This window comes from Meles meles, chromosome 19, assembly GCF_922984935.1.
Source record: "Meles meles chromosome 19, mMelMel3.1 paternal haplotype, whole genome shotgun sequence".
Lineage (NCBI taxonomy): Eukaryota > Metazoa > Chordata > Mammalia > Carnivora > Mustelidae > Meles > Meles meles.
Genome location: NC_060084.1, coordinates 3035599 through 3104229, shown reverse-complemented (window position 1 = coordinate 3104229; position 68631 = coordinate 3035599). Strand labels below are relative to the sequence as shown.

The 68631-nt window shown below is 56.5% G+C and overlaps 3 protein-coding genes across 3 annotated transcripts in view; 1 reads left to right on the top strand and 2 right to left on the bottom strand.

Moving 5' to 3' along the window:
* The window catches only part of C19H16orf74 (chromosome 19 C16orf74 homolog), a 33898-nt gene extending 19758 nt beyond the window's left edge, over positions 1–14140 (bottom strand). Inside the window, exons 1-3 of the mRNA XM_045988073.1 lie at positions 13939–14140; positions 9581–9894; positions 1317–1362 (exon numbers count right to left, since the gene is read on the bottom strand). Of these exons, the coding sequence (XP_045844029.1) occupies positions 1317–1362; positions 9581–9894; positions 13939–14140 (562 nt within the window). The remainder of the gene's footprint in view (positions 1–1316; positions 1363–9580; positions 9895–13938) is intronic.
* Positions 14141–34593: 20453 nt separating this feature from the next.
* EMC8 (ER membrane protein complex subunit 8) lies at positions 34594–53229 on the bottom strand. The gene is made up of 5 exons (XM_045987954.1): positions 52777–53229; positions 45277–45353; positions 36864–36933; positions 36056–36150; positions 34594–35582 (listed from the first exon to the last, which is right to left on the bottom strand). The coding sequence occupies exons 1-5, from the start codon at positions 53005–53007 to the stop codon at positions 35423–35425; spliced, it is 633 nt and encodes a 210-aa protein (XP_045843910.1). The 5' UTR covers positions 53008–53229; the 3' UTR covers positions 34594–35422.
* Positions 53230–53305: 76 nt separating this feature from the next.
* On the top strand, positions 53306–61146 carry LOC123931141. Its single transcript, XM_045987955.1, has 5 exons — positions 53306–53443; positions 54566–54639; positions 59174–59341; positions 59877–60008; positions 60893–61146. Exons 2-5 carry the CDS (start codon positions 54567–54569, stop codon positions 61027–61029), a joined length of 510 nt encoding a protein of 169 aa, XP_045843911.1. The 5' UTR covers positions 53306–53443; position 54566; the 3' UTR covers positions 61030–61146.
* Positions 61147–68631: the final 7485 nt, after the last annotated feature.

Genomic DNA, 68631 nt, shown 5'->3' with positions numbered 1-68631 from the left:
GGGAGGTGGGGCTGGGGTGGGCGGCAGGTGGAGTGTTGGTGTGGGACCGGGACAGTGGAGAAGGTCTGCAGGTGGCCGCTGGGGACCTCTGGGCGACCGCATGAACGTATGTAATGTCCAGGGGCTGTACGCTTAGAAACGGTAAAGGCAGCAAATTTTATGTGACACGTCCCTCGCCACGATTAAAAACCAAAACAAAAAGCTTGTACTGAATGCCCACTCTGTGCCGGGGAGACCTGCCCGCGAAGTCCCAGGGATGAGGGTCCTGGAGCACCAGGGGCTCCGTCTGGAGGGAACCGCGGGCTCTCCACCCCCACAGATACTGGCCCGACAAATGCCCCCCACTCCCACGGGGCTCAGCCTGCAGCCTCAGAAGGGCCAAGCCCTGGAGGGGCGTGGGCTGCCCAGGGCTCTCCAGCATCCCATCCCCACCTTGCCCACGACACCCTGATTTTCTCCAGGGGAAGCGCGGCCCCGCACTCGCGCCTTGTCTTGGAGGAACTGTCCACCAAGATGCCCCGCCCCCTGGCCAAGGGGCCCACGGGGGCCCACGGGGCCTCTGCTGAGGTCACCCATCCCAGCAGCCGGACACAACGTGGTCCTTCACTCTGGCCTGCACCTTCCCGCGCCCCTGACGTCCTGCGGCGAAGGGCCAGGGCCGGGGCACCTCCGAAATATCCAGGAGGTGATCAGTGCTGCCGGGCATGCCACACGTGGGCGAGGGGCCACCAGGACGACCCTGGATTTCCAGCTAGGGAACATTTGTTCCTGAATAATGGGCGTCAAGGGGAGCGGTCTCCGTAGGGGCCACGTTGGTCTGCAGTGCCCCTGGGTCATCTAGACGCCGGCCAGGAGGGTCTAGGGCACAGGACAGGTGTCTGGGCTCCCTCTGCCAACACCTACCACATTCCACAGTGACCTGGTGTCCTTCTAGACCTTCTCCCGTTGGCCTTCCCCAGCCCCCAGCAGACCGGAGCTACGTCAGTGGTAACAGGCCCGCAGGGTCGCAGGGTCGGGGCTCTCCTTCCCTTACTCTCCAGGGTTGGGATTAATCCCCCTGAGGGACAAGCCAAGACCCAGGGGCACTGCGACCTTCCCACAGCACTCAGCTGTCAGTGACAGGGAAGGCCTGCAGGGGCGCTCAGAGTCAGAGCAAGCCTTTATAAGGCACCTGCTGTATACAGATGCTGCCTTAAGCGGTGGTCCCCCTCCCTCTCCAGAGTGGATCCTCCTATTCTCTCCAGCCTCATGCCTCCCCCTCCCCACCCCTCTCCCAGCCCCAGAGGAACTGGTGGGGAAGCTCCCTCCCCCCTTACCTTTCAGGCAGGACAGCTTGAGCCCCATGGCGGCGCCTCTGCGGGCCTGCGGAGAGAGAGGGGGCTTGTTGGTCTTGGCCATGTGCAGTTGGCCCCCGCCCTGCCCCCGCCCCACTGGAGCACAACAGGAAATAGCGGGGAGAGAAGCCGCCAGTGCCTGGTGAGGTCAGGGTGCGTGCTGACTACCTCTGCGCTGAGTTTGCTCAAAGACGAGTCTGTGCGGGCGGAAAAAGCTTTCCGCCGCCTCGGAGCTGCACCGACGGGAGATCTGGAGGGTGGGGTGCAGTCGAGGTGAGGGCGTGGTCGGGGGCTGACCTGGCCTTTTCTTTTGGGGCCACAGGGGTGGCCGGCTTCAGAAGCAGGAGCAGGAGGACACGGTGAGCTCACTGGCTGCCAGGGCGCCGCCCCTCATTTAAAATGCACTTGGACATCTAACCGATTAAGGGCACGAAGGCCTCAGTCCATGGGAGTTAAAATTGTCCCCACGGTCGGCCAGCAACGGGATTTGCCCTGAGCATTCTGAGCGATGGATAAAACAGGCCACGGCTGACAGTGTTCAGCACCTGTGTGCTCCAGCCCCGCCCGGGACGTACTACTCTCTCACAGACGGGAAATCAAGGCTCAGAGAGCGGGGGTTCCAACCCCGGGGCTGCCCCAACCGCGGTCTGGGGCCTGTGAGGCTCTGTACACCCTTCTGGGGAAGAGGAGGGAGCTGCCTGCGTGCCAGGCTGCCTGGGGAGAGGCGAGGAGGGTGGCCACGAGAGGAGCCCCTGGAATCTCCACCATGGGTGCGTGAGCAAGGCCCCATGTCGTGCTCTCCTTGTCCTGCCCAGAGGCCGGCATCTGTGGCTAGGAAATGCTGGGGTTCCCCCAGGAACTGGCTGCACGGGCGGTGCTCCTGGACCAGCAGCCTCGGGCCCCCTGGGAGCTTGTTAGCCATGCCGCATCTCAGGCACGCCCAGAAGCCTTAAGCCACAATCGGTATTCTAACAAGGTCCCCCGGGAGTCGTGTGTCTGTGAAGGTTGGAGAAGTGCGTTCTGGGCCAGAAATTACGGAGTCTTAGGATGGAAGAGGGGGTGTGCAGGGTGGGGGAGCGGTGTGGGGTGGGGGACAGTGAGGGTGTGGAGAAGCAGTTGGAAGTCTGGGAGGCTCGCAGGCTCGGGAGCTGGAGGGACCAGGAGGGGCTGGCCTGGAGAAACCCAGGGTCAGGGCTTCAGTTTTATCCAGGCTGGGTTTGTGGGACAGGTAGGAAGCCAAGGGCCTGGATGCATTTCTTAGGAGATGGGCTGGGGGGATTGGGGACAAGGCAGAGAGCACAAATGAGTGGGAGGTGGGAGGGGAGAGAGACAGGGCAGGAGAGGGACAGACGGTGGTGGAGTGTCTCCTGACTCGCCTGCAGGCCGTGGAGCTGTGTGCCCTCCTGGCTGGCCCAGAGCCTGGCTTAGCCGGGTAACCACGGATGGGCTGTTCAACCAACCTAGGCTTCATTTGCCTCATCTTTAAAATGGGGATGATGCTGGGGGCTCTGGGTGGCTCAGATGGTTAAGCCTCTGCCTTTGGCTTAGCTCATGATCATAGGGTGCTGGGCTGGAGCCCCACACTGGGCTCCCTGCTCAGCGGGGAGCCTGCTTCCCTCTCTCCTTCTGCCACTCCCCCTGCTTGTGTTCTCTCTCTGTGTCAAATGAATAAATTTTTTAAAAATCTTAAAAAAAAAAAAAAATGGGGATGATGGTCTTGGCAGTCTCACTGAGCAGTAGGACGATGGGACGGTCAGGAGGGCGCAGAGCTCCAGTCCGAGAAGTGTCTGATGCTATTATTTACACCCGCCACAGAGGGAAGACGGGCAGTGGTTGCCAGCTGGGGCCTTTCTCCAGGGGCGTACTCCTTGGAGTGTGGTCCTGGGACCAGAGCGTGGACCACCCGGAGCTTGTGAGAGATGCCGGGGTCGCAGGCCCCGCCCTGCCTGGGGGCTCGGCAGCTTCATCTCAAAACAAGACCCAGGGGATGTCCATAACCACTGCAGCGACCCTGAGCACTGTCTCCTATGACCTAGTGAACTCACCCTGGGCCCTTAAAAAGGTACAGACGCCTGGGTCCCACCCCAGAGACTCTAGGCTGATGGGCCTGGGGTGTGGGCTTAGCACTGGGATTTTTTAAAAGCTCCCCAGGGGATTCTAATCACGGGTGGCATTGGATACCAAGGAGGGGGCATCCTTCAGGGGGAGAGGGAGGGCCAGGCTGGAGGAAAAGAGAGCCCAAGGCCAGTCCGGTAGGACTAACGGTGCTGTCTCTCGAGCGTTCACTGTGTGCCCGTCACAGCCCCGGACAGAGATTCCTGGTAGTCAATGCTCACAACAGCCCCTAGAGGCTGGGCCCCTCCCCATCCCCATTCCACAGAGGGGGAAACAGAGGCGCAGGGAGGATAGCTAATCTGCACTCTCAAAAAAAATAAGTAAAATCTTAAAAAAAAAAAAAAGACTAATACTATAATAGTCAAAAGAAAGACGGCTGTCTATGAGGTGACCGGATGCGGTCCCCTTTCAGGGCTCAGTCACCGGCCAGCGTCTGTGAGAGGTCATCGTGGCTCCTGCGACACGCCCAGCCGTCTGGGCTCGAGGGCCACTGTGCCTGCAGCGCGACTCGGACGGGTCAGCTAGGAAAGCGACATGCGTGTGCAGGCGCAGAGACCCTAAGGCAAATGTGGCCGAGCTTCAGCTCTGGGAAAGGACTTGCAGGAGCCCTCAGTGTTCCCGCGACTTTTCTGGAAGCCTGAAACTACTTCAGGAGACGTCAAGCCAGGGAAGAAGAGCGGACACGGGCAGCGCAGGGGTCCGCAGCCTCTGCGCCCGACCCCACCGCCTCCCCAGCGGTGGCCCAGACCACCGTCTGGCGCATCAGACCCTACTTCCCTAGAGACGTCTCTGGTGGGGTCGGGGCGCAGGGGGGAGGCTGGGCTATTCTCTGCCGGAGCACCACCTCCTCAAGGGTTGTCCGGAAGTGACAGGGGTTGTCTGTAAAGCTATCTCGTGACTTGAAACATACCCATTTCAGAACATTCAGGAGGGAAGGAGAGAGGGACAGAGGGCAGGAGGGCAGGACGGACAGGGGAGGGGCAGAAAGGGGAGGAAGGAGAAGGAGGGAGGGAGGAAGGGGAGAGGGAGGTTTGGAGAAAAATGAAGACAGATCAAGGAAGCGAGAGAGGAGGAGGAGGGGGAGGAAGCAGCAGTGGCCGCAGCCTGGGTTCGGGGGACACGGGCACAAGAGGCCGCGTGGCGTCCGGCCAGGTCACGTCAAGGGGTCATGTCGGTGTGCGGTGACTCTGCGTCTGTTCCTAAAATTCCCAGATGGAGAACTGTCACAAACCGGTGTTCCTCGTCCCAGCGCACACACTTGAACCTGGTCACCCTGCCTCTCCCTCCCCCCAGGACAGGACAGAGGCAGCAGGCGGGGAGTGGCCCAGAGGAACAAGGAAGAACCAGGCTCCAAGAGCTGTGTGACCTCAGGCAAGTCACTGCCATCTCTGAGCCAGAGGTGCTGAAGTTCGGCCCCCCAGGTTCCGAGTCCTCGCCTGTCAAATATTAGGCACCCTGCCTGGGGGACGGTCCTGTCCCCAAGCACTCCTGTGAAGGCACTGCCTTGGGGGCGTCCCGCGTCGTGGGCCCCCGCTCTGGGCTGCTGGGTCAGGAGGAGACACTCCCACGCGTGATCCACTCCACCCCTCGGTGCTGGGGCTGCTGGCAGGCGGCCAGCCTGGGTAGAGACTGCGGGGAGAGCCCCATGAACGGGCGAGCCCTTCGGATGAGGAGTCGCCGAAGCCTGATTCTACAGCTGCGTGGATGGAGGCCTGACTGGGGGCAGTGAGGCCGCTCCCACGTCCAGCTCCCCCGCCGGCAGCATCACAGCCCTGAGAGCCCACCGATACCCACATCTCCCTGGGCTTTTAAGAGGCCAAGTCCTGGGCCAAGATTATCATAAAAATCACTCCCCTCTACCCTAAAAATGTCCCAGGAGAGAGACATCACCGCCGCCTCCCCATTTTACAGACGGGGGGTGGGGGACAGAGCTCTGAGAGGTCCCGGGGCCAGGAAGCCCGACCCGGGCGGCGTTGGGTACAAACGTACAGGTTTCTGGGATGAGGAAAAGGAGAGTCAACGGGAGGGAAGCGATCTCGTGGGAGGGGTCCACCAGGCCTGGGGGACCGCTAGCTCAGGTATAAACATTCCCTCTTTCACACTTGGGCAGGGGCGTGAAACACCTCCCTTTCCTCGATGTTCCCTTTGAAACCTCAGATTGTGAATTATCCGCACAACAGCTTGAAGTTGAACAGGTTCTTGCACCCCTACTGCCAAGGGGTCACCGCGGGGTCCTACCGAGGCGGGGACGCCAAGGACACACACCTCCTCCCGCGGGGTCTGCGTCCCCTCGGAGCCTCGGACAGAGATGCGGGAGAGATGCGCGTCAGCTGCTTTGCACACCACACGCCTTCTCTAAAGGCCTGAGCATCTCCAGGGGAGGGACACACTCGGCTGAGTTGTCTGCGACTGTTTTCAGAGCACTCGGGAAGAAACTACCAGCCTGCAGCCGTGGGAGTGCCCCAGCTCACCTCCCACACTGTCGCGCGCAGAGAAAGGGAAGCCGAACTATTCTCTGCATGAGTACACAGTAACGGCGATGGGCCGAGTCCACGGCATAGAACCACGGGGGGACGGGGGAGACCCGACTTCTTGAAGGCTGGCCCCGGGGCAGGCTGACTCCCTTCAGGCACTACTTTTGTGGATCAGAGAGGCTGGGCTCTGGAGTGTGAGGGGACGTCTTTCTTGGAGGCAGTCATAGGATCTGGAGCTGGAGGGGGCCGGAGAGAAAAGGCTCCAGATAAAATATAGTGTCCAGTTTCTGCATGGGCCATAGTCAGACCCCAAATCCTTCATGAACCCACAATTCAAACTGAACTGGGTATCCAGTTTCCTGTTTTGCTTTTTAAGATTTTATTTTGGGGGGGCGCCTGGGTGGCTCAGCGGGTTAAGCCTCTGCCTTTGGCTCAGGTCATGATCTTGGGGTCCTGGGATCGAGTCCCGCATCGGGCTCTCTGCTCTGCAGGGAGCCTGCTTCCTCCTCTCTCTCTGTCTGCCTCTCTGCCTACTTGTGATCTCTGTCAAATATATAAATAAAATCTTTTAAAAAATATTTTATTTTTAAGTAATCTCTGCGCCCAACGTGGGGCTTGAACTCACGACCTCGAGGGTGAGAGTCGCATGCCAGGTACATCCTATATTTTATTTGCGAAATCCGGCAGCTCTCCACAGAGGTGGTCTGGGTGCTCACGTGGGCTTCCCAGCTGAGGACAGGGAGGCCCAGAGAGGGACCATGAGTGCAAGGCCGGGTCCAGCTAGAAGCCGGTCTCGGTCTCTGCAGAGTACCATCCTAGAGGGAATCGGAAAGATCCCCTGGAGGTCGTGACTCACTGAACTGAACAAAGACCTCACTCGAGCCCAAACCGAGGGAGGGCCGGGGTGAAGAATCAGAGCTGAGGAATGTGACAGTTGGCCCAGGTGGGTGGACGGGCCAAGGGAGGATGGGACCAGGTGCCACTCGCAGCCGGGGGACGTGTGCCAGCTCTCCACGTCTGTTTCCTCACTGCGAACACGGGGAAGACGGTTCTGACGGGCTGGCCACCCTGGGCTCCTGTCTAGTCGGCACAGGGAACATCTTGGTTTTCTTCCTTCTTTAGAAAAGGCACTTGCTTTTTGTAACAGGATTAGAATTCCTGCAATTCCAGCCAAAGGGTCTGTGCCCGGGAACAGATGCTACAAGTGTTAACACGCCTCCCATCCGGGTACACGGAGTGCAAACATGAGCATCCCCCTGACCTTGGCCCATGGACCTGCGGGAGGCTGCGAGTTCCTCGGGGAGAGGAGTGGGGAAGCGGGGACAGCTGCTTCCCCCACAGCAGCTCACCAACAGGAAGTTGCAGAGGATGGGGGGCGGGGAGGCAAAGGCGCCCGGTGAGATCCCCACCTATTTTTGTGTCCTGGAGAAGGGGCCTGGGCCACCTGAGGTCCAGCCTTGGCCTCCCTGTGACTGACCATGTAACTTGGAGCAAAATACTTGCTCACTGCCTGCTCTGAACCTCTGCGTAATAATCAAGCTCGATGCTTACGGTTTGTGTAGCTTTTCGTGTTCTATGTCCATACAAATGTTTATTTAAAAATACGGGGTATGCTCTTAGAGGTAACGATTAATTCACTACAGGGTTAATTTAAAAATATGCAATTAGGGGCGCCTGCGCGGCTTAGTCAGTTAAGCGTCTGCCTTCGGCTTGGGTCATGGTCCTGGAGTCCTGGGATCGAGTCCTAGCATCGGGCTCCCTGCTCAGCAGGGAACCTGCTTCTCCCTCTCCCTGCTGCTCCCCCTGCTCGTTCTCAATCTTTTTCTCTCTCTGTCAAATAAATAAAATCTTCAAGAACAATTTTTTAAAGTAGGCTCCACACCCCATGTGGGTCTCAAACTCACCACCCGGAGCTCAAGAGTCACGTGCTCTTCTGACTGCGCCAGCCAGGTGCCCCCCAAAACAGGCAATTGTTTCTCACAGCAGCCTTGACGACAGGAGCCACAGACTACCAGCCCACGTCAGAGAGCACCTGCCAGCTCACCCCCTTAGGCTTTCTGGATGTGGCACGCCTGTGGGAGACGCGGGGCCCTCCACTGGCACCTGAGGGAGACTGCCGCTGGGAGGGGCAGGAGGACATTCCTGGGGACTCCTATTTCCGGATCCGGCGCACACTCTTCATGTACCCATAGTCCCATGTGTATGTGCTACGTGCATAAAGGTTTAATCGGGGGAGGTGTTGCACTTGCTGGTCCCAGAGGCCTGGCCTGGCCCCTGCCATGTTCCAGTGCGACTCACTGTCAGGGCTCAGGGTTCAAGGCCCGGCCTTGCCACCTACCCGCCCCATGACTTTTACAAGCTTCCGTATCCTCATCTGTAAAATGGGGATGACACCACTCCTTGGTCAGGGTCGGGCAGGGGATAGGGACCGCAGGTGCTGGGGACACATTAGAGAGCATCAGTCCCTTTCCACGGCCACCGAGGGCAAGTTCCCAGCTCCAGGCCTCAGAGGTGACCTAAACTCCGGCTCAGTGCCCACTGAGTGGCACCCCGTAAGCAAGGGAAGGGCTTCCAGGGAGAGGAGATTAGGTGGTGAAGCTTTCAGCCTCCTTGGGGTTTGCGAAGGGATTAAGTCTTTCCATAAATACACCAGCAGGCCACCCTCCCTCCCTGCCTCCCAACCATCCATCCATCCGTCCATCCATCCGGAACCAGTACCCAGGGTGGGACAAAGAACCCAAGGTGGGTGTGGCCTGGACAGGCCAGGGCATTCCTGGCGGTGGGGCAGGAAACCGCAGGGCCTGCCAGTCTAGCTCAGCTTCTCGGAGTCTCAGTTTCCCCATCTGTAAGATGGGGTGTTGTGCCACAAAGGCTCCACTGTCTCAGAAGTGCCTCCACCTGCCCTTCCTCCGTGACCCGCCGGCCGCTCAGGCAGTGGGGACGAACTCTCCTCGCGGTTCCACCACGGCCCAACACTCCGGACCGAGTCGACCGCCCTTGACCCCGCCCCCCACGCGGCCGAGCCGATGGGTCCCGGGTCTCGAGAGCCTCCCCCAGTTCCGCTGAGCTCAGCGGGCCCGGAGAAGTCGCGCGTGCGTTCACACGGGTCGCCCTTTGCGGTTGCAAACCTGCTTTGATGCCCTGGGAGGCCAGGGGGCCCCTAAGTGAGGCGGCTCATGAATAATATAGTTTGAAAGCCTCGGTAGAGGGGAAATGGTTCCTCTCGAGGCCTCCTGCCCCCACCCCGGCCGGGCTCCTTTCCAGCTCTCAGGAATGGCGGTCTGGCCCGTTCCCGAGGAGCTCGTGACAGCGCGGGGCGCCGGGTGGAGATGGGGGGCCAGAGGCGTCCACGCGCGGACACACCCCCACCGGCCCCGCGTAAGGCGCAACACAGCCGGGGCTCTGGGCCCAACTTTCCCCAAATCCGCCTCTCGGCAGAAAAGTCCGCGAGAAGTTGGGGGGACGCCCGGGCCCGCGAGGGGGTCCCACCGCCCCCCGGAACGCGCTGGCCTCCCCGGGCGCGCCCTTCCCGCCGCCGGAACCGGCGGGGCGTGGACGCCGCCTGCTCGGACTCCCGGGGAGCGCGGCGTCCTCTGGAAGGGGTGGGCGGGCCGCGCGGGGCCGGGCAGCGGGGCGCGCGCGGCGCGGGGCACTCACCGCTTGCTGGGGGCTCACTGCGGAGCCGCGCCCGGGGCGCACGGGACCCGCCCGGGCGTTGGCGGCGGCGGCCGGGCTCCGGGAGCCGGGGCGATGAGCCTGCAAGAGAGAGCAGCGGGGGTCATGGCCCGGGCCGGGCAGTACGCGGGGGGACCCCGCTACGCCCCGGCCGGCACTCCCGGCCGCCGCCGCGCGCACGCCTCCCGCCGCCCCCGCCCGGCCCCCTCGGGGCGGTGCTGCCGGCGGCCCCGCCCCGCCCGAGGGCGCGGGATTGCACGGGCCGGGCGCGGGGGCGGAGCAGGTCCGTCCGCCGCCTGCCGGGTACGGTGCCAGGGGCGCGCCCGGCGCCCGCGCCTCCGGCCTCCCGCCTCAGTTTCCTCTTGCCCGGCCTGGCGGGGAGGTGGAGGGTGCGGCCCGGGGAAAGTTTGGGCCCCTCCCCGGGGCTGCCTGCCAGGCTCCCCGAGGCCGTGCATCGCAGCCCTAGCTGGGTGGGAAGGGGCGCCAGGGTTCTCCCATGATGAGTGGGCCCCATCGCTCGGCTGCGGGGAGGGGAGGCCAGAAGTGGGAGGCCCCACCATCCCGCCATCCGCAGCTCCCTACCCCTGCCCGGGGGGCCCTGAGGACAAGTAAGCAACATGCCCCCCACCCCACCCCTCAGTCTTGGAAGAGCGTTTCAGGTGGCCTTCGTAATGGAAAGGCAGCCTCCTTAGTGTTAGGGTCTGGCTCTCAGGCTTCACTTCTGGAGGTCAACCCGGGTGCACCAAGAGGGGCATGTGAAGGGACCTCCTGGCCCATGGCCCTGGCTTCAGGTTTTCTTGATGCCCAGCTAGGAGTAACGCTCCAGTTCCTCTCCAGGTGGGTGTGAAGACCTTTTGTCCAAAGGGGTTTCTTAGGAGGCTTCATGGTGAGAGGGTCTCTGACCACCTACCCAGCTAGCTAGGAGGAACAAAACCCCATTACCGCGGGTTCTTCCTGTCATTGTCAGAAGCCCCTCATGCCCACAAGGTCTCCACACCCTGCGCTGTGTGTAATTCTGGAGGTTTGGAAGGGGAAACTGAGTCACCGAGCAGGACAGCGGCACTCCCTCGGCACAGCAGGAACCCACTGAGCTGCAGGAAATAGAGTCAGCACCCTATGTGTGTGTTCTCCCTCTGAGTCATTCCTAAAAATGTTGCAATCTTTTGTATCAAGTCGGGAGTGACAGGTGGAAAATGTGTCGTGTCCCCCTTCCCTCCCCAAAGAAGGCCAAAAGGGGGCAGGGTTAGGGACAGGATGCTCCTTCCAAGGGTCCCCACTCCCCACCCTCACAGGGATGGTGGACTGTCCAGGATCTTGCGTCCTGGCTGTGAGCTGTGGGGCAGGGTTGCTCTGGACCGTCTCCTCTAGCAGTGGTGATAGAGGGGTAGGGAAGGCCCTGGGACAGTAGGCACGGCCCCCAGGTTCTGGTTCCGGCATTGTGGAGGACCCGCGAGGCCTCTTCTGCAGGCAGAGAAGGCCTCAGCAGGCCCAACGAATGCTCGGTGCCGCATGTGAGATCAGCCTGTTTCTGGGCTTCCGCTTCCGCCAGGACAAATGGGGATTTGTTGTTTCTACACGTGCTTTTTGAGCACCTACTCTGAGCCAGACCCCCGGGTGCCATGGCGAACGGGCTGTCACTGACAGTGGCCCCTAGGCACGTGACCCCCATGTCACCACCTGCTCAGGACAGCCCTGCGAGGAGGAGACACTTATTTTGTCCACTTCCCGGAGGCTGGGGGACAGGGATATCACAGGTCACCCAGCCAGCGGGCTCGGCAGTCCCAAACCGGCGGAGGATGGTGGAGCCGCCCAGTCTCCGGAGCTGGCGGGGAAGGGGGGGGCTGCCAATGGGAGGCAGCCAGGTGACAGCTGTATGGGCTGAGATGACGAATGGAGGGATGGAAAGAATCCTGTCGAACTCGCTTCCTCCCCCAGGAGTCCTCGGTCCGCTGAGAACAGTGGGGGCTGTGTTTCAAGGTCAGGATTTCAAGTGTCTGTGCTTGCTGTCCGGGGCTGGCTCACTTGTTGTCGGGGAGGCTGTCCTGGGCACTGTGGGCTACCACAGCGTCCCTGGCCTTCACCCGCTACAGGCCACTAGCATCCCCTCCCCTCTCCGAGCTGTGACAACCAGACACTGCCACCTGCCCACTGGGGGGTGCAAGTATTCCAGTGGCTCCCAGTCCTGGCAGCTGGCCCGGATGGGATCACGGGGAGGGGTGGGGTGAAGCTTAACAAGTAAATGAATGAAAATGCAGAGAGCAAACGCTCAGGCCCAGGCTCACCCCAGGGATCCCAACCTAGCCGGAACCAGGGAGAGCCCCGGAATGGGTGTTTTGTAAACGCTCCCAGGTGACCCTGGGGTGCCTGGGTGACTCCGTCGGTGAAGCGCCCCACTCCTGATGTTGGCTCAGGTCATGATCTCAGGGTCATGAGATCGAGGCCCCCATCGGCTCCGTGCTGGGTATGGAGCCCGCTTGAGATTCTCTCCCTTCCCCTCGGCACCTCCCCGGGCACACACCTGCTCTCAAATTAATTAATTAAAAACTCCCAGGTGGCCTTAATTGGCCTTTCCCACGGAGAACCTCGAATCTAGTGTTCAGAGCCCACATGGAAGACTGGAGACATGGGGGACACCAGCCAAATACAGGGGTGAAATGTGAACAGGTCCTGGTTTGAACAAACGCACTGTGAAAAGGCACGTGTGAGGTAATGTCAGAAAAGGGGCCACAGTCTGGGTGTTAGATCATATTCACAAATTACTACGAATTTGAGTGGATGTAACGGTGGTACCGTCATGCTTTTAAAAGCTTTTCTCGGGGGAGCGCCTGGGGGGCTCAGTCGGTGAAGCGTCTGCCTTCGGCTCAGGTCATGACAGGGTCCTGGGGTCGCCGCGTCGGGCTCCCTGCTCAGCGGGGAGTCTGCTTCTCCCTCTGGCCCCTCCCAGCTCGTGCACTCACTCTCTCTCTTTGTCTCACATAAATAAGCAAAATCTTTAAAAAAAAAAAGCGTCCAGGAAAATTTACAGATGGAAGAGAGAGGGAGGAGAGAGACAGCAATGACGGGAAGTGTGGGCGACTGTCGCCGTCCCGTGGAGACTCTCTACTTGTGTGTGTTCGCTTTTCCAGCAGAGGGGCGCCTGGCTGGCTCAGTCGGTGGATCTTGGGGTCATGAGCACAAACCCCACATCGAGTGTAGAGATTACTTAAGTAAATAAATCTTTGAGAAAAGACATTTTTCCAAACAAACAAACAAAAACCCCATTTTGTTAAAAGGAGAGAGAGAGCCCACTTGGACATGGTGTTCCTGGCAGCCAAGTGAGGTGACCACCTCTAGGAACTTGGTTTGGGGGTGGGGGGGTAATGGAAGCTGGTGGGGGGCCTTGGGGGTTCTGGGAGGAGAGACGGGCTCCGAGGGTTCACTGGCACCCCCACCTGGCAGCAGGTGAAGATGGGGGTTGGTGGCCGGGAGCCTGCAGAGACCGAACCAGGGCGGCCCAGCATCACCTGGAGCCTTGGGAAGAGGCAGGTGCTGTGGCCCAGGTGTGGATTCCTTAGGTGTGGGCCCGGCGGGTCTGCGGGGAAATCAGGCCCCCGACACCTGTTCCCCAAAGCCCTCCCTTCTCAGTGCAGAACTCGGTCGTCCACAGAGGACGTAGAACAGCCACGGGAGCAGAAAAGAGACCCGAGGGCGCCTGGGTGGCTCAGTGGTTTAAGCTGCTGCCTTCGGCTCAGGTCATGATCTCAGGGTCCTGGGATCGAGTCCCGCATGGGGCTCTCTGCTCTGCAGGGAGCCTGCTTCCCTCTCACTCTCTCTCTGCCTGCCTCTCTGCCTACTTGTGATCTCTCTCTGTCAAATAAATAAATAAAATCTTTAAAAAAAAAAAAAAAAAAGAAAAGAGACCCGAGTTGTAGGACAATGTCCTCCTCCTGAAACGTCTCCTTCCCCCCTGCCCTTGCCCTAAGAGACCCCTCCCGACTTTCAGAGCTCTGAGCAAGTGTCCCTTTGGTGCCTGGACCGGCGTCCTGTCCTGGGCTCCCTGGTGAGCTCGCCGAAGGTCTGTCTGTCTCTGGGAAGTAAGGCCCCAGAGGGCCGGAACCGGGTCCGCTTTGCTGACTGTCCTCTCCCCGTCCCTGTGCGGTGCTCCGCACTTCAGAACCAACGGGGTCTGAATGAGCGAATGAGGAACCCCAAGTCCTCAGTAAAGAAGCAGATGCTGGAGCCCCCTCCCACAGGAAGTCCTCTGCCGTAATGCCAACGCAGCAGAGCGGCCTGGGGGAGCTGCAGGGGACAGGATCCCTCTGAGGGTGCTGTGCCCAACCCTGTCTCCGTGGCCCGGCTACCTTGCATCCCTCCTCTGCTGTCATAAAGTGGCAGCTCGAGTGAGGACGGTGGCAGTGGGGACATCGGGCCGCATCGGGAGATGGGGCCAGAGGCAGCGAAGAGGAGAGCAGGCATGATGGTCATCCTGGACACTTTCTGGTCCAGGAGAGACACCAGGGCAGGCCTGAGGCTCAGCAGGGCTGAGGAGGGAGGGATGGACATCGTTCCCATTCCGGACAGCCTGTGATGGAGCAGCAGGGTGGGCCGTTGAGGCTTCCTGCAGACTGGCCTCCTAGTAGTCCCCACACGTGGTCTACGAAGCTTGGGCCTTCCGGTCACTATGGTCCAACTGTCCTGCCTGCTGGGAGCACTAGCCGGTCACAGGTGGCTTTGCAGGGATCTGATCACCACCCAAACAGAGGCAGATCCCCATCAGGTGACAGCAGTCCCAGCCGGTGTCATGAGCTGCCCGAGAACCAACTGGTCACGCCCACACATCCCACAGAACTGGGAGGAGACATAAAGTGGCTTTGTGTTAAGCGGGTTCATTTTGGGACATTTTGTTACGCGGCAACAGAGAGCAGAGAGAAGCTTCTATCGAGTGACAGACAGGATCTGGGCTCCTGCTTTCTGTAAGCTTGGCCTCAGCCTGCTGTGCTTAGATTGATAGATTACCCCAAAGGCCCAAAACAAGCATTCGGCCTGAGAAAACATACACCTACAACTCGCTTTATCTGCTCGAGTTTCTGGTGCTGTTGCTACAGATTTTCGGGGCCCTGTGTCCCTCTCCCCACCCTCGTTCTCATCCCTGCCTGCTGGAGGCTGGCCCTCCCTGCTGTGTCCTGCCTGCTGTTCGCCTCTGTCTCTGCGGGCAGTCTATGGTCGTCTGGGGGGCTTGCCTCTGAAGGCACCTTCCCAGACATCGGGCCCTGACGACCCCCTTTACAGATGCGGAAACGGGGTTCGAGAGGTGGGTTGGAGATGCCTGGCCGGAGAGCGGGAGGGCCGGCCCCCTGCACCAGGACCCGCCAGGACAGAGGGGATGGCGGGTGGTTCTGTCTGGAGGAGCTTTGTGTGCATGTGTGCTCGCACGGTGCGGCGGGATGTTGGACGTGGGGGCCGCGGGAATGGAGGGATGGGGCCCCTGGAATTCACCCAGTAGATGGGGGAGTGGATGAGAGTCGCCCTGACGAGGCCATGGCTAGAGACGGGTGACAGGCTGTGCTCTCCTCTCTCTCTCTCTCTTTTTAAGTGACAATTTTTCCTTTTTATTCATTTCATATCTTAAACTAAACACCTTCTCCTTCACACAGGACACAAAAAGTGTTCTAGATTTCGGTAAGCCTTGGCTGGAGACACTCCTGCCAACCCGAGTCTCACGATAGTTTAGTTTTCCTCCAGTGTCCCCACGTAGATGTTTAAAAGTTCTCTGAATAGAAGTTAGAAAAGAAATGCAGGCCCTGGGGAGACAGGCTCCTGGAGACAGGGGAGTTGGCGGCTGTGTGGTGGGACACCCCATCAGTGCTGGGCTCTCTGCCCTCCAGGGTCCCCCGAGAGCCCTTGCGGCTCCCAGGCTGTCAGAAGAGGCCGCAGTGGGGCTTAGCCCACTGTGGGGAAGGCTGAGACACCCCCGCCTCACGCCCCAGGCTGGGTCTGGCTCCCTCCCCTGTGCTCCCCAGATGCCCAGCGCTCTCCAGCCCCGCAGACCAGGCTCTGTGACAGCCGAGGGCCTGGCTGGGGGTGGCAGGGACGGAGTCTCATCCCTGCATCCCCCCTGGCATGGGGCCGTGAGTCAGGGAATGAGTCTCGTGCCTCCTAGGAGCCGCTAGCTGTCAGGTGCAGGAGCAGAGCAGCGGGTCTGCAGGAGATGGGTTGGGGGGCAGAGCTGTCTCCCAGGCCTGCAGGAGGCTCAGACGTGACGGTGACGCCAGCCCGCTGTGAACCCAAGAGAACCAGACAAATCCGAGCTAAAGCATGCTGTGTGCTGGCTGCGTGCTGGGCGCCACGGTAAGCCGAGTGGCCGTCCGACACAGACACTGTAACACCCCCAGCCCCGTCCGGGCGAGGGGCTGTGGGTACCAGTGCCTCACTCCCCCCAGGTCTTGGGTTGGGGATGGCAGAGCCCAGGTTCGTGCGTGGTAGTCAGGTGTCCCTCTTCTGCTCTCTACACACGCTGTGGGTGACCGTCACCACGAGGGCACAATTGTCACCATCCCCTCCCAACCAGGGATGATCGGGGCTGCCCGTCGGGGACAGGGCGGAAAGCTGGCCTGCGAGAGCCCAGGCGGCCACAGTCCACAGGCAAAGCAGCACCTGCCAACAGACAGAAAGTCACGAGAAACCACGGCCACGTCCCCAAAATCAGAGCCTTCGAGAGACACCGTTATAAACAGCAGACGAGCTACGGACGGGAAGGACATATTTGCAAATCGCGTACCTGAGAAAGGACTGAGCGTAGAAAGAAGCGTTTGGACTCACGAACACGGAGCCAAGGAACTCAAGAACTGACGTTGAAGTTAAAAAATCAAATTAAAAAAAGATTTGAAAAGACAGTCCACCAAAGATACACATATGGATGGGAAGCCCTGGGGAAAAAGTTCAAGGCCATGAGTCGTTCGGGAAAGGCCAGTCAAACCCACGGGGAGAGGCTGCCAGGTTTGCCCTGATGATAACACAGGGAGACGGTGGATGTCGGATGTTGGTGAGGACGCGCAGGAGATCTGACCGGACTGCTGGGGACGTGAAACGACGCGGCCACGCTGGAAAACAGCTGGAAAGATTCTTAAAAATGGAAACATTCATCTACCGTAGACCCCACCGACTCCCCCGGAGAGGTGGGACGGAAGCAAAGACCCATGCCCGCAGGTTCCCAGAGGCTGTATGCACAGCAGGCACAGGTGGAAACCGCCCAGGCGGCCTCCCGGTGTGGGGTGGGCGCGCACACTGCGGGCAGGGAGGGAGGAGGCGCCCACTCACACCACAACGTGCACGAACTTCAGAACCGCGATGCCCCGTGCGAGAGGCCAGACAGGAAAGGGCTCCGGTTGCACGAGTCCATTCCCCTGAATTGTGAGGAACAGGCAGGTGGGCAGAGACAGGACACAGACTGGGCTGCGCTGAGAATGAGGAGGACTGACGCCGGCCAGTAGGGCTGGACACTTACTGACGGTTATGGAACCGCATGCTGGGACAGGTGACTTCTCTGGGGGACGTCATTACAGGCGTCAGGGACGCCTCGTTACCTGTAATGCCACAAGGACACGGAAACCTCGGAAGAGACAGCACCTTGCTCCCCTGGGAACGTGGGGCCTGGAATGACCAGGCGGCCAGCAGGTTCGAGAAGAGGGGTTGGGCTCTGAGGCTTTTGAAAGAGCCCTGCAGGACGGAGAGGGGAGCCCGGGGCCCTCACACCAGCGGGCAGGAGGCAAGAGGACAGAGAGTGGGCCCTAGAAGAACAGGCAGGAGGGTCGGGAGGGAGGAAGGGGAGGGGAAGGACGGGGAGGTGGGGGACCGCAGGCCGTGGGCAGGAGCGCTGCCCGGCACCCTGGGGAGTCTGCGGAGGGCAGTCCCTCTGCCGGGGACTCGGGCGCCAGGGACACTTGCGGGATTTGGCATCAAGTCTGCTGCTGCCCACACTCTAGCCACGTTCGTTCTCTCATTCCTTACCGCGCGCCGCACAAGCGGCCGTCCTCTGGCAGGTGCCGGCGGCCTGGGGAACAAGGAAGCCCCTGCCTCACGGAGACCGTGGGCCAGTGGGGCAGAGCTCGGCCATCACGGTGGCTTGCGTGATGGGGGGCCCGGGGGCCAAGCTCACGGGAGGAGGGGCAGATGGCAGGGTCCAGGGACAAGGCAAGAAGAAGGTGTCCTGAGGGAAGATGGCAGGGACAGGGCAACAGCCCCGCCTCGAAGGCCATCAGGAGCCCCAGGGAGGAGCTGAGGGGCTGCTGGGCAGCAGCGCTGTGGCCGTGGGTCGGAGGGGCCAGACCCTGTGGGGCCGGGGCTGCGTCCCGGAGGACGGCGTTCCTGACACTGGCGTGGGCAGCGGGGCTGGACCAGTCAGAGAGGCGCGCCGGAGGGCGGGAGGAAGGGAACAGTAAGCGCGACCAGTACAGTCCCGCTGCCGCCACCGCAGAGCCCGGCTCGTCACGTCTCTCCGGGTGCCCAGGACCAGGGCTGCCCCGTCCTTGCATTCGCAAGGTCGGGGGACGCGGCTCAGCCTGTGTCTGGCCGAGCTCCGGGCGCCTGGAGGGACTCCAGGGACCAGGGTTGCTGGCTGCCGGCGAGGCCCGGGGACCCTCTCCACTTCACACCCTTAGTCCCTTTTGAAACCGAAAGCGGAGAACGGATGACTCAGTCCAAAGGTTCAACGTCAAAAAAAACCCCCCAAACCCCACGGGTTCTAACATTCAGAAAAGCTGCGAACTAAGAAACGTTCGCCTGTGGCTCTGTTGGTTAAGCGTTTGCCTTCCACTCTGGGCCTGGTTCCAGGGTCCGGGATCGAGCCCTGTGGTGGGTTCCTTCCTTGGTGGGGAGCCTGCTTCTCCCTCTGCCCCTCACCCCACTCCTGTGCTCTCTCTCACTCTCTCTCTCTCAAGTAAATAAATAAAATCTTAAAAAACAAAAAACAAACGAAACCTCCGGGGCCAATGGTGTTTGATGGTGGGTGTGGGGGAGATTTTCATCAGGACACTGGGCTCTGGGGTGAAACCTCGTAAAGCGGGAGATTTGGAGGCCTCGACCCGGGCTGGGGTTGGGGTCCTGAGTGTGGAGAGACAGACGGGGGCGTCCCTGGATGGGGGGGCAGGGACGGGATCTGTGGCCAGTGGATGTGGGGGGAGGGGGAGGTCCCTGGGTGGGGACAGGAATGGGATCTGTGACCAGTGGATGGGGGGAACAGAGGGGGTATCCCCAGGTGGGGAGGACAAGGATGGGATCTGTGGCTAGTGGATAGGGGGTACAGAGGAGGAATCCCTGGGTGGGGACAGGGACAGGATCTGTGGCCAGTAGATGGGGGGACAGAGGGGACGTCCCTGGATGGGGACAGGGATGGGATCTGTGGCCAGTGGATGGGGGGACAGAGGGAGTGTCCCTGGATGGGGACAGGGATGGGATCTGTGGCCAGTGGATGGGGGGACAGGGGGGCGTCCCCGGGTGCGGGACGGGGACGGGATCTGTGGCCGGTGGACGGGTGGGGACAGAGGAATTGTCCCTGGGTGGGAGACCGGGATGGGATCTGTGGCCGATGGCGGGTGGGGACAGAGGGATCAAGGATAGCTCCCAGTCCTGTGCCTCCTCCAGCCCATAGGTGAGTTTGCTTTGTTGAACTGATTTTGATTTTGCCAGATTCAGGCAAACAGCAGGTCTGAGAACCATCTGGAAGACAGAAGGATGGCGCTTTGCCATCTGCAGGGAACTGTTGCTCCGGACCGACACCCTCGTTCATGTACGAGTGTGTGCTCGCAAAGACAGTAAGGCCGCTCGTTTGCGGGCACGTCTGGGGCCCTCGCCCGTCCACACCCCAAAGCCCTGTGCCGAAGACCGCGCGGGCGCCGGAGGTGAGATCCAGGCCCTAGTTTACACGCACGTGAGTAAGTTCGGCTTTTCCAGCTCAGCAGGGTAGGGGTCACTTCAATGGGGATCTAGACGGCCTGGGGGACAGAGTGAGGTCAGGGAAGGACGCGGACGGCCGACGGCCCGATGCAGCAGGAGCTGATGGAGACTCTGGTAGCAGAGGAGGAGAGCGGAGAACTCCGGAAAGCAGACTGGGGCCCGGAAAGTGTGGCCACTGGGGACAGCTTAAGGACAGCCTTCCACGCTCGTGGGGCCTGAGGGTATCACCACTCAGCTGTCCAGCCTTGGACCTAATGGTCACCATTTGTCGTAGAGAAAAGGATCAATGTCATTGGTAAATATTTCCATGTAAAACCATTAAAATATGCGTCCACCGGGGTAGCAGTCAGACCCCTGGAAGCTCAAGTGACAGATTCTGCCCAAAGGTTCCAGATGAGTGCGGTTTCTGCACATCTCTGGAAGGAGAAGGGAATCCCTGACAGTTCAGAGCAGGCCCCCCCATCGCTCGGGGGTAACTCTGCAGAGAGCCCCGAGCTGGAAGCCTTAGGACTCTTTGTTCAAGACCCCCTGGCTCGGTCCCTCCACCGGCAGCTTCAAAGTTAACCTTTTCAGGGCATCAAAGTGGCCCCGTGGAGGGCAGGGCCTGGGCACCGGGCCGAGGGGCATTCTTCCTCGTGGGCAGGCAGAGCAGCTGGCTGGCAACCCTCCACAGTGTGGTCCTGGCCTCCTGGGGGCTTGGGAGCGGTGCCGGCAGGGTGTGGCTGTCACAGGGCCCGGCGGAGCCCAGGCTTCTCTCCCAGGCCTCGGGTCTCCGGGGCCCACCCCGCTCTTCCCCTGGGGCAGGAGGGGCAGGGAGGAAGGGAGGCGTGTCAGAGCTCTCAGGGAAGGACCCAGCCCCTGCACCGTGTGAGCCCCTGGGGGCTTGGCTACAGACAGGATCTGATTTGGCGCACTCAGTCCTCAGACTCCAGGGCGCCCACACTTAGGGCTGGCAGCGCGCGGAGGGCTGGCCGTCTCTCTGACACCCTGACGGCTCCTTCACAGCACAGCCGCCATCTACAGGTTTCCCGGCGCCTTGTCAGGAGCAGTAAGAGAGACACAGGCAATGTCTGTCTGAAGGACCCGTTTCACTTCAGCCGGTTTATCAGAAAACGACCCTCTCACCGCACCATCGATCCACAAACTACTGATCCGGGGCTTTACTCTCTTTCTGTACTCGGTCTTCCAAAGCTGGAATGTAGTTAACACTTCGGAGCAGTCACATTTCGGGGACGCCTGGGGGGCTCAGTCGCTTAAGCATCCGACCCTTGATCTCGGGGACATGAGTTCAAGCCCCGCGCTGGGATCTATGCCAAGCGTGGAGCCTACTTAAAAAAAAAAAAAAAAAAAAAGAGCAGCCGCATTTTAAGCCCTCGGGAGCCACACGCGGCTGCCAGTTACAGTGTGGGACAGCACAGATCTAGAGCTACAACGAATAGTGACACCCGTGAGGGGCATTGTGGCGGGGGCGGGGGGGCGGAGGGATGTAAAGAGCCCGTTATGTAGATCAGAGCTGGGAGGTGCTACAGGTCGCCAGGGTAGAGATGGTCCTTCCAGAGTGTCCTGTGTGGGCTCAGGAGACAGGGTTTCTGGTCCTTGCTCTGTCCACTGGTAATGATGCCCGGCCCCTGGCAAGCCGCAGGTGCTGGCCAGCATTTAACCACTGGACCGCGGGGTGACGCCACCGCATGCCCAACAGACAACTGGGAAGAGCTGGTTCTGGCTGGAGCGCTGAGAACGCTTCCTTACTCATATCTGGGGGGGCTCGTCCCCTGCCGCCCAGCCACTGCCCTCGGGGGCCGGTGTCCTGGGAGACCCACACGAGCCAGTGGGAGCAGGCAGGCGGGAAGGTGTTCACTTAGCATCTCGGTGAGACTGTGACCTTGGGGTTGCTGTCCGTCAGAAGAAGGAACAGACAGTCTGCGGCGCATTATGTCGCTCACGAACGACCTGTTCATTCGATGGGCGGGTGCACAGCGGCAGGGGGAAAGGATCAGACCTGGAAGCGTCCACGCGGGAAATACTCAAAGGCTTACTGAGCAGGGAGACGCCAACCGGGATGGTGGGATGTTGACCGGGACACTTTGGAAAGACAAGCTCACACGGCGACACGAGCGGGCTCCGGGGAAGGACGCCCCCCGGCCTCAGAGGAGGGGGTGAGTCCCACAGGGGAGAGGAGGACAGAGGGGATTTAGCTTGACATTTTAACTCTTAACAAATTCAGCAACGACAGACAGCAAGAGGCTCCTATGTGCTGAGTACAAGAGTGCACGAGAGGGGCGCCTGGGCGGCTCAGTGGGTTAAAGCCTCTGCCTTCGGCTCAGGTCATGATCCCAGGGTCCTGGGATCGAGCCCCGCATCGGGCTCTCTGCTCTGCAGGGAGCCTGCTTCCTCCTCTCTCTCTGCCTGCCTCTCTGCCTACTTGTGATTTCTGTCAAATAAATAAAACATTTTAATTAAAAAAAAAAAGAGTGCACGAGAGCGTGTTCTCTGTAGTTCCGATATTTCATAATAAAGAACTGAAGCCCTCTGAACTAGAGAGTGAATTAAAGAGCGGCCTTGCGAGGGTCACCCGTCCTCCCTGCCCTTTCATCTCCACACCTCCAAGAGGGTATGAGTCCCCGTGTCCCCGAGCTCAGGTGGAATAAACTTGTGGCCATGTCTCCGCGACCAGAACGCGAATCAACGTGAATGTTCGTCGAATGCTGTGTGCCGGGCACTAACAAACCGGGCTAGGGCCGCCTGGGTGGCTCAGTCGGGTGAGCGGCCGACTCCTGGTTTCGGCTCAGGTCCTGATCTCAGGGTGTTGGGATCGGGCCCCACGCCGGGTCCGTGTGCTTGAGGATTCTCTCCCTCTGCTCCTCCCCATGCCCACGCTCACCTGCACGCTGTCCCTCTAATAAATAAATAAATCTTAAAAAAAAAAAAATGAACTGGCCGAAGGACGAGAACATTTTACAGATGAGGATGCCGAGTGGCGCAGCGGTATCCGCTGGTTCACGGCAGACCTGGGATTTGAGCTCAGCCTGCCACTTTCAGGCTGGGCATTTTCACCACCCCACATACTGCCACTCATCAGCGCTGATTTGCTTTCCTTTTCCAGAGACTGAAACCATTTTTCAAGTTTGCGGGTGCCCAGTCATGCCCCGGGCTGGGGTCCCTGGCTAACCCCTGGAGAGGCGGGGGGTGCCCGCTTTGGCTGCAGATGACTGCCCTGGAATGGACAAGCCCGCCTGGAGACCCGAGAGCCACCCACGGATGTTAGGGGCCCTCCGAGCACACCGAGTTGAAAGGTGGGCACCAAGTTAACGCCAAGTTAAACGCTGCTGAGGACGTAGCCACCAGCGGCCCCCCCGTATGTCTCCCAGCTATAAAAATATTCAGCGGGATGAGGGTGTGCACAGAAGGTCCTGGGTCCGCCTGCAAGGTGCCCTGGGGCCCCGGAGAGCCGCTCCCGCCCCTGGAAGGCCTGGCTGCCTTCACTGGGTTGGGAAGGGAGTCATCACCACTCCCTGCCGCCTTTTCTTTCTTTCTTTTTTTTTTTTTTTAAGATTTTGTTTATTTATTTGACAGAGAGAGACAGCGGGAGAGGGAACACCAGCAGGGAGAGTGGGAGAGGGGGAAGCAGGCTCCCCGCTGAGCAGGAGCCCGATGTGGGGCTCGAACCCAGGACCCCGGGATCATGACCTGAGCCGAAGGCAGACACTTAATGACTAAGCCACCCAGGTGCCCCCTCCCTGCCGCCTTCAGACGAAACTCGGAAGGCTCAGAGGTCCTCTCCTGGGTAGCGGGCTCTCCTCTACCAGCCAAGCCTCCGTGCAAACAGTGAGCATCGTCTTCCTTCCGGGGCACAGTCAGCCGACAGAGAGAGGAAAATAAACTTTCTTTCCTGCCTGCCGCTGAACTCCTGTCTCCTTTGATTTAAACTGGGATGGCTACCACTGCACTGTGGATTGCTGGGGTCAGAGGAGAGGCACCCCGCTTCCTTCTCTGGCACAACTTTCTGTAATCTTTTCTTTAAAAAAAAACAAAACAAAACCCAAAACCCAGGGGTATATATATATGGCTTCTGCTATAAGAAAATGAAAACACAGGTTTAAAAATTCATGAGAAGAGCTCCAGGAAAGTGCCTGGCACACCGCTCAGCACCCAGAAGGTGGTGTTAAATACTGATGGGAGGTTGCAGAGTGAGGACAAAAAGAGGGGCCCTCTCCAAAAGCTGGAGAGGTCTGGAGATGGGGCAGGGGGATGAGGCTGTGTTTCCCTCCAAGCCCTGGGCTGAAGCCCCTTGCAAGGCCCCCAGCAGCCCCCGCTTACCTCTAGGAGAAAGGATCAGTGGCCGTATTGCGTCTCAGGCTGGGGACAGCGGCTCGCTCTTCTGGGATGGCCATCTGGGCTGTGGCTGCTCCCTGTCCCCTGTTGGCCTGGCCCTCTCCTGACTCTGCCCATTTGCACTAAATGCCTGGACTTTGCAGAGAAGGGAAATTATTTTTAAGCTCAGACCTTCCAGTGGCCCCCGTGACTTTCGGAAGCTTACTCTGTGCAATTAATCCCTGGCTCATATCCCCAGTTCCTGGCTTTGAGGCTAGAGGGCTGGACCGACGGGAGATAGAACCCGAGTGGCAAAGGGAATCAAAACCGTGATGGGGGAAGTGTTGGGGGGGAGGGGGAGGATGTTACCATTTCTGAAAGGCTCTCCTGGGGAGGCGGCTTTGGGACTCTTGTGGGGCCCTGGGGTCTGACACTGGGGGTAGAAGGGGACTGGTTTCTGTGTGAGAGAGGGGGAACTTTCTGGCAATCAGAAGTGGGGTGAGTTGCCTCAAGGCCCAGTGAGTGCCCGAGTCTGGGTCTATCAACCACACTGGTTCACGAAGGTTGACCCCAGGACTTGCCAGCCCGGAAGGGAGGGTTTCCCCTGGTGAGCAGGCCGCCTGTGGGCCTGCACTTGGAAACGGGCCACACAGAGCTCAGGGAGGAAGCGCAGAACACAGCCGGCAGCGGGAGGGGGACCTGGATGTGGCGGGGGGAGATGGTGGAGGCTCCAAGGATGGCCACGGGAGATGCCGGACAGGCAGTGCCAGGGTGAGAGAGCAACTGATCCTGGCCTGGGGGCTTGGACCCGAAACAGGCCAGGGTAGAGAGCCGATGAGTGCATGGAAACCCAGAGCCCGAAGGACTTCCCACGTGGCCCCCAGCTGTGGCCAGTGGTAGTGAAGACCAGCCTGGCTGAGAGCAGGGATGTCCAGGAAGCCGTGGCCACGGACAAGCCGAGGACACTTGCTCAGGCCTGCGGGGCGCCGAACCCACCTGCCATGCCAGTTCTGGGAAGGCAGTGAGTAGTGTCTTTTCCCGGTGCGCTCCCCAGGCTGCCCCTTAGCTGCGCCGTTTGGAGTGTGAATGGAGGCATCGCCACAAGGCTCTGAGGCCTTAGGAGGAGAGCGTTCCTGGAATTAAAGCCGCTATGAGCCCCGGAGCCCAAGGCAGTGGAATGGCTGGCGGGGGGGGCTGTTGCGGGGGGCAGCGTGCTCCCGTTCGGCAGTCCGGGGCCCAGACCCCAGCCCTACGCTGAGAAACACAGAGGCAGATCGGTCTGCCAGACAGAGGGTCTTCTGGTCCTCATGGGAAGCCTCAGTGTTCGAGGACCTATGACTCAGTCCAGGCAGGGCTGTGGATGCCTTGGTGACTTTCCCGTCCTAGAGCTCCTTTAGTGGCCCTGCAACCCTTTTTTTTTTCTTTAAAGATTTTATTTATGGGGCGCCTGGGTGGCTCAGTCGGTTAAGCGACTGCCTTCAGCTCAGGTCATGATCTCAGGGTCCTGGGAACAAGCCCCGCATCTCTGCCTGCCTCTCTGCCTACTTGAGATCTCTCTGTCAAATACATAAATAAAATCTTTTAAAAAAAAGAAAAAAAAAGATTTTACGTACGTATGTATGTATGTATTCATGAGAGAAAGGGTGACCCTGGGATCACCAGGCCAAAGGGAGCCACTCAGCTGACTGAGCCCCTCAGGCGCCCCATGGTGTTGGGGGGCCCTGCGGTCCTGGTGCTTCAGCAAACGGCGCGCTGGGTTGGGCCTCCTCGGGTGGAGACGCCGCCGATGGCCGCGCTTGGGCTCTGCTCATTCTCCGCGCTCTCCGCTACGCTTCAGACCACATCAGGCGTAACAGAGCTGATCTGGGGCGCAGGAGCTGACGCAAAGTCGAACCCAAGGCCTCTGGGGTAAGTAAGGGAGCCCCGAGGCGCCTCTGGAACGGGAGGGACATGGCCTTGTGGCAGTTCTCCAGACTGGTCCAGACTTCGGGATTCTGTCTTCTCCAGGACGCTGCCAGCACCTGCTGGGGGCCTGCAGGATGCAGGGGAAGGTGGCTACCGCCCAGGCTCGGTCAGGTCTGGGGAGTCATCCAACCCAGCCTCGGCCTCCTCGGCCCTCGTGACCTCAGCTGGGGTGAAAGTCCCTGTCCGAGGAGCCCCGGACGGCGGTGGCAGCGGAGGCCCGGCCAACGACGACCCAGCTTGCTAACCGGCAACCGGATACTTCCTGCACGGGCGCGCTGCCGGAAGGAGGCCCTGTGTTTGGGGCTTTTGTATCCTGTTGGTGGCTGGGTTGCTGGGCGGCCAGGCCCCCAGGAAAGGCCCTGTGGCCGCACCTCCTCTTTTTAGTTGATGGGGAGGCTGGGGAGGTTTTGCTTGCCCTGGGGCACTGGACGTTTCTTTCTTTCTTTCTTTCTTTTTTTAAGATTTTATTTATTTATTTGACAGAGATCACAAGCAGGCAGAGAGGCAGGCAGAGAGACAGGAGGAAGCAGGCCCCCTGCTGAGCAGAGAGCCCGATGCGGGGCTCGATCCCAGGACGCTGGGATCATGACCTGAGCCGAAGGCAGCGGCTTTAACCCACGGAGCCACCCAGGCGCCCCAGCACTGGAAGTTTCTGCCTAAAGAAAGCTAAGTGTGCCACGTCTCAAACAGATCTCCTGGTCCTGGGAGGGCCCGGGGGCGGGGCTGGTGGCGGTGGAGGCGAGCCACAATGCGGCTGTCAGCCTGGGGGGCTCCTTCCCCGGTGACTCAGCAAAGCCAGAGCCTGGGCTGAGCAGAGTCTGGGGCGCTGCAGAGGTCCTGCCCCAGCTGACGGCTCTGGGGGATCGGGGACAATAAATGACAAGACTGATTCGGCTCAGGCTTGGCTGGTGCCCCTCCATCTCCTCTCCAAATTAACGCAAGGACATTGAGACAGAAAGCCAGGCTCTGCTGGGGGGCGGGGAGGGGGGCTTGTCTGAGATGCATTTTTTCCAGGCTTCTTCCCTGCAGCATTTCGGGGGGTCTGGAGTGGGTCTGGGTGCCCCAGGGTTCAGCAAGCTGGAGTGGTTGCTGGCAGCTTCTTGGGAGATAAAAGTCCAGGTCGGAGGGGGCAGGAAGGGAGCCCACCTTTTCTCTTACCACGGGGAGCAACTCGGCCACCAGCACGGAGGGAAGCGGCTCAAAAGAGCGCTTCCTCTTCCTGACTCACCCTGCTTCTCTGGGCCCAAACTCCTGGGGCTGCCCCCTCCCTGCTGCCTGCTCAGGGGGGCATCCCCCAGGGACCTGTCTCTCTGCCCTCAGCTTCCACCTTCCCCAGAGGGTTGGCTCTGGAAGGGAGGGGTCCAGAGAAGGGAACCTGAGGCCATGCCTGCATGGAGCCTGTCTGAACGGTGGGCTGCTTGGGAGACACATTGGCCAGGAAGCCATGGGATCCCTTGCTGAGAGGGAGAAAATATGCAGCTAAGTCCTAACTTCCTTTTGGGGTCCTGGGCTTCTCCCCACCTGCTTCACTCTCCAGGTCCCCAACCGAAACACACTCGCCTCTTCTCTGCATCCAGCCTCCCTGAATTCGCCTGGGATCAGCCCTGCCTCGGTTTCCCTCTGCCCAGGCGTGAGCAGTGGCGCGGCACATGGCTGGGTCTGCAGGCGCGTCAGTGCACCTGGATCGCCACGCTCCCCTGAATACGGAGATCACCATCCCTCCTGGATAACCCCGCAGAGCGTGGACGCACAGTGCCTTCCTCCTGGGGCTCCAGCCGGCACAGAGCCTGCTCATAAAGGCGCCCCAGGTCTCTGGGCCTGTCGAGGAGCTGCAGTGAAAACTACCTCTTAGCACAGAAGTAATTTAGCGGAGAGCCTGACCACGGGGCAGCCATTTACCAGCAGGATCTGCAAACGCCTTTGAGCTCCTCAGAAGGCAGGCGCTGGGTAAATTCCAGGCATTATAGGCGATTAAAAGAACAATCCCACTCTGGAAAGACTAGCTCGAAGCTGCGGGGCAGGACGAGGTGGGGGGCCGCACAAGCCGTCTTCCTTGAAGATCTGCAGAGGCAGACGTCCTCTGTCGGGAGGAAAAGCCCAGCGGAGGCCCGCACCCTGTCATCGTCGCTCCCCGTTTGCCTGGGTGACGTACTGAAGCCGAGTCTTGGGTGTCCGTGACCCCAGGACCGAAGAAGCGGGAGGTGGCTGTGTCTTTGGAGGCTTCCGACCCCGGGCCACGGCTGTGTGAGCTTGTCCTGGGACAGCTGGGGGACCTGACCTGTGCACTCCTATAGAGGGTTCTGCTTCCTGACGTTGTCCTCCCATTCAGAGATGGGCTCTCGTGCCTTCAGTTTGCTTCTCCTGACACTGGCTGGCACATTTCCACGGGCTCACGGGCCCCTCGGGGTCTTCTTTGGGGAAGTGCCCGATCAGTCTGGGTTGTCTATTTTCAAAAACTGATCTATCATTTTTGGTGTATATGGACACACATATTAATGTTCTGTGCAGCGACTGGATTATACGTATCTTCTCCTGGGGCTGCCCTTTTCACTGAAGATGATTTTGGAACAGAAATTCTTGACTTCAATGCAGTACAACGGACTTATATGTCCTGTTTAAACAGGTTTGCCAAGCCCAGGTCAGAAGTTATTTTTCTGTGACCTCCCGGAAGCTGTATCATTTTGCTTTTCATATTTATTTTTTTTAAACTTTTTTTTTTAAAGATTTTATTTTTTATATTTGACAGACAGAGATCACAAGTAGGCAGAGAGAGAGAGGAGGAAGCAGACCCCCTGTCGAGCAGAGAGCCTGATGCGGGGCTCGATCCCAGGACCCTGGGATCATGACCTGAGCAGAAGGCAGAGGCTTTAACCCACTGAGCCACCCAGGTGCCCCTGCTTTTCATATTTAGACCAATAATCTGGGAGACAGCGGTCTGCACCGCGGAAATGTCTAAAACTAAAGTCTGACAACAGCCTGTGTTGGTGAAGCGGGACTGCTCCCACGCTGTGGACAGGCTGCTTGACAGGCGGAACGTCCTAGAAGGCAACAGGCACGCACCGACGCCAGGTTCGCCGCTACGCGCGCTCCGAGAGACACGTGCGCCCCCACGGGAGTGGTAGCAGCAGCGTCTGTATCAGGAAGTGTGGAAGAACCCAAAGGTCCCTCAACGGGGAAATGCGTCTACAGCGGGGTTCCTTGCTACTGTTATTTACACAGAAATGGGTGAAAACTGCCACCCACAATGATGTGAGCGGATCAACAGACACAATCAGAATATGTACCGTCAACTTGCATTTCTGCCAAGCTCAAGAAGCGGGCAGTCCTAATCCCCGGCACGGGCATGAGGGACGGACTCCTGGGTGTCCGTAAGGTTCTAAAGAGTCTCTCTATATCGCTCTATCTATATTTAAAGATTTTATTTATTTATTTGACAGAGACACAAGCAGGCAGAGCGATGCTGGACTCGATCCCACGACGCTGAGATCGTGACCTGAGCCAAAGGCAGGCACTTAACTGACTGAGCCCCCAGGCACCCTCTATATCTCTCTCTGTATATGTTTTAAGATTTTATTTATCTGAGAAAGGGTGTGAGCAGGGGAAGGAGCAGAGGGAGAGGGACAAGCGGACTCTGCGTTGACTGCCGAGCCCGATGTGGTGCTGGAACCCACCATCCCGAGATCACGAGCTGGACTTGACCTGAAATCAAGAGTCAGACGCTCAACTGACTGAGCCACGGCTGCCCCCAAGAGACTATGTTTTAAGGGGTGCCTGGGTGGCTCAGTTGGTTGAGCATCTGTTTTCAGCTCAGTTCCTGATCCCAGGGTCCTGGGATGGAGCCCCCCATCGGTCTCCCTGCTCAGTGGGGAGCCTGCTTCTCCCTCTGCCCTTCCCACTCTCTCTTTCTGTCAAATGAAAAAACAAAATCTTAAAAAAAAAGAGACTATGTTTTGAGCTTGGTGGTGGTTATAGGAGTCTGTCTACTTCTTTCACTTGTGAAAATGCACTGAGCCTCACGTTTGTGATTTGTACTCTTTTCTGTATACGTTGTACTTCAATAAACGTCCCACTGAAACACAAACCTCTCGCCAAGTATGTCTGAGATGGGGATACAGAAAATTTAGGACACGAATGTAAGTGGGCAATGGACGGGTTCCAGAAAGGAAGTGTTTAAGTAGTCCAGAAAGTATGAATTACAATCTTATAAAGGTGTTTCACGGCGTATCTCCTTCAATAAATTTAAATCTAGGGCTTCAGAATTACAAAATACAGAGCTCTGCCATCAAGGGAGAGGGGATTAGAAGGACACTCAGAAAATGATGAGACTTCGGATGAGTTTGCTTTCTCGGCTTGTCCCTTTTTTGTTTGAGCTGTCATACAGCAGGTCTCTGTGGGCGTGTCCTGATCCGTGGGGACCAGGACAGGGCGGGGACCAGGACAGGGCTCCCGGGGCGCAGGCTATGAAGCTGCGTCCTGAAGCGGGAAGTGCAGGACCGATCCAAGACCAAACCTGGAAAATTAAATACGTGTGAGAGACATCTCCGAGGGGAGAAGAGGAAGACTCTGACCTTTTGCTCTACCATGCTGGGCCTCAGGCTCGGAGCTTGTTCAAAAGCTGGGAGTCTGGCATCCATCTGTTTTGTACTGCTCAAAGGTGACACGCACATTTTGTGCATTCTGTGCGCAGCACATTTTAAAAGAGAAAAAATCAAAGCGTCTCCTGCTGCGACGGAGTTCACTCGGGAGCCCCGCTCAGCCAGCCCTCGCCCGCGGAGCCGTGACGCTCTCAGCGGCTGCCCTCCCCATTTAGCAGCTTCAGGGGTCAGCCACATGGTCCGGTGCCTCGGGCCCTGGCTGCCTGGGTACCGATGCATGAACCGCTGCCTTCCTGGGGATCTGAAATTCTTCTCGGTGAAGTGCGTGCTTTGGTCAGAGACTAGGGTTTTTAAAACCGTGGCCTGAATCTACTGGCTCAAGTGTCAGCTTCTGGGCTCAGAATCGCAATGAGTTAGGATGCTTGCGGTTGGGGCACCTGGTGGCTCAGTGGGTGAAGTGTCTGCCTTCAGCTCAGGTCATGATCCTGGGGTCCTGGGACCGGGGGACCCCACATCATGGGGCTCCCTGCTCGGCGGGGAGTCTACTTCTCCCTCTCCCCCTCCCCCTGCTTATGCTTGCTCTCTCAAGTGAATAAAATCCTAAAAAGAAAGAAAAAAAAGAATGCTTGGGGTCTGGGGCCAGAGATCTGCAAACATTTCCTAATATCTTACTTGTATTTACACCTTCTACCTCTTAAAAGCTCCTTTAAGGTTCTTTTCATCTCCATATCCAGAACATTAAAGATGCCCAGGTGATCTCTGCAGATCAGACTGCTTTCTACCCAGCCTTCGTGGAGGGGGAAGGGGGCAGGAGGATGGTAGAAGGGAGGGATTACATTTCTTCCTGATTTTCTGCTGGGAGCAAACACTGACGTCACAGTAAGGAGGAAAATGTTAACCCCGGGGCTGGGGCGGGAAGTCGAGCGGAATTGGGAAAGGGGTCTCCCAGGGGAGTGGCCGCACCTGAAGCCCTTGCCTCCCCTCCCCTTCCCTCTGGTCTGTCTCAGGTAGATGCTCCTGCGTGCCTGGGCCCCGGTTCCCGCCTGCGAAATGCGGACGAGGCCGTGAGGCATCACAGGGTGGCCGGGCAGGTGCGTGTAAAGGAAAGGGTTGCGGACACGGAAGCTGTGGTTGTCTTTTGAGAAGAGACGCTTTCATGCATTCACTCCGTCACTCAGTGACCGTGCACTGGATGGTACTAGAAATAAGCACTTCTTTTCCTCTCAGTCTGGCCTGGAACGGTCACAAAATTAGCAGCGACGAACTCCCTCCAGTGGAGCCCTGACGCCTCCGGCCCCCAGCGCGAGCACGTGCGTTCTTCCCTCCGCTCGTCGGGCCGCTCCTGCAGACAAGCATTATCGCCTCCTGTTTCAGACAAGACACGAGAGACAACGCGCTCACAGCCGCACAGCTAAGGCGGTGACGCTGGCGTTCACACCTGGCCGCGGCGACGACTCCCTGCCGCACACCTCCTCCCAGCAGCGGGGACCCGCCGTCGCTGCATCGTGGAGCTTCCGGAGAGGGAGAGAAGGGACTGCTGGAGGCTACAGGAAGATTCCCCTTTTTGAGAAAATCCAGTGCTGAGAAACGAGCCACTCTTCTTCAGGAATGAGGCCGCTATGGAGCGGGGGACCCAGAGGGCACTGAATCCGGTCCACCTGGGGCTTCCCTGGACCCCCAATGCCAGAGGTGCACCCAGGGCCCTCGGCAAACTGGCCAGTGTCCTGCCTTGGGGCAGACTCCCCGGCGACTGCGGGCCAGGCCAGGCCAGGAGCCTTGCCACGGAACTTCGCCGTCATTCTGAAATGCCGCTATTTACGGGCTTATTAATGGTGTCTGGAACGTTGTTTGGACAGCACTGAGCAGAGGGCGTCATTCTGCTTTGCAAGGCAACGCAAGTTCGGGCCGAAGGCTTCCTCCAGGCCCACTCAAGTGGGTGCCCTGACGGCTCCTGTGACACAGCTCTGAAGCAGACCAAGCACCCAACTCCGCGCCGCTCTAAAGCTGACAAGGTCTTGTGCTCTACGCAAGATCCTCGCATCACACGGCAGGGAAACGTCGACCCCAAGATGTTCATCCTTAAGGAAAAAAAGCAGCCTTGGAAGATAGCTATTTATCCTAAGAAATGGCAAAGCCGATCACATTTTGCATCCCATTCAAAAGATCTCTTACACATTTTAAGAAGAAACAAGTCAGAATTATGGAGATAAAAGTACTCGCGCTATCCTCTGGGTTCTGAAGCGCTCGGAAGTGAAGTCAGATTACTCTGCTGCCTATCTCAGAGCTGGCAGGGCGAACACAGCCATTTTCTGCCGGGCCTTCTCCTGAACTGGGAGAAAACAATCCTATGTTTAAGAGGCACTGAGTTGGGGCGCCTGGGTGGCTCAGTGGATTAAGCCGCCGCCTTCGGCTCAGGTCATGATCTCAGGGTCCTGGGATCGAGCCCCGCATCGGGCTCTCTGCTCAGCAGCGAGCCTGCTTCCTCCTCTCTCTCTCTGCCTGCTTGTGATCTTTCTCTATCAAATAAATAAATAAAATCTTAAAAAAAAAAAAAAAAAAAGAGGCAGAGTTGATGGAAAGCCTCAAAGAATGCCAAATCAGTAAAACAGACGTCTACCTTTCGCCTCCGCTCTCTTCACTGAAACGGCTAAAACGTCCACAGGGTACAGACTGATGCTGGTGACGACTCTCCTTGCGTCTTACCTACCACGAGGTTATGAAAGAGCAACTGGGGTGAGACAGATACGGCACCGAAAAGGGGCAGTTTTAGAAGCCAGTATTTTTCTTTTGTAGCTAGGAGTCACTCTGTGCGGGAGTCATGGGCTTTCCAGGCATATCCGAGAAATAGGCTGTTCTACCAAGGCTAATTACACGAGAACTTTCTACACCAAGGTGGCTTGAAAATACCGGATCCCCAGAATTCGGACTTGAAAATTTAAATTGCTCCAGATTTCCAAGTTGTTTTCCATTCTAAGTCAACCGAATTTACCTGGAATGAGCCCGGCGGACTTCCCCTAGCGAGCATGCTGCTTCTGTTCTGCGGGAAGTTCTCGAAGACGTTCCACTTCCAGTGTCCTCAGTTCCTAAAGGCCACCGTGATTAGAAATGGAAATGACATTTACATCCCTTAATAAGTTATCTGTCCCTCTCATTTCTTACTGGATGGGGGTCGTGGACGAGACAAGGTCCCCCTAAATGATATGAAGCCTGTGGCTGGCTCTGGGGGGCAGTTCTACACCCCCCCACCCCGCCCCCATCCCTTCGATTCAAGTGGGAAAGAACTACTTAGGAATATACCTTGTGCCAGTTCTTTAAGTCTTTTCTACAAAAAGGCAGAGGACGACTATGAATGCGCAGCTACCTGGCAGGTTCTCACGTTTATCCCCGGGAGGGAAACAAGAAGCTGGTTCTCAAGGCCAGGGAGCCTGAGGACGGCGAGGCCCTGGAGGAGAGCGGGAGGGAGCCCGGCACAGGCTTCTGCTGTTTTCACAAGGATTTAGGAGGGGGCATCGCGCTTTGGAAATCTGGTGGTTGTTTTTCAAGGATACAGTCTTCCTTTTGGAACATGTAACATGTTCTTCTGAAAAGTACGCCTGACCCGGCCACAGAAAGGGGGGCCTGGTTCTAGCAGAAATCCGAACCGGAGGGCGGCACAACGCTCCTGGAAAGCGTGTGGGAAAAGCAAGTACAAGCATTCCGGGGAAGGTGAAAATAGGGAAAACAAGAGTGGGTCTTCAAAACACAACGCCTGCAAACTGGCCTTAGCCACACCTTCATTCCGAACGGCTCTGCCAGTTCCTTGACCTGGAGCTGCACGGAGCACAGGCTCTGTTTAATCCAGGAAAAGAGCATTTAATCCAGGTAAAGGCTGGAGGCCATCCCTCTCCCTTTCTGAAACACACACAAGCCCAGCGGGAGCGAGACCGCTCACCGCGCTCCATCTGTAATGGGCCGGGCATCCAAGGCGGGGAGTGAGGAAGCGAGAGCGCGCCGACCCGTCGCCCCTCCATCCGCGTCCGCACACAAAGTAACACCAGCTTCAAAAATTAAGGGGAAGACGTATCTTAAGAAAGGGCGGAGGAAATGACTCATCTAGGAAAGAAAAAATGCAGCAGAACCACCAAGTCTCCCCATGATCTCCCAGGACAGCGTTTAAAAGCCTAACCCAGGGTTCCAACCATACAAATTACAGAGTGCTCTGTAAAACTCGGGGAGCCCAAGTTTTATTTGGCTTCTGTTGCTTCAAATACAGAAGAAGAAATTATTTTGAGGATAGATTAGAATCATTTAAGATAAGCACGGAAGTGAGTTAGGAGCTGGGACTGATTTTTGCCTTTTAAAGACCATCTTAACGCAATTCCATTTTCCCTGTTTTGATTCCTCAGGTTTACAAGCTTTCCGGTTGACTGAGAAGCATCACACTCTGCTCCCATCCAAGTTCCCGTTCCCGGCGGCGCTGTTTTTACTCTTAACGATGAAGGTTTCTCAGGCAACAGTGGCATTATTCCCACTGTGTGGTCGCGACAGCTACATGAGCCCGACCGGCTCGGAGCGGCTCTGTTCACAGCCGCGCGCACCCGGGCCCCAGACCGGACGAAACGAACCCAATGGGATGACAACTCACAAACACTCACACGAGTATAAGGTCTGGGCTTTTCTCTTTTTGTCTTTAAAAGGTAGTTCATAAGCCTTAAAAAGTATTCTCTCCAGATTGTAAAAGGTTAGTTAAAACTGTTTAATAGGAACAATCTTGGACAAGCAGAAACAGCTCTGATTTGGAGATCAGAGCAACGTACAAGTGGGAAGGACTCCACAGGGATGGTCAGATGGGCCAGTCTGCACCTCTTCTAGACTCTGCATTAAGAAGACGGCTGATGGACAGTCTGCCCGCTGTCAGGGCATGGGCCACCTCTGAAAACTGTCAGCTTTCCACACAGGCTAGGAGAGATCTTATTTACATTTAAAAATAGCTTTCTTCTTCAGTGTAGTGGAAATGCCCAGAGAGCAGTCACCAAACCCCTCCCTAGCACAGATGCAGAACAGCTTTATTGATCTCTGGGTTTGTCCAGTCATTCCGAATGTCGTCCAGGTGGTTATCGAAATCCACAAGAGTCTCGTAGGACCGGCTGTCCAGGAGTGACGCTGAGATCCTCTGGGCCTCTGGCCAGTCTTCACAGTAGTCACTACGGGGTGAAACAGGAGAGATCAGCCCTCAGTGAACAACAGGCGGCTTTCCGGCAGAGGAACCAGAGGACCGGCCGCACACACAGTGGCATGAAGGAGAACGGTGGCGAACGGTAGCAAACACGCATGTTTCAAACACACACACGGATGTGCACACAGACTACGCAGCACGGTTAAGACATGAAAGAGACCCCCTCCAGAGGAAAATCTGAAGATGCTGGAGGGCGGTGGTGATTATAAATGACCAAAGCAAATGCCTGAAAGTGGCGCCCCGGGTGGGGAGCAGAAGCCCCGGGAGTAACACTCAGGCTCTCTCAGGAGCCGGGGAGCATGCAGAATTTCTGTAGTTTGTACATTGCCCTGGAGAACGTGCCAACTTAAAAACAGAAGGCCAGGGCCAGCCGGGTGCCCGGGAACAGCCCCCGCCCAGCCCCACGCCGTGCACAGGTCATCACGAGAACGCGGCACTCACTAGTGTGGGTCCCTGCACCGCCATCTGTTTTCATGGTGTTCGTACACGTGGATCGTAGGCACCACGCAGTCCATCGTGAACTTAGTGTTGTCTACCTGCGCACAAGACAGAGGACGCACTCGTGAACACGGCTAACAAAGAACCGGCGGCGGGCCGGACTCCGCAGGGCCGCACACACCCCCGCGGCGCAGACACTGCAAATCCGACACGTGCGATCCCGCCTCGCAAGTGGTCCGAGGCTAAGCGTGCGCTACGCAGAATACACGCAGGACTCCAGGCTCTCCATGAAAGCGGAGCTTCTGAGTACTACTTCTCTCCCTGCTCGAATCCTGTCTGAACGGAGCCCGTTTAACCAGGCTTTTGATGTTCGCTGCTGTCTACCTGACTTCTTCCTTCCCTGTGGGCGGCCGGCTAATTCAGCGGCCCTCACACTTGAGCGTGAGTCAGAATCATCTGGAAGCTTATTGAAGCAGCCAGCTGGGGCCCGAGGATCTGCACTTCTGACAAGTTCCCAAGCGGCGCTGATGCGGCTGGCACAGACCCCCCCCTTTGAGAGCCGCTGAGCAGGAGCCTCCCCCGCCCCCCCGCGGCCGTGGAGATGTGGAGCGCGCTGTGACCACAGCGCATTCACACGCGCCTGGGATTCAGCAAGCCCGGCTCTGCAGCCGGGAGGAGACCACAGAGGGCAGCACTGGTCTACAGTGTCTGCACAGAAGATGGCTCATGGGCTCAAGCTCCACGTTAACAAGAGGACGCTCAGCAGCTGTCCTGGCAACAGAGAACACAACCGCACCCAAGAGGGACTCACCATGATGAGAGCCGTATCGCTGAAGCCCTCGGCGATTCTGGAGGCCACCTTCTCTGCGACCTGGTTTGGACTGCAAAAGATCCAGCAGTGAGTCGACTGCGAGCCGGCTTCCGCCGCCCCACACAGTCTCCCCAAGGTGGGGCTCACAGGCACCGCCACTAACGGCAGTGGCCCTCACCTGTGCGCTCCTCATGACCATCAGAGGTGACTTTGTACTAAGGAAAGGGAATGCCGTAAGGGCGACGGGAAGCATGGTGCAAAGCACTTCAGTGCGTTCCAGAAGAGGCATATTTATTTATTTAAATTAAAAAAAATTATTTATTTGACAGAGATCACAAGTAGGCAGAGAGGCAGGCAGAGAGAAAGGAGGAAGCAGGCTCCCCGCCGAGCAGAGAGCCCGATGCGGGGCTCGATCTCAGGACCCTATCTCAGTCCCTGAGATCATGACCTCAGCCCAAGGCAAAGGCTTTAACCCACTGAGCCACCCAGGAGCCCTGAGGCATCTTTTCTAAAAAAAGATTTTATTTATTTATTTGACAGAGAGAGACACAGAGAGAGAGGGAACACAGCAGGAGGAGTAGGAGAGGGAGAAGCAGGCCCCCACCAAGCAGGGAGCCCGAAGCAGGGCTCCATCCCAGGACCCTGGGACCATGACTTGAGCCGAAGGCAGACGCTTAACGACTGAGCCCCCCAGGCGCCCCCAGCAGAGGCACCTTCTAAGCAGAAAGCCTCCTGGTCCCCACGGAGAGCACCCGAGCACCCCTCGAGGCCGCAGCTCCCGCTGCACGCTCTCACTCTGGGCTCCAGGCCAGACACCTCTTGGACCCCCCGTGCCATCGCACACTCGGCAAAGGGACTCTGTCCACCTCTTAGCCGGTGGCGATCGAGCCAACTGACTTAATTTTGAAAATTCCTAGGCCATTCCAAATCTTCGTCACGCTCGCCGGCACTCCGTCACAGGCTCTGGCCCACCCCAGCCTCGATAAATGACTTGCTACCTTACGCCTATCGAGGTGAAGCAGACAGGCTCGCGCACCATCCCTGTGCCGCCCCGCGCCCGGCCATTTTTCTTTTAAGATTTTATTTCTTTACTTGACAGAGAGAGAGAGAGAGAGAGAGAAAGGAATACGAGCAGGGAAGTGGGAGAGGGAGAAGCAGGCTTCGTGCGGAGCAGGGAGCCCGATGCGGGACTCGATCCCAGGACCCCAGGACCATGACCTGAGCCGAAGGCAGACGCTGAACGACTGAACCCCCCAGGTGTCCCCCCACCCCCGCCGGCTATTTTTCAGTCCATCTCAGGCAGAGGCCTCCTGGCATCCACAGGCCCCTTCACGCACACCTCGGCCTTGGGGGCCTCCTTTATGTTCTCTCCTCCCAGTGGCCTCCGCTCTGGTGCTAAATCTCGAGCCAGTCTTTCTCTTTTTAGGAAAAACATTATGTAACTGGTTCTCTAGCCCCTGTCCAATCTCTCTTTCAACCATGTTTCTGATCAGACTGATGTATTAGTGTTATTGGTGTTTATTGGTGTACTGCAATAAGCTGACAGTCTTGTCCCTTGGCGCCACTTGGTCACCGCACTGTGCAATCTGGCACCTGCGCCTTACCTTCGAGGGGCAGCACCCTGGAGGCCTGCCAAGCACCGGCACCCTCCCTGGTCCCAGCCAGAGCCCCCTGCGTCCCGGCCGCCAGCCTGCTCTAGGTTGTGGGATCTGCTACTCGTCTTTGGCCCCTCACCAGGGCCATACACCGGCGGGGCTGCTGACCCGCTCCTTGCCTTAGCCTCCTTGGGTCACCCTGCCGTCTGCTGTGTTCAGACGCTCATTCCATACCTGGGTTTCCAAAATTGCTTCCTAACCGGTATCAATTTCTAGGCTCTTTTTAGTTCATGTATCCTGAAAACTCTTTAGATCGATTTTCCTGAAATGAAACTTCCATCCTGTTCCCTGCTGGCCTCCGCTGCTTCTGACGTTCTCAGCCTGGGAGAGCCAGGCCTTTCTCCCTGCGGACCTAGCCACCGCTCCTGCTCACAGACGCAGTCCTTCGTGCGTCTTTAATTTCGGGGGAGCAGTCTATAGCCGACTCCCTCACACGTCCCTCCCCCCACTCACACTGTTCCCTTCCACATCGGTTTCTGCTGACTGCATCGCTTCCCATCTTTCATGCCCAGAAGACACCGTCCTCTGTGGGAGCTCTTGCCACACTGCCCCCGAGGGGGCCCGTTTGTCCTGTCTCTAAACCCTGTTTATTTCTAAAGTGCTTTAACACCTACTCCTCGGCGCACGGTTGACTTTTCGTGCATCTTATCTCCCAGCACAAGGAGAGCCTCAGCTTTTTGAAGCAAGGACGGAGCCAAGTATATTTTAACAGCCATAAAAACACATTGATAATTGTAGGTTTACTTAAGGAAACACACTATACAATTGTGTAGTGACTGAGCTGGGAAAAAAAAAAGACAGATTAACAGTGTTTTATGAAAAAGAATTATTTTATCTACGTATTCTATTTTCATGTTCACAATTGAGAATCGGTATGAAGTGCAGGATTAGGAAAAATGAAGCAACAAAGCAGCTTCAAAGAGAAAGGGCCCCAGGGGTTCCTGTCCCCCAGGCCACCATGGAAAGGTCTGCAAGGGACAGCAGAGCTACACTGTTTCCCAGGAGCCGGCAGGCGCACAGTTCCCGCGGCTCAGACGGCGAAAGGCAACAACCGGGACTGGAGCCACGGAGGCCCGCCTATCCGTCCACAAAATGTGGACAACACACACTCCTGTCCCTAGCTCGTTCACACCTCAGGTGCAAAGGGAAAAGCCAGCATTTGCATAAAGCATCTGCCATAAAGAAACTTACAAAACTATCATCCTAACACTTATGATGATCATGGTAGCCAGTGACTTTTATCAGGAAGGGTGTGAAGAAACATTCATCAAAAACAAGAACTACTACGGGGTGCCTGGGTGGCTCAGTGGATTAAGCCATTGCCTTCAGCTCAGGTCATGATCTCAGGGTCCTGGGATCGAGCTCCGCATCGGGCTCTCTGCTCTGCAGGGAGCCTGCTTCCTCCTCTCTCTCTGCCAAATAAATAAATAAAATCTTAAAAAAAAAAAAAAAAGAACTACTACTTTAGATGCCCAAGAACTCAAATTAAAAAAAAAAAAAAATTTTTTTTTAAAGATTTTATTTATTTGACAGAGAGAGACCACAACTAGACAAAGAGGCAGGCAGAGAGAGAGGGAGAAGCAGGCTCCCCGCTGAGCAGAGAGCCCAATGTGGGGCTCGATCCCAGGACCCTGAGATCATGACCTGAGCCGAAGGCAGAGGCTTAATCCACTGAGCCACCCAGGCGCCCTCAAATTTAAAATTTAAAAAAAAAATTTTATTTATTTATTTGAGAGAAAGAGAGAACACGAGCAGGGGTGGGGAGGAACAGAAGGAGAGGGAGAAGCAGGATCCTGGCTGAGTAGGGAGCCCAATGTGGGGCTCTATCCCAGGACCCTGGGATCATGACCTGAGTCGAAGATAGATGCTCAACTGACTGAGCCACCGAGGTGCCTCTAAAATGTATTCTTTTTTTTATTCCTTTTTAAAGATTTTATTTATTTATTTGACAGAGAGAGAGGGAACATAGGCGGGGGGAGTGGGAGAGGGAGAAGCAGGATTCCCGCTGAGCAGGGAGCCTGACTGGGGCTCTATCCCAGGACCCTGGGATTATGACTGAGCCAAAGGCAGATGCTTAACCAACTGAGCCACCCAGGCGCCCCTAAAATGTACTCTTTTGAAAAGAGTTTATAAGATTATAGTTAATAAACTGAAAAAGTATTTGAAAGAACTGCCAATTTTGTCCACATTTTTTGGTATTAAAGCACTTTGTCTCAAATACTGACCTCCCCCAATCCTAACTGCATTCCTAATGTAGGACTGTCACGTTATGACAGTAAGGTCACTCCTTTGCTTACTAGGCTGTATCAGCTCTGCTCCTGAGAAGCCTCAGCGGTCAAATAAAACTGAGGGCACCTGGAGGCAGAGACTGCTTTGTCCATTTCCCCCTGCCAACCAGCACTAAGCTAGGCATTTGCTTGACCAATCTTGACCTAAAAGCGTTTTACGGAGCACTGAGCATCTAACTTCAGACCAGGGGGCTGTGCCTGGTACTGACATCAACCCACATGACATGCAAATCACGAAGCAAACCCCGGCAGTTAGGAAGTGCTATGATAAAACTCGACACAATGACCTAGAGTTTAGTAAGCAAGCGGAACTGTTACAAGCACCTTACATTTCTTTTCGTAACACAAAAAGCTCACTGACCTTTTTTCTTTAAAACTATGTTTCTTACGCTATACTTTTCATCTCTGCGACTCATCTGTAGCGGAATTTTGTGCCTCTTAATCCCCTTCACCTGTTTTCCCCGCTCCCCCACTCACCTCCCCTCTGGCGACCACTAGATTGTTCTCTGCAGTTAAGAGCCTTTTTAATTTAATTAATTTATCATGTCTATTTCAAAGATTTTTATTTTTTATTTATTTTTTAAAAAAGATTTTATTTACTTTTTATTTGACAGATGGAGATCACAAGTAGGCAGAGAGGCAGGCAGAGAGGAGGAAGCAGGCTCCCCGCTGAGCAGGGAGCCCGATGCGGGGCTCGATCTCAGGACTCTGGGATCATGAACTGAGCCGAAGGCAGAGGCTTAACCCACTGAGCCACCCAGGCACCCCTCAAAGATTTTTATTTTTAAGTAATCTCTGCACTCAAGACAGGGCCCGAACTCACGACTGCGCATTCCACCGACCGAGCTGGCCAGGCACTCCAAGAACTGTTCTGTTTTTTAGATCCACATGTAAGAGAAATCATACAGTATTGTCTTTCTCTTGTCTGACTTATTTCACTTAGCTTAATACCCTGTAGGTCCACCCGTGTTTTGGAAAACGACAGCCAGATCTCCTTCTGTTTCACGGCCGAGTCCTAGTCTATGTAAACACACGCCGTGTCTTCCGGGTCCATTCATCTACGGACGGACACAGGAGCTGGGTCCAGGCCTTGGCTGTCAGAAACAGTGCTACGACAAACGCCGTGGTGTATGTGTTTTTCCCAATCAGTGTTTTCATTGTCATCTTCTTCGGTTAATTACCTGTAACTGGGAATTAGTGGATCACAGGGTATTTCTATTTCTAACTTTTTGGGACCCTCCGCACTGTTTCCCACAGGGAAACACCCCCACCGCCAGCGCAGAGGACTTTTCTCCACGTCCTCACCCACGCTTGGTATTTCTTGCGCAGTTGATCCTATGGCCATTCTGACGGGCGGGAGGTGCCATCTCACCGTGGTTTTGATAGGTGCTTCCCTGACGATCAGTGGTGCTGACCATTCTCTCTCGGGTCTCTCGGGCCATCTGCATGTCTTCTTTGGGAAAACATCTATTCAGGTCCTCTGTCCATTTCTGTTTGTTTGTTTGGGTGTTGAGTTGTTTAAGTCGTTTATATATTTTGGATACTGACCCCTTATTGCATCATTTCTACACATCTTCTCCCACTTACTAGCCTGCCTTTTTGTTCTGATGATGGTTCCCTTTGCCAGGCAAAAGCTTTTTATTTTCTCAATAGTTTGTTTGAATGATCCTGTTTTGAAAAAAGTATACACAGGACTAGTAATAGTACCAGCCTGTACTTTGAACCAAGCACAAAGCTAAACACGGTTTATGTTGCTTCACTTTGTCCTCAAGACCAATTTCTGAGGCATAAGCTTTTACTACCATTTTACAGATAGGACCACAGCGGCCCAAGAGGTAAACCAGTAAGTCACCTATGATTTGAATCCAAGTCTACCTGGTTTTAAGGCTCATGCTATGAGACACTGTTCATCAGTTGATATATCTATCTCAATTATCAATATATATATATATTTAAAGATTTTATTTATTTGACAGAGCACGCATGCACACACGCAAGCGGGGGGAGTAGCGGGGAGAGGGAGAAGCAGGTTCCCTGCTGAGTGGGGAGCCCAATGCGAGGCTTGATCCCAGAACTCTGGGATCATGGCCTGAGCCGAAAGCAGACACTTAACCGACTGAGCCACCCAGGCGTCCCAATCAATGGATATTTCCAAAAGAGGAAATTTTTAGCCACGTCTAAAGGTTGAAGAGAGAAGTGAAGGTTTTCCAGGCAGAGGCAGACGGCACTGCGGAGGAAATTAGTGTAATCTCAGCTCCTGAGCTTCCGAGCTGTGTGGCCTTTGTGCAGGGACCATCTCTGGCTACTTTCTTCACCTGAGTGTCCTTGGGAGGGTTAGACAGGATGGCACCAGTAAATCCTAACACAGCCACGACCCACACATCCTGAGGATTGAACCCTACATCCAGGAGGGACTCACCAGAAGGGACTCCAGGGTGATCGGGCACTCTTGTCCTCCAGCTCATCCCTACAGACCTGGCAATGGGCTGTTAGTAGGTAGATAAACACAGACAGTGATGGGGGAATGCAAAAGCTCCTAAGCAGAGCAGGTGAAGGTACCAGAAAAGTCTAGAAGTTCCGAGCAGCACGAAAATGCTGTCTGGGTAGGAGAATTCTGGGCTGGGCTGGAATGAGGTCTGAACAGAGGCAGGAAGATGGGAGTAGCATGAGCCAAAGGAGGCACCCAGGTGAGAGCCATGCACGTCCGTCCGGGGCGACCATGTGAGGTGGGGATTTGGGGAGCAGTGGGTGGAGAGGAGGCATCTACACTCGACAAACTGGTGCCATTACCTCCTGCCTGGTCCCTTTGTCTTTCTGCAAGAGCGGCTAAGAACTGCTCGGTTCAGGGAACCCTCCTTCCAAGGATAGCTCCCCACCGCTTACGAAGTGAAGCTCCCAAGTCCACCCGGTGTCTACCGCATGGGCCCCTCTCCGGACGCTCTTCCCTCCTGCTCCCCACACATGCACCCGACAAGACTCTCCTGGGCATTCAGACGACAGCCCTCCCCGAGGGCTTCTCTGGTGGTCCCAGGGGAGGACTTCCTCACTGCGCTTGCTGCCATAGCCTCCGCACCCGCCTCAGGGCACGTGGCCCCGTCTGGCAGCAGTGCTGGGCGGGCAGTATCCTTCCTGGTCCCTCCAGCAACCTGCGGGCAAAGGCTACCAGTGTTTAGCTTTTGCCCAGCAGAGCCTGGCCCGGGGTCAATCTTCTGGGTAACAAAGACCAGCACTGACAAGGGTCCTGGGCATAGGCTCCGGGTCAGAGACAGAGTCATCCACGCATGGGAGGTGGATGGCAGCAAATGGAGAAGGGGTCTTAGTGGGAGCGGTGGGTCCCGGGCCCACAGAGGCCCCGAGTGTGGTCGTCCAAGCAGGGGCTTTAACGGGGTTGTGTGGAGCCCAGCACCTCGCTGGCTACGCCGCCTCCCTCCGAGTCCTCCTTGGGGCACCGGCGCCTCATCCTTACCAGCATTTAGGCACAAGTTCACTGTGTATTTCCAAACATACTACCGAGTCCACCCTCTCGCCTGTGCTAAGCAGCTGTGCAGAACTCCAGGTGGGGCTTTGGTCTGGGACCCTCCACTGCAGCCCCCGGACGCCTGGACTCGGAAGTCAGCCGGCGCTATCTGACAACGTGAGGAGAGCAGGAGAGCACCATGCGGGGGCCCTCCTATCTGCTCCTGGCTTCCGGCTGGCGGAAACCCCCGGGAGGTCAGGGCAGTGACTCTTCTGGGGCTTCCCCTAACAGGTCATACACAGCAGGCTGGCTGCTGGCCGTGGCCCTAAACCAAGAGGCACTGCTTCCTTTGATGTGGACTTCTTTGCCACACTCCTCCTTCCCTGTCCCTTCGGGCCCAGGGACGGTACCGCGGATGGCACCGCTTCGGTCACACCACTACCCTCCGTGTGCGCATACTACCAGACCTTAGGTTACAACCCAAAATGAGCCCTTCCCAAACCATCCGAACTCCAGTGTGTCATCGGTTTTTCCGGTGAGGCAGAGACTAAGGCAGAAAGCACACCCAGTCCTCAGCCCTGCTTGGTGAGAACCAGGCCCGCGTGAAGGAAGATGCCGGCATTACATCTTCCTCACAGGATCAGATCCCAAGAGCACCAAATCTAAACGTTTTTATTTGTCCCCAAGGAGAGTAGTATTCTTTCCTAATGTTCTGTCCTACACCATTCCTAGCTGGGACAGAAATCAGAGGCCCCTGACTGTTGATTTCATTGCATGAACTCCCTCTGAGCAAAATAAAGAAGAAACAAAACACAATCCCAAACTAATGTAACTGTTAGGATTTCTGTTGTTTGGAATTATCCACATCACAGTTCCTCTCAAATACTAGAAACAAGCACAGGACGTGGGGAGTGGTTTTGTTCTCACAAGCCTACAGAAGGTCAAAAGGCACATCAGAGACTATCTGTCCCACGATCATTCCTTCAGACCACAGGGTTTTTGCACGGACATACCTCGCATCCTTGACTCGTTCGTTAGCCTGATAATAACCGGCAATCACGTAGCTATTATCTTTGCACCATGAATCAATCTGAAAGAGAAACAGAAATTGGGAGGAAAAGATGAGTGATTTTCCCTTAAATGTCACCTCTTAATAAACACAGGAGACCTTGGCCCCACCCCCACAACCCCAACGCTGGGACGAGAGACAGTATAGCCTCTGAGTCCTCTTTTCCAGGAGAAAGGTCACACCAGCTTGTTGTCTATGGTCTGTGGGAGGCCACAGAAAACAGGAGAGCGTGGTCTCACCCTCACGGGGCGGGGGGGGGGGGATGCGGTGCCCACACACACTGCGCAGGTGCGGCCATCTTTACCCACTTGCTCTTAAGACAGACAGAACGGAGGCATTCTGGGGCTTGAGCAGCCCTTGTGCTCTTGGGGTCAAGATTCCACAGATAAGCAAACTAAAGCTAGAGGTGCCCTAAGTTTGCAGAGCCACGGAGCAGAACCCGAATGGGGACCGTAGTCTCTTGAAACCACGTCTTTTTATGTTGTATTTAAATTTCTGTGTTCCTAGCAACCAACCACAGAAGCACTTCATGCCGGTGCAGGGGGTAAACGGGTACACGGGCGTGTGCACAGGCATGCACACACACACGCTCTTCCACTCGAGTCCCTGTCAAAGCGCTTGTCTGTTTTATAACGCCACTCTTCCCACAGATCTAACTTCCGGCAGGTTGAATGCCATTCTTAAAAACAACAAAATGTCATCCTGTTTTTGCCATAATGGAATTTTAAAAATATACTGCGATAAGTTCTATTCTCAGTCTGCATAAGAGGAAATAAAATTGACCCTCGTTTTTCAGAGCAAATTAACTAGTGAAAAACACTCTTCTTTTTCAACAAACATGGCTGTATCACTTTTTTTCTCGGATTCTGGTTTGGGGCTCGGGCAAAGTGTTCCCTATGACTGAAAGCAGACTTCACAAAAGGGTCACAGTCCAAGGTTCCCTGGCTCACACAAGGGTTAGAATAGTAATTCTGGCCTCCTAAGAGCTCACAAATTACCATATTGGGTCAAAACCAAGGCTCACTGAACCAACTGCCTGTTTTGGTCACCCACCCAAAAGATTAGGGCTATGTCTCCAAAATATTTACAATGGCTCTTTCACTGTAACTTTGTTACCAATTCCTTCCAAATCACTTACATTTTGCTTCTATCACCTCTTAAAGAAACGGGTTCCAGAAACTTTCTCTTGCTGCTTACCGTGGCAATTTCTTTCCTCTTCCTCTAAACCTGTCTCTTTGCAGCACCAAAGGGCATAGCCTGGCTCTAAAATCTGGCATCTGCTGCATTCCCTGACCTCAAACCCCAGAGATCAGCCTCCCCTTCAGTGTAGCCCTCTCAGCCTTTGCTTCTACTCAAAGATCAGCCTCTTGAGGGTGTCCTCGCTGACCACTTGGGCATCCCTCTCCTGGCTCTCTGGTGAGGCTTGTCCTTTTATCCAGCGTCAGAACTAAAGATGAGTCTAAAATGGGTCAGCATAAGGGCATCTGGGTGGCTCAGTTGGTTAAGCGTGTCTGCCTTCAGTTCAGTTCCTGATCTCAGGGTGCTGGGATGGAGCCTGGCATGGGGCTCTCTGCTCAGCAGGGAGTCTGCTTTTCCCTCTGTGCTTCCCCCCACCAAATACACAAAATCTTTAAGATAAATAAATAAATGAGTCAGGAGGACTGATTCCTTCTAGAAGCTCTAGGGGAGAATTCACTCCTTGTCTTGTCCACCCTCTGGAGGTCACCCACATTCCTTGACTGGTGGCCGCATCACTCTGACCTCTGCTTCCTAGTCACATCTCCTTTCTCTGATCTTGCCTTTCCTTTTTCCTTCTAAGAAGGAAGGGGCCCATCATATAATCTAGGCTCATCTCCCTGCCTCACGGTCTTTATCTTAATCTCATCTGCAAAGTCCCTTTGCCAAGTAAGGTCACAGAGTCACAGGTTCCAAGCATTAGGATGCAGCCGTGCTGGGGGGCCACTTTTGGCTGACTGCAGCGACATTTACTATGTGGATTATTACTTGCTGCTGCTGCTGTTCTGACCACTCCAGGCGCTATCTTTAGTGAGCACTCTAAGCTGCTCTTAGATCCCTTCCTGGGAGGGAGGTACAGTAGGGGACTTGTCCCCCAGCAGAGGCGCACGGTATCACCCTGCATCTGTCCTGAGGGAGCACACAAAGTACCTGACGTGAAGGTGATTCTTGTGACAAACATAAGGACCTAACCAATTCAAGCAGAAAAATGGTGTCATGACCTTGAACTTCCAGGAGAAGTCTCTGAAGAGACTGCCCCAAAAGCAAGCCAGGTCACAAAAGCTCTGGCTTGGTTTTAAAACTTTCGAATGATTCAAACAAGGACAACCAAGTTAACTATAAAGGTGCCTATTTTAATTTAAAAAAAAAAAAAAAAAAAAAGACTTACTTATTTGAGAGACAGTGAGCAAGTGCGCATGAGCAGTGGGAGGGGCAGAGGGAGAGACTCCCCAAGCAGACTCCCCACTGAGTGTGGAACTGTGGGGCTTGATCACCTAACCCATGAGATCATGACCTGGGCCGAAACCAAGAGTCAGAGACTCAATGACTGAGGCACCCAGGTGCCCCTGAAGGATGCTTATGAAGGGCATGTACGGCTTGTCCACGGGTGTCCAGACAGACACACAAATGAAAAATGGAAAACACAAAGGGGTACATATAGAACTAAGGGCTCCCACCAGGTACCAGAGCCTGCAGAGAGGCTGCGTGAACAAGTTTTTAATAATATGGAAGCATTTTCTTTGGCGGTTTCAGAAATGGAGCCTTATTGGGTGAGAGTGACCTGGAGTGTGGTACAAGTCGGTGGGCAGAAGGCGAGCAGAGTGAGTGGGGGGAGGCAAGGATGGGGCGGGCAGGGCTCGAGGGGCTCCAGAATCCTGCAGAAAGCCCAAATGGCTCATTAATGAAAAGCTTGTGGATTTGAGAGACAGCTTGCTCAGTCAAGTCAATTCGTGCCCAAGTGGGACGGGTCACGGCAAAAGAACTGAGCAGCTGTCCCTCTGTCCTCTTGTGAATCCATCTTCCATTCTCCCTGCTCTCCTGCCATACTGGGAGCAACCCAAACGAGACCACAGTTCAGGGCAGCGCTCTGAAACCCGATGTCACTTACTACAACTGACCGCACACAGGGACTAACTTCACATTTGCTTTGTAGTTCCTTTCACCTTCCAGAGGGGAGAAGCACACTTCTACCGTGCATACGCCTGCCCCCTCTGCCCAATGCCTTTCCGGCTTGTTTCATCTCAGGTACACAGGAGAACTACGAAAGGCACCGGGCCCTACGCGTTCGTTCCCAGTTCAGCTCTGCACAAAGAAAGCAGCTCCTCTCTGCAAACTTGCCTGCATGTGCACGTCTGACACGACAATTTGCAAAGCACGATTACCTACCTCATACGACTATGCCATACGCCATCGCCACAAAGCAGGTAAGAGAGAACTGATAAGAGCCACTCTGAGGAGGGCATCACTCCCACACTTGCCACTTAAAAGCTGAGGGTGTCTGTGAGCCTCGCTGTCTGCAGCAACAAGCAGGTCTTGGGAGCCTAAGGAGAGGGCTGGCTAGATTCACTGAGAAGAAAAGCTCCTTCTCAAGTGGGAGACTGGTTTTTCTATAGCCTGGGAAGGAGCTGAAGCCATGAAAGAGCTCTGAAGGCAAAGGGGAGAGGGTGAAATTCAGAGGAAAGAACCGAAACGAGGACCCGAGCAGCTGTCTCCGTCTCCTCCCTGGCTAGCAAGTCAACGTCAATGTTCTGGAGAGAAAACAGGGCTAGGGAAGAGCTAGAGGACAGCAGCCCGTGCAAATGAGCACAGAGAAGGCACAAGAGGCAGCAGAAAGAATCCTGCATCGAAATCAAGGTGATCAGACCAAATGGCAAATAAGAAAGTCATCTCGGCAGAATGTAATCAAAAGGGGCTCCAGAGAACTAGGAAATCAACGAGAGGAAAAGGACAAAAAGGGATTACAGAAACAGCAGATCTATGCTAATTTTCCTGCTAACATTTTATGGATTTTTGCTATTAGAAATAATTCCATCACTACCTACGTCAAAGGGTTGTAAGGATAAGTAACAGGCATAAGTACCTAAAACAAAACGAAAAGCACCCAGAAATGCAAGGATTTTAAGTGGAAAATTATAATGAAAAGCTTTTCAAAGGAATCTGATGCTGCCCTTTGATGGACTGCATATCAAGTGAGTCTTTCCCACTTACTAAAAATAACTACAATATGAAACTCCCTGAATAGAAAAAAGCCATGAGAATAAAGCCTCCCTTGTACAGTTTCATGGATTTAGAACCTTAGTGAAATCACATCTACCACAGCCGATACACTGATAAAGGATGGCTCCCCGTGCTGAGATTTTTCATTGCCTTCAGGTTATAACGTTGCTAAGTCACACGCTGAAGAGCACAAACCTAAATACCTTAACCCAGTAAAAATTTTTCAGAGGGGCACCTGGGTGGCTCAGTCGGTTACGTGTCTGACCCTTCAAGCCCCAAGCTGGGCTCCACTTAAAAATCAAAAACAAAAGCTGTTGCAGAGAATCTAGTTTAGACTTAACTGTGCCGGACGGGAGCCTTACACACGGATGGGCATGTCTGGGGAAGTGCGGCAAGCTGAGGGTCAGGGCGGAGGGGAGTGACACGGGGGCAAGGCCGAAACAGGGCCTCATGTGGTGCCCCTCCCCCTCTTAACAGCCTGATGGCGGTGGGCTATTTCAAGAGTCGAGGTCTCCTCTGGGCATCTTCCCTCCCTGGGTAAGTGGTTTGGGAGGCAGCTCTGCTCCTCGGGGAAAATCCACATAAAGCGACTCCAAGGCAGTTGCTCATAGTTCGTGAGTCTAATTCCCTCCAGTGTTGCGTTTACATCTATAACAGTAACATAACGCTTTACCCCGTGAGGGTGTGAAGGTTACTTAAGAATGAAAAGCACTAGTAATACTTTGACCATCCCAACTGAGGCACAAGTCTGTCTTTAAGATGCTTAGGTGTTTCTGATAGGATTTTAAATGGATTTAAAGCAATACACCTCGCCCCTCTGGCTACTCCTCGGCCAGCTGGCCGACTCTTCTTCCTTCCACCCCGCGGAAGCAACAGCTCCCGGTGCTTCTGTGCAGCTCCCTCACTCCACACGCTGCCCTGTACGGCCTGCTCTCCAGCTTCAACGGTCACCGAGAAGCTACCGATTCTCAATCTACGTCTCCAGCCCCTCACCTAAACTCCAGACCCATTTTCAGCGTTCAACACTGGATCATCTTCACTTTCCCTCAGTAAATGGCACCACTGTCTTCCAATGCGTAAATCAGACACCAAGGTGTCTCCCTTGTTTCCTTCTCCCTCTGTTCACACGAGATTGGTCACCGAGTCCCGTGGATTCTCCCTCCTGGTCTCTTGGCTCTGTCTCGTCTGCGTGCACACTGGACTCAGTGCGGGCAGCCTCTGCCTCTGGTCTCCAACGCACTCTGTCTCCTCGCTGCAGCCACCACTGCGGGACGCAACTCCAGCCGTGCCACTCTCCTCTAGTGGCTTCCTTGTCCTCATGGTGGTGCCCCAACTTCTCTGCGGGATCTGCAAGCTGTTGTCCAATGGAATCTGTCTGCTGCTCACCTCTCTGCCCCTGGTCCCTTTATACTCCAGCGCCCCTCCACACCCCATTTTCTCTGGTCTTTGCACACACTGGTCCCTCTGCCTTGAATGCTCTCCCTTCACCTCCCCCTACCCCCCCCATTACCATGGCTGCCCTACTGTGTTACTCCTTGCATGTCCATTTCTCCAGGCAGCCTAGCCTGCCTTCCCAGGTTAGCTAGGGACCTCTCACCGCGTTCTGCTGGAGCCCATGCACCACTTATTCTTGGTATGTACTCTCTGCCTCCTGCAACCTTGAACGCTTGGCAGGTTTTGTGACCCACAGCCCAGCACAGGCCTGGCACGCTGCTGGAAAACGGAACAATCCTGCATTCATGCCCCTGGGAAACCCAGCTCCCTGCAGGAGACCGCACTTCACACACCCGAGTACCCCGCGAGTCCCGAGAACAGAGTAATGGAGGCAGCGGGACGAAAAGACGTGCATTATACCCACGCACACCTCAGCGATGATCTGGTACTGCCAGCGCGTTTCTTCAAGGGCTAAAATGACCGACTTTCTAAACACCTACGTCCTACCCATGTCCTCTCCAGAGATCCTATGAAGAAATTCACAGCACGCTCAGTTTACAGGCACTCAGAGATGTGCCCGGTAACCTGGGGGCGGGCCGTTGGCCCCGGGGTACTTCCTGCTTCCATGGGTGTCGTAACTGGGTGAATCATGAAACGTTTTCATTCCGCTTGGAGTTACGGACAAAGGAGTCTGCCTGCACCACAAACTTACTACTTCTATGAACTAACTTTTTTAGGGTCGTCGCTTACCTTTAAGTGAAAAGTAAACAGTGTCGACTCAGGTATGGAGGCAGCTCTGAGGTCAGGGGAGGTTTTAACAGCGGAGGGTTTAACAACTGGGGGCAACTCGAAGTGGTCGTTGGGCGCCGCTCATCAGCCCCCAGGAGCCACTGCCTACAGCTCCGCTACCAGCCGCCGACTGCACGCTCAAGCTCCCCCTCCGCACCGCAGTAAGGCCGGCCTCGGAGCAGACACCCCAGAGCGCTGGCCAAAGAGGTCTTTCTTTCTTTCTTTCTTTTTTTTTTTTTTTAAAGATTTTATTTATTTATTTGGCAGAGAGAGAGATCACAAGTAGGCAGAGAGGCAGGCAGAGAGAGAGGAGGAAGCAGGCTCCCTGCTGAGCAGAGAGCCCGATGCGGGGCTCGATCCCAGGACCCTGAGATCATGACCTGAGCCGAAGGCAGCGGCTCAAACCACTGAGCCACCCAGGCGCCCAAAGAGGTCTTTCTAATGTCACAAAGAGCCTTCGGCGTTTGGAACCCCGGCTGCCTTCCAGGGGGCGCCCGGCTCCCGATCCCGAGGTGCTGAGTTCAAGCCCCGCGCCGGGGGCAGCGCTAGCTTAAAGCAAGCGAATTTAACCCCAGGGCGCAGCGTGGCTAAGTCCGCAGCGGGGACCCGGACATTCTCCGCACGCGGACGAGCGCGGCCCCACCCAGGCTACCCTCCGAGACGTGTCTCGCGTCCGGGGCTGCGGTGTACTGAGGTCCCCAGAACCACGGCGTCTACACCCGCGGCAGACTTGCACGTGTTCCGGGACGGAGCGCGGGAACCGAGCTCCAGCGTCTACGTCCCGAAGGCAAAGCTGCGGGGCCGCGGCCCCCGGTGGCGGCGGCTTGTTTCTAAAAAGGCCACGGGCTCGAAGAAGTGACCACGACCCGCCCCCTGACGCTCCCCGAGGGGCACCCGCCACGGCTCCTGCTCCACCAGCGGCCCCGCGCCGCGCCCCGTCCCTCGCCGCCGGGAAGCCGCGCTCCTCAGCCGCAGACCCCGCGCTTACCAGGGAAAGGGCCACCTCCAGCATGGGGGCGAGGGCCAAGGTGCCGTGGAAGAGGGGGATACAGTCCACGAAGAGGGTGTGGTGGGCGCCCGGGCCGCTCAGCGGCAGGTGCTCCTTGCGCGGCTTCTGCTTCTCGGCCACCAGCAGTCCGTTGACGGCGCAGTGCGGGTACTTGGCGCCGTGCAGCACCATCTTGCAGTAGGCCTGGGTGGTCAGCTTCACCCCGGGCATGCTGAGCCCGGCCGGGCCCCGGAGGCCCCGGAGCCGGCGGAGGCCTGGATCCCTGCCCGGCCGCGCGGCGCCTCAGCGGAGAACGGGACGAGGCGGCGGCTGCCCACACAGGCCCGGCCCGGCTGCCGGCCGGGCCCTTCACACACCGACTCCCGGCCGGGAGAAGCCGACGCGCCCGCCTCACCCTCCGCTCGCGCTTCTGGCCGGGCGCCGCCGTAAAGCCGTCTCTCGACGCCGCCGTAAAGCGGCTCGGCCCGGCCTTTTACGACGCTCGCGGCGCCTCTCCGCTTCCGTTCGGGTGACCTCCGGCGCGGCAGGGTCCTCCTCGATCCCGTGGTGCTCCGCGCGCGCCCTTGCTCTCTTCCGGTCGCTCGCAGCCGGGGCGCAGAGGGCGGTCGCGGCGGTCGCGGTGGGCAGCGGCGGGTGGTAGCGGCAGGTGAGCGGCGGCGGGCTGCAGGCGGCCCTCGCCGCGGGGTCGGGGAGCGCCAGGGGCCCGGGGCCAGCGGGCGAGTGTGCGGGCGGCTCGGCGCCCCGGCGCCAGGCGGGAGCGGGGGTTGGGCCTCGGAATCCGGTGACATTGAGGCCGCTCGGCTGGGACTCGGGGCCCGGGGGCCGCCGCTTAGCGGCCTGTGTGGTCCCCCGCAGCATCTGGCCCGGCTGCGTTTGCACCGCTACGGCCGCGGGCCGCGTTCGGGCTCTGACCTTGGGGCGCCCGCTGACCTAGGTCGGGGCGCGGGGTTCGCGCTGCAGCCTGGGCTCGCAGCTCTCCAGCGACGGTTGCGCCACCGCCCCGGTTTAACGGGGCTGCGGGAGAGGCGCTCCGCCTCGCATTGCCGCAGCCGCCCAGTGTCCGCCCACACGCGGCCCAGGCCGGGGAGAGAAGAGGCTGCGAGCGAGCCCTGGCCTGACGTCATGCTTCAGTGTATTCGGCCTCCGAGGGGCTGTTCTGCAAATGCGCCCGGAGCCCCTTTCGTGTCGTCAGCGAGTCCGCTTTAAAACAGGGGGAGCTAGGGGAGAGCGGAGCAGGGCCTGAAGCTGGGAGGACCCAGGGGAGAGGTGGGTCATCCAGGTCATCCCTTGTCCGCAGGGGCTGGAAGCGGACCAGGCCGTGTTTGCAGCCGTCCTGCGCGATGTCCCTTTCTGTGCTGCGCGAGTTCTAGGTTTTCATCAACTACTCAGTGCGTGCCTTGCATGCCGGTCCCTTCCAGCTGTTTATTCTTTTCCGCCGGACAGTGGACCCCATTTGGGTCACCCAGCGCTGGCGAGTTCCTACCTTTTCAGTCTTAGGAAAACACTCCTCCATGTCTTTTTAAGCAAGCCGGTTTTCTACTAATTTCCAGTAGCGCGTGCCTGTTAGGGCGTTTGGTTTATAAGGCAGCCCCGTAAAAGCGGGTTGACTGCTAAGAAAGACTTCATCTTAGTTATTTCTGGATTCAGAGTCATTAAGGAATAATGGGTCATCTGTGCTGTGGGGAAGAAAGCAAAAATGAAATGCCCTGGAATCCCTAGCAGGTGTTTCCCCTTGTTCATGGAGAAGGTGCATGTTTTTATCTTTCAGAATGTTGGCTACCAGAGTGCTCAGCCTAATCGGCAAGCGAGCGATTTCCACCTCTGTGTGTGTACGAGCACATGGTAAGTGTAATTTTTCTTCTAAATGGCTGAGCTCATTCCATTTTGCTCCCACCGTGTGTAAGCCCTTGTGCTGGAGTTTCAAACACAGGTGACCCAAGGTGTCTGAGATCCTGACTCCGCTGCTGTGCGACTTTAGGGGGAGTAAAAATATTTTAACAGGGCATACTTACAGATTACAGAATATTTATGAATCATACTGAGTACTAGTCTCGATCTTTGTTTATGTTGCTATTTCTTTCCCGTCTTTCCCTTCCTTTTCCCTTTTCAGATTCAGGTTCCACCCCTTTCAAGAGATGTCCCCCATACTTGATTTTAATGATCTCTCCCCCCCCCCCAAAAAAAAACACGCAACCAGTTTTCTTCAGTACCGTTTACGTTTTTGGGGCATGGAAGAGACAGACCCTGGACATTCTAGTCTGAGCAGAGTTTAATCTCATTTCTGTCTTGGACAAGCGACTTATGCACAGGAATCTGTTTTCTCACCTGGAATATTTGTAAAGAGCTTAGCTCGGAGCCTGGCACGTAGCAGGTTTAGTTTTGTGTTTATGGAGCATCTTCGTACCAGATGTTGTTAGCATTGAGAACAAAAAGAACACGAGAGGAATCACTGCACAGGGTGTTTGCAGTCAGGAGAGAGACAGATACGTGAAGGCGGTGCTTGTTTAAGTGGCAGCCTTTGAGGAGAACCATTTAGCCTGGCCTGGGGTTCAGGAACGTTTTCTTGAGGGGAAGCTTCACTGTGCTCAAGGATTAGTAGTTTTAACCGCCTAGGTTTTTGTTTTTGTTTTGTTTTGTTTTTATAGGTTTTATTTATTTATTTGCGAGAGGGAGGGTGTGCACAAATGGGCCAAGAGGCAGAGGGAGAAGCAGACTCCCCGCTGAGCAGGGAGCCGACGTGGGTCTCAATCCCAATCATGACCTGAGCTGAAGGCAGGTGCTCCACTGACTGAGTGCCCCAGATGTCCCTAACCTCTATAGGTTTAAGTTCATATTCCCACAGGGAGAGGGAGAGCAAGCAAAAGGACAAAATGCAAATTCATGGGGAAGGTTGTGTTAGTGAGGGGTCAGGTGCAAGGCTTGAATAGTGGTAATGAATTTGGAGAGCAAGGTTTATGTATCTTGGGGTCAATAATCAGTAACTGCTTTATGTGTGAATTTTTTTTTTTTAAAGATTTTATTTATTTATTTGACAGATAGAGATCTCAAGTAGGGAGAGAGGCAGGCAGAGAGAGAGAGAGGAGGAAGCAGGCTCCCTGCCAAGCAGAGAGCCCGATGCGGGGCTCGATCCCAGAACCCTGGGATCATGACCTGAGCGAAAGGCAGAGGCTTTAACCCACTGAACCACCCAGGCGCCCCTATGTGTGAAATTTTCCCTGAAATTGTATCCTTGAATTCTAATACTGTTGTCTTATATTTTCCTCTATTTCTTAAACTGCCTAGGATAACGCTGTGGACACAGATAATTCTATTTATTTTGTTTCTTAGGATTTTTCTTATTTTAATTTTTTAAATTTCTTTTAAAGATTTTCTTTATTTGACAGAGAGAGATCACAAGCAGGTAGAGAGGCAGGCAGAGGGGGGGGGGGAAGCAGGCTCCCTGCTGAGCAGAGAGCCCGATGCGGGGCTCGATCCCAGGACCCTGAGATCATGACCTGAACTGAAGGCAGAGGCTTTAACCCACTGAGCCCAGGTGCCCCAATTTATTTATTTTTTTAAATCAGGTTTCTCCTTTTTTTAAAAAAGATTATTTATTTATTTATTTGACAGACAGAGATCACAAGTAGGCAGAGAGAGGAGGAAGCAGGCTCCCCACTGAGCAGGGAGCCTGAAACGGGGCTCAATCCCAGGACCTCGGGGTCATGACCTGAGCTGAAGGCAAATGCTTAATGACTGAGCCACCCAGGCGCCCCTAAAATACTTCTTTTTTGGAATCCTTGAGTGGCTTCTCGTGCCTCAGTTGTGACCTGCAGCTAACCTTTCTGATGTCGTCCCACTGTTGAAAGCAGCGAACAGCACAGCCACACGAGTCCTCCAGGGTTGCTCAGCGTCCAGCCCCTCGTGGTACCGTCCTCGCAGGCAGCGGGCTGCTGCTCCTGCCGCAGCTCCGGAGCTGTGGGCGGGAGCTTTTTTCTACTCATCGGCCTCAATGCCAAGGATATTTTAGAAGAGCCTTCCCTCGCCAGCCACTGTGAAGGCGCTGCCTGTCCTACATCGCCCTCCTTTTGTCTTTGCTCGAGGCAGTGACACACTGAGGTCTGTGTGTCTTGTCTGTCTCTGCTTCTAGAGTGCAAGCTCTGTGCGGCTGAGGACCTGCCTCTTCTGCATTGTCGTGAGTTCACGCGGTAGGCAGATGGCACCGCAGTCTCTTGAATGAGTCTTGTCCTGTTGTTTTTAACTGTTTGTCATGCAGGTCGTACCTGAGGACACAGACCGGTTCCGCACAGGATAGTAACATGGTGATGCGCCGCCAGCGGCCAGCACTGCACTCGGGTGCTGGTGCGGTGACACGTCTGAGTGGGGGGGCAGCTCCTGTGCCCTGGGCTTCCTCAGCAGAGCCTCAGTGAAAACCCCAGCTGAGGACAGACAGCGAGTTGCTCTCTCGAATGCAGAAGTCTCTTTCTCGCGCTCTCTCAAAGAATGCTTGGGATGCTAGTCTTTGCGGGGTGTGGGGGACTGAGCCCCAAATGCTGAGGAACCCCGGCAGCCCTGAGATCACAGATTGCCGTCCTCCTTCTAGAAAATGCGATTTTATGCTCAGGGTGCTCCACGGTTATGAGAATTTATTGAGATGTAATTCACACAGCAGGCATCCGCCCGTTGAAAGTGTGCCCTTGAGTGGTTTTCATTTCAGTCCCCGAGTTGTGTCCTGACCACCACAGTGAGGTACAGAATGTTCTCATTACCCCAGTCCACCTCTGTTTGTAGTAGTTAACGTGCGAGCTGAGCGCTGGTGTACAGCCGTTCTTTTTAGTGCACTCGTTTTAAGCGAACTTAGAATTTTAAAGTTGGAAAGTAGTTCTAGTCATTTCCACCTTAAATTTTTTGGGGATAAGCTCAGGTATGTGTAAGCATGCTGGCCATTCGCATGGCGAAGATCAGCCTCAGAAATTCTACTTTGAGGTGAAATGATGTATTTTAACTGTTAATATGACTTGGGAGAATTTAGTCATTGGTTCGAGCTAATGGAAATGAGTGTTTCTGCAGGATTTCATACTTCCAGGCCAGGTTGGATCACAACATTTTCTTGGCAGATGGAGGATGGAACTGAAAAAGCAGATTTCAGCAGCTTTATTTAGGGAAGCCTCTAAATAAAAGTAAAGTTATCCTTTCTTTTCTGCTTTCTGAACTGTTTTCCTCTTTCCTTGAGTACTACCGAATACATCCTTGTCTAAAGGCACCGAAGTTTCTGTCTGTGGTCAGAAATCCCCATCTAGTTCTCTCCCCACTGGCCACGAGCAGGGTTTTTCCTGCCAGGAGTTTTGTATGTACACTTACGTGTATGTGTAAGGAAGCACACACGGTGTACAGTCTTAGAAAAAGAGCAAACCCGTATTCTGTGACTCGCCGAGTACACGACTGTCCACGTCGAGCACAGGGGTCTCCTGAGTGTCGGGTCTTGTTTGCCGCTGTATGTGCACCCGCCCCCGATTCCCTTCCTCTGCTGCGCCTTTCCGTTTTCCCGAGCCCTCTCTCCGTAATCCCTGGTGACCTGTCTGTCTGCGTCGTGTCCCGCTGCTGGCGTGTGCGCACCAACCATCTTCGTTCCCTGGTCTCAGACGTCCAGCGTGTGCTCGGCTCATGGTAGGTGCCCGTAAACCTGAACCTGGGAGCGAGAGGCTCCCTGATGCCCTGTGGAGCCCTTTGCTTGCAGCCTCTGGTGGACACGGGTCGCATGTTTTGTTACAGTGAACGGTGCCATATGTTTTGGTGTCTGACCTTTGAACACTTGTTTCTTTTATGGGTTTTCTCTTGGTTTTGTGCTTCCTCCTTCGTTCGAGTCTCCGAGAGAAGGGTCTTCCTCAGGGCGTCTGGGTGGCTCAGTTGGTTAAGCCTCTGCCTTCGGCTCAGGTCATGATCTCAGGGTCCTGGGATCGAGCGCACCGCATCGGGCTCTCTGCTCAGCAGGGAGCCTGCTTCCCCCTCTCTGCCTGCCTCCCTGCCTACTTGTGATCTGTGTCTGTCAAATAAATCTTTAAAAAAAAAAAAAAAAAAGAAGGGCCTTACTCGAGTCCAATAGGGTGTCCTGGGAGCCCTTGGGTGGCCTCTGTGTGGTCCCATCAGCTGTGGGCTGTGCTGCCCCTGTGGACAGCTGCCCCGGCAGGTGCGTGTTGGCTGTACGAAGGGCTGCTGTTACCCCTTGTTCTGCCGTCTGGGCCGTGCGGGACAGGCCTGCTCACTCCCTCCTTCACACGACTGTCCCTGACCGCTTGAAGCACGGCTGCAGGTCGCCGGGGGAACGTCTTCAGGGCGGATGTGCCTTGCTTTGTAACTGAACGTGTAGGAACATTCACCCGTTCGCCCGCTTCTTTGGTAGGAGGCGTCGTGAAGAGTGAAGACTACGCTCTCCCGGGTTACGTCGACCGGCGTGACTACCCCCTGCCCGATGTGGCCCACGTGCGGAACCTCTCTGCCGGCCAGAAGGCCTTGAAAGAGAAGGAGAAGGCTTCCTGGAGCAGCCTCTCCGTGGATGAGAAAGTTGAATGTGGGTATTGAAGCGGGAGGGTCGGCAGAGCGCAGGAGAGCATTTTGACTGGTTTCTGGGCTGCGGGCTGGGGGGTGCTGCCCGGAGACCAGCGTGCTCGGGGGCCCGCTGTGCTGTTTCCCGCGGGGCCCTGGCTCCGTGGGCAGGCTGCGCCTCTGCCCAGGCCCCTCTGTGCTCGTGGGGCTCTGGTCCCCGGGGCGGGGCGGGCAGGTGGGGGTCCGGTGGCTGTGGCTTCTTGCCGCCTTGCCCGGCAGGACCGGGGCCTCTGGCGCTTACTGATGGGACATCAACCCAGCAAAATGCTGTCAGCGGGGAAAGGGGAGTGGAAGTTCGGGGATTACGCAGATCCTGTGCCGTAATCTAAAGAAGGAATTCACTGTGGGTTTTTCTGCCGGAAGCCGACTCCGTGCATTTTCGCATGTGTGAGCACAGGCACGGCGCGTGGTCCCCCGGCTCCGGGGGGAGAAGGAGGGGAGCCCTGCGGAGGAGGGCGCGGCTGCCCTCGTTCCCACGAGTGCGTGTGCTCTCTCCGCAGTGTACCGCATGAAGTTCAACGAGAGCTTTGCCGAAATGAACCGGAGCACGAATGAGTGGAAGACGGTCGTGGGCGCCGCCATGTTCTTCCTCGGCTTCACCGCTCTCATCCTGATCTGGGAGAAGTACTACGGTGAGTGCGGAGGGCCGAGGTCTGGCGTCTCTGCTGCAGCCGCCCGAGACCGGATTGGGCCCGGTGTGCAGGAGTGGACTGAGGGCGCGTGTGTGCGGGGCAGGCACCTCCGTGCTGGGAGCCGTTCCAGGCCTGCGGGCTGGCTCTGGGAAGCCGGTTCAGGTTAATGCAGGTGTGAGCGGGCTCTGACTTGTCCACGCAGGCTGTGCTCGGCAGTGAGTGACTTCCCCGCTTTGTCCGGCACACCACCTTGCCGTGGCGCTGTGTTGGCCCACCAGACGGTTACTGTGGTGCCGTGGTGAGGGTTTGATCGGGCGAAAGGGCGTGCATGCTCACGGGAGGGCTGTTTGCGTTGCAGGACGAGCACATCTCAGTAAGCGGAGTCCTGGGTCCTCAGGCCTCTCCGTTTCTGCTTTGACCGTGTCGGGCTTGTCTGCTCATTCCGTGCTGTCTCTCGGTTCCTTGTGTCCAGGCAGAATGGGCTTTTCTCATTCCCAGCAGTGGGAGTCCTGTCCTTCCGGTCTGCTGTGGACATGGGTTACTCATGCCTGTGGATTCGATCTCACTAGTCGAGTTGGGGGGGGTCTGTCTGTGCCCCGTGCTAGCCCGGGCGCCCCGTGAGCTGCATCTTGCAAGAAATCTGCGTGCTCTTGGCTCTTACTTGATTGCTCATCTTTTATCCTCAAAGGAACAATACCGAGAGCTGTCCGTGCCCAGAATTCAGAGCCTGTGTGTGGGGGTGGGTGTGGGTGTTGCGTGGGAGATGACTTCACGAGCCTGGCGGCTGGTGTGATGTGTTGGGGAGGACCTGACCCGCAGGACCTGTGGGCTCAGAGACGCTTCGTCCAGGCAGGGCGGTCTCACGACGTTGTTTTGGGCTCTAGTGTACGGCCCGGTCCCGCACACCTTCGAGGAGGACTGGGTGGCTAAGCAGACCAAGCGGATGCTCGACATGAAGGTCAGCCCGATTGAGGGCTTCTCGGCCAAGTGGGACTACGACAAGAACGAGTGGAAGAAGTAGAGAAGCCGGCACCGGCCTCCCAGCCCGGCCGCGCGGTCCCACCTCCGTACAGCGCAGCAGCGTCCCTGGAAACCGCCGTGTCGCGGCACCAATGCTAATAAACGAGCAGTCTGCGCGCGCTGTGTGGTCGCTTCTTTGATGCCTGCGTGACAGCACCTGCCGGAAACCGTTTCTCCCGCGTGCCTGACGTAAATACGTTTTGGGTACGAGTGGCAAGAATAAGTTGTTTAAGGGGATAGCCTAGAAAAACTCAAAAGTGTAGGGTCCTGTGATGGGAGATGTCGGTTCTCGAGGGGTCTTCAGGAGCGTAAAATCCCGTTGCAGAGGCTGGACCCCTGGAGGTCCTGGTGGTTACTTTTCTTCTGGGACCGACCTCCCCTTTTGAAATGGTCAGTGTTGTCGGAAGTGGGTGGCCGCAGGCCTGGGAAGGTCAGCCGAGCCCTGAGCTCCGGCCTGAGGTCTGAGTGATGGACTTGGTTCCCTGGCCACTTGCAGCCTTTTAGTCTAGAAAGCAACAGTGAAGCCAGCGCTGGGGAACGAGTGTCCTTCTGGCCCCAGCAGGCTCCTGGTGGGCTCACATCCCACGGCCCCGCTGCTCTCCCCCCTGCGCTGCACGTTAGGTCCCCTCGCTGATCCGTGGAGACCCTGCCTCAGCAGGAGGAGCCCTCCCACAGCCTGTGTGATGAGCTGCACAGAGGGCAGGCGGAGGGCTCTCCCAGTGGCCTTCGTGTCGGAGTGTGCCGCGGGGGAGATGGCCGTGGAGCGGTCCAGTTAGCTGCGAGGGGAAGTTGGCCTCTGGAGCTTGACCAGAGGTCAGCTGTCACAGGAAGAGGGCCTTTGGGAGTAAGAAGGCTTGAAAGACCCAACTTAAAATTCAGGGCAGGTTTAAGGAAAGCCCCTGGTGGCAGCATCTTCCTGCTTTAGAAGGACATTGGAACAGCACCCAACTTGGCTTCTTGGAGGCCAGAGGGGTCCCTGTGCTTCTAGGGGCTCCTGACAGGCCTAGGCACTGGGTCTCCATATGGGGCCATCTGCTCCCTCTTTCTCGGGACCCTGCTGACATCCCGGGGAGGCCCTCCCCACCTTGGGGGTAGGGGATGTTGGAGTCCGCAGGGCCTGGGGGTCTGGCTGCGAGGGCCGGCGTGTGGGGCCAACAGGGCCTCTGGATGGCGTCGGCTACAAAGTTCAGGCCTCCTGTCAGGTGGTAACCATTTCCAGTTCCTTTCCAGGGTGGGCTCGTGTGCGGCTGAGCTGTCTGACCTGGCCCAAGGTCACTGCTGACCCATCACCTGTGGCTCTTTGGACCCTTACTTGACCATTGATGGGCACCTACCTAGGCCAGGCAGTTCAGGACAGCCTCAAGAGAAAGGGTCCCTTACCCTGGGTGAGATGATGGAGTTGAATGGGGCTAGACTTGGGCTCTGCCTGAGGGAACACGAGAATGTTGGAGACGGTGTTCGAAGGTCTCTTCTACCCTAGAATAGCTCCAAACAGCGTCTCCCTGAGATCGGGACTTTCCATAGGGTAACTGTGCTCTCCCTGGCCTTCCCTTGCCATGTAGGAACCTGTTCTCTTGAATTCGGTAAGATGATTACCGCTTGTACGTCAGTGTCGGGTCCCCACATGTGACTGTGGAGACCTGTTCTCTGCGTCCTTGTTCCTTCCTGCCACTGTAGTGGGAATTCAGGAGGGGGCCGGCTTCACGCTGGATTAGCCTGCCGTCCTCAGGCCAGAGGTCGCCTCGACCATGGGCCGATCGTCTCCATGTTGTGGAGTGTAACAGAGGACGTGACCCTTGGAGCCCTTACCCTTACTGGGCTCGCAGAAACACTGGGAACAAGTAAAGCAGTGGGCAGAATGGGAAGATTTGATACAGTTCCTTGGGGTTGATGGAGACGGGGTGGGGAGGGGGTGGGGACAAGTCGGGGTTGGTGGGGGCAGAGCGCGCCGAGGATGTCATGTGAGCTGGGGCTAGAAGAAGGCCAAAATGAGCAGAGGTGCTAGTGGCAGGTGGAGACGGTTCCAGACTCCAGAACCCGCAGATGAAGGCCCAGGGGAGGACAGAGCTGAAAGTCCGACAGTGGGCCAGAGCGCCCCGGGGGAGGGGATGGAAGCTGGGGCTGGGCTCTGGGAAACATCTGGGAGGACATGGAACAGCACCCAACGTGGCTTCTTGGAGGCCAGAGGGGTCCTTGTGCTTTTGGGGGCTCCTGACAGGCCTAGGCACTGGGTCTCCATATGGGGCCATCTGCAGAGTGCCTGCCCAGCTGCTCCTCACTAATGCTGGGAGAGCTCCTTGCCATCGAAAACGCACCTCGTCCCTTTTGACTATGACTTTTGCCTCTCAGCGCTCACCTTGTTACTAGCTGGCAGCTTTTTACCCTGCACAGTTCAAAACTCGTTCCCGGCAAAGGGACAGCCAGTAGCTGCCGTGTCAGACAATTCTGGAAGCCAGAAGGCAGTGGGACAACAGTTTCCCCTGGACTGAGGTCGTCAGCGAAACTATCACAAGAGCAGGGAAATGGACCTTCGCAGGCGAAGGTTATGGGCTTCTATCACTAACTGACCTCTGTTGAGGTAAGTGTTGAAGGGCATAGTCCGAGAAGGGACTTGAACTCCAAAGGAAGGAACGCGCTGTGAGGTGGAAGGGCAAGGAACTGGAAACTGTGAGGGCAAGTCTGCCCAGGCTGGCCAGATGGGACGGTGACCACAATGACAACCCAGTCTGGGGACAAGCGGTTCAAAGCAAGGGGAAGGGGCTCTACGAAGATGAAGCCTGTGGCAACATATCTTTTGAATTTCTGTGAATCCCCACATAAAAACAGTAACTAGAGAGCAAAGCCTGAAACCATGCTGACGGTATCTATCAAAAAATGAGGCGAGGAGGTAATTCTACGGAGTTCCCCCTTGCCAGTGACGGCACGTGGAAGGCGGAAGTCACGAGTGTCGGCTGTGGCTCCAGGAGCGGTCTGCTTCCCGCCTGCTCCCTGTGTCCTGCCTGTGTCCTGTCTGCTTCCTGTCTGCTTCCTCTGTCCTATCTGCTTCCTGTCTGCTTCCTCTGCCCTGTCTGCTTCCTGTCTGCTCCCTGTGTCCTGCCTGTGTCCTGTCTGCTTCCTTTCTGCTTCCTGTGTCCTATCTGCTTCCTGCCTGCTTCCTATGCCCTATCTGCTTCCTATCTCCTTCCTGTGCCCTATCTGCTTCCTGTCTGCTTCCTATGCCCTATCTGCTTCCTGTCTGCTTCCTGTGTCCTGCCTGTGTCCTGTTTGCTTCCTGTCACCTGCCTGCTTCTTGTGTGCTGCTTCCTGTTTCCTGTTGCTTCCTTGTCTGCTTCCTGTCTCCTTCCTGTGCCTATCTGTTTCCTGTCTGCTTCCTGCTTCCTGTCTGCTTCCTGCTTCCTTGTCGGCTTCCTGTCTACTTCCTGTGTCCTCTCTGCTTCCTTTCTGCTTCCTGTGTCCTATCTCCTTCCTACCTGCTTCCTGCTTCCTGTCTCCTTCCTGTGCCCTATCTGCTTCCTGTGTCCTGCCTGTGTCCTGTTTGCTTCCTGTCACCTTCCTGCTTCTTGTGTGCTGCTTCCTGTTTCCTGTCACTTCCTTGTCTGTGTCCTGTCTTCTTCCTCTGTCCTCTCTGCTTCCTGTCTACTTCCTGTGCCCTCTCTGCTTCCTGTCTGCTTCCTCTGTCCTATCTGCCTCCTACCTGCTTCCTGTGTCCTATCTGCCTCCTACCTGCTTCCTGCTTCCTGTCTCCTTCCTGTGTCCTATCTGCTTCCTGTCTGTTCCTGTCACCTGTCAGCTTCCCGTCTGCTTCCTGTTTCCTCTCTGCTTCCTGTGTCCTGTCGGCTCCTGTCTCCTGTCTGCTGCTTGTGTCCTATCTCCTTCTGTCGGCTCCTGTCCTCTGTCTGCTTCCTGTTTGTTTCCTGTTTCCTGTCTGCTTCCGGCCAGCTTGCAGCTGACTTCTTTGTCCTTGTGTGTCACCCAACGTGCTTCTCTTCTCTTCAAACCCAGCCTTGGTGGTTCCTTCTGTCACAGCAGCTGAGTCTGGTTCGGAGTCGTTCCCATGCCCGCAGGACCAGCCCGGCATTTCTTCCAGAAGCCCTGGTCCAGGTGGACAGCGGCACGCTGCAAGGCCTGCGATGTGGAGAGGTTTCCGTGTGCCCTCCCGCTCGGAGGCTGTCGTGTGGGGGGGTTTGAGGCGCCTGAGACATCCCGGGTCCCATGGGGTGTCACAGTGCTCTCCAAAAGGGAGGGTCACCATGGGGACGTATGGTCAATTTTTCCCCCTCCGGAAAGAGCAACTGATTAAGATGAATGTGTATCTTTTAATGTGTCTTTGATGTTGGTATTTGAAGGAAAAAGGTACTAGGTTAGGAGGAAGTACATAGCACTTGTTTTTTTTTTTTTAAAGATTTATTTATTTGACAGAGATCACAAGCAGGCAGAGAGGCAGGCAGAGAGAAAGAGGAGGAAGCAGGCTTCCCGCTGAGCAGAGAGCCCGATGCGGGACTCGATCCCAGGACCCTGAGATCATGACCTGAGCCGAAGGCAGAGGCTTTAACCCACTGAGCCCCCCAGGCGCCCCCATAGCACTTTTTTGATAGCGGCTCTTAGAAACTCTCAAATTTCTGTGAAGTCTCCTGGGTACTTTGAGAAGCTTCTGAAGGTGGTGCCGGCATCACTATGCCTGTCCCCCCTCGGTGACTTCCCAGTACACCCAGTCCTCCCTACAGCCTTCACACATGCCAGGTGCCGAATCACGCCACAAATGGCGGAAACCCCGGGCCCCACCAAGGCTGGTGAGGGCTTGAGCGTGCCGCCACCACCTCGGCCTGGCTCTGGCTCACCGTTCTTGGGCACTTCCTCCCAACAGCTGGGAGGAATTTACTCCGTTTTACAAACTAAGGGAGGGGGCCCAGAGAGGTTCGGTGACTTGGCCAACGTCACACAGCCAGTGAAGGCCGTGCTGGGGTGCAAGCCCCGGCGGGTCTGTGCCAGCGTCCAACCTGTGCCTGCCGTGTTGCCTTTGCTTGAGTGCCTTACACAACCCGAGGCGCCCAGCAGGTGCTCATTCGTGCTCACTGGATAAACATGGCCAAGTCCGAGGACGAGTCCGCCTCGAAGGACCTTTTCAGATGATTTCCTCGTGTTCCTGTAGCAGGCCACCACTTCCTGCCCCCAGACCGAACCAGAGTCAGCCCTCGGATGGGCCACGTGTTCTCCAACTGACCAGTGACGTCACAGCTGGGCGGTCGCCCTCCACACGCACGGCTGTGTACTGCCGGCTTTCATCTGGAGCACCCGGAGGGCGCGCCCCACAGAGGAGGGTGGGCGGAAGGCAGCGCGGTCTTCCTTGGGGGATCACAGGCCCCTGTAAGAATCCGACCGACGCCCCAGCTGCTGCTCTTGAAAATGCATACACCGAGGTCCAGGCCCAGTCATTGCTAGTCCGAGGCAGGTGTGAGGATGTGGGGGACTCCCTTGGCCCGGTTTGCCCAGGACCATCGCAGTTTTCGCTCAAAAGCTCTACGTCCCTAGGGCTGTCAATGACAGTGTGTGGTAGGACACGTGGGGTGTCCAGACAAAGCCCCATCAGAGGCAGAGGAAATGTCCTTGCAGGCGACCTGCACATACTGGGTGCCTGGAGGACGCCGAGGACTCAGAGGGCTGGCTGGCCGCAGAGTCGTGTTGCGAACACACTTCTCTCCCAAGGACGCTGAACTTTATGAAGAAGTTCACGGTGTTCCTCAGCCTGGGCTGCAGGGTAGGGTCACCTGGCAACCATTTGAAGGCACTGAGGCGTGGGCCTCACCCTAGGGGTTTCTGAAATCTGCCCCAGGTGCAGGTTTAAGCCCCTGCGTTCATTCCCAGGTGGCTTGGGAAACGGGTTGGACCCACCGACCGCTGCCCCAACCCAGCATTCCTAAACCAGGATCTCCAGGGGAAACAAGCCCACGGGTGCTCTCGCGGCACCACCTCACCCAAACGAGCCTGTTAACCCAGCGGGGAGCCCAGGTGCTGAACCGGGAGGGTGGTCTTCAGTGCCCGCGTTGGTAGGGGGCTGCATATCCCCAGCCACACACCCTCAGGCGCGGCTCAGAGCTGGCTGTTATACCCCATGAGAACACCAGGTGGCAGCCGAGCCCCGTGCTTTTCCCGGAGCCCGAGTCTGGCTCTGCATTTCGAGCAAACGTTTCCCCTCCTCAAACTTGTCGCCGGAGAAGCTGGAGGAGAGTTTGTGCAATCTGAGTTATTGGACAGAGGCCCGAACGGTCCTGCGGGGCGCGATGTTCCCTTAAAAGCCTTGTGTCTGGTGAACACTCGTGGGCAGCTTGTAGCTTGCTCCCCACACTGCTGTGTTTGTTTGAAAATGGAAATAAGTATTTCCACAAATCGTGAGTGACACTGACCCCCTAGGGAAGTGACTGGCTTTTGCAGGCTCCTCAGTGTCGCCCTCCCCAGGGGAACACACCCGCCGCGGCATGAGGAGCTGCGGATCTACCTGCGGCCCAGGGCCGGGGTCGGGGGGGGGGGACACGAGCTTGACAGGCTCCCCCTTGGCTCTTTCCTCATCGATGCCAAACTCCTGCGGTGGGAGGATGGGGCCCTGTCCTCGGGGTCAGGTGAGCCCATTCCCACCTGCTCGGTGAATTCTAGTTTACTTCTGCACGTGTGTTGTTACTGAATTATCCTCGAACCGCTTTCTCTTTCCACGCTCTGCGGGTGTCTGTTATGTAACAGAGCTGGAAAACATCACGTAAAAGACACACTTCAGAAATGGGGAAACAGAAACTCAGGGAGCCGGGCCGCGCGAACTGGGGAGCCAGGCTCTAAGTCAAGTTCTGGTTGGCCCGGCGGCCTGGGCGGGGGCACCCTGCTTCTTCCTGCTTGTTGTCACCCTCGAAGGGGGAGTAGCAGGAGGACGGCGGCCCCTGGGCGGCAGGGAGGGTTCCGGAGCCAACCTGCAGACTCCGGCCACGCGAGGCAGCTCTCTAAATACAAGCTGACGGCGTCAGCAGGGGAGGGACACGGCTGCTGCCTGGCCCAGTGTCTATCGAGGACGTTGATGTGGCCCGTGTGCTGGGAACACCGGGGTTTTACGGGGAAAGTGAAGTTTCCAGAGACCTTTTCAGGACCTTCTTACCGTGCCATCTTTTGGCTCTCTGCACAAAGCCACTGAGTCCAGGCTCAACCTCCTTGCGGTCTAGGGTACGGAGCAGGGTGCAAGCTGCCTTGGAGGGCCTTGCCCTTCTGGCTCCCCAGGCTCCAACACCCCCAGGAGAAAGAGGCATTTTCTCCAGAGTGCCCAGCTGCTTGGGTTTATGCTGCTGGCCCTGGGCTCTGGACCTCCGGATGTATGTGGGGTGGCCTGAGGGGGTTGGGGTGTGTGTGTGGTTAGTATCTCAAAAGCCACAGGAATAAACAAGGTAGGTTTTCTTGGGGCATCATTATCGCTCAAAGTTTTGGAAATAAGTTCTTGTTTATAAGTAAAACAAACATGGATAGACCATAGAATGGAATGAAAAGCTTAAGTCAATTTTAAAGATAAAACACAGGACTTCAAAGAGATTTGCGTGGGGCCCGGTTTGAACTGCCCTTGGAGGGGATCTTT

What these genes read in the sequence shown, in the direction of transcription:
- EMC8 (XM_045987954.1), bottom strand. Translation starts at nt 53,007, where the DNA reads ATGCCCGGGGTGAAGCTGACCACCCAGGCCTACTGCAAGATGGTGCTG. An exon ending in TGGAGGTGGCCCTTTCCCTG is followed by an intron (nt 45,354 to 52,776) that starts GTAAGCGCGGGG and finishes TTTCTCTTTCAG; the next exon opens with ATTGATTCATGGTGCAAAGA. An exon ending in GAACGAGTCAAGGATGCGAG is followed by an intron (nt 36,934 to 45,276) that starts GTATGTCCGTGC and finishes GATCTTTTGCAG; the next exon opens with TCCAAACCAGGTCGCAGAGA.
- LOC123931141 (XM_045987955.1), top strand. Translation starts at nt 54,567, where the DNA reads ATGTTGGCTACCAGAGTGCTCAGCCTAATCGGCAAGCGAGCGATTTCC. An exon ending in CGTGGATGAGAAAGTTGAAT is followed by an intron (nt 59,342 to 59,876) that starts GTGGGTATTGAA and finishes CTCTCTCCGCAG; the next exon opens with TGTACCGCATGAAGTTCAAC. An exon ending in GATCTGGGAGAAGTACTACG is followed by an intron (nt 60,009 to 60,892) that starts GTGAGTGCGGAG and finishes TTTGGGCTCTAG; the next exon opens with TGTACGGCCCGGTCCCGCAC.